Raw genomic sequence first — 72,089 nt, 5'->3', positions numbered from 1 at the left:
ATGCTGATTCATATTTGTCTTGGTTTTACTAATCAAGGGTAAAGGAACAAAAGAAATATGTAAGACATAGAAACCTTTAACTGGATTTCAAATCTTACTTAGTCTTTCTAGATCTTATTTACTTCCTTATTTCCAGGAACATGGCCCACCACATGCTTTCAAACAGATATCTACAACTATAGCTCTAGGGACTTTTTTAAAAAATGAAGATTTACTGAATGCTGAAAACAATATTAACATTCTTTGTTATGATTTACTATGATTCTGGAGAATCTATCTTGCAAATCTCCAGTTTTAAGAGATACCACAGTATTTGTCTGCTTGTTTCTGTCACATCTTCAAAAAAGGGAAAAAATGGATCCAGAAAACTACAGACCTATCAGCCTGACCTCAATACCTGGGAAGATAATCAAGCAAAGAATCAGCGAATACCTAGAGGTAAACAAAGTCATTACTAAAAGCCAACATGGGTTTGTCAAAAACAGGTCATGCCAGACAAATCTTATTGCATTTTTTCACAAAGTGACAAAATTAGTGGACCAGAGGAATGCTGTAGATATAATTTACTTGGACTTCAGTAAGGCATTTGATAAAGTAGAGCACAACCTACTATTTGATAAGATAGGAAAATGTAGGTTAGACAGCATCACCAACAGATGGATTTGTAGCTGGCTGACCGGCCGTACTCAGCATATGGTCCTCAATGGAAGCGCATCTACATGGAGGGAAGTGTGTAGTGGGGTGCCCCAGAGCTCTGTTCTGGGCCCAGTGCTCTTCAACATCTTCATCAATGATTTGGACGAGGGGATAGATGGGGAAATCATCAAATTTACAGATGACACCAAGCTGGCAGGAATAGCCAACACTCCAGAAGACAGGCTTAAGATACAGAAGGATCTGGACAGACTTGAACACTGGGCGCTATCTAACAAAATGAAATTCAATGGTGAAAAAAGTAAGGTTCTACATTTAGGCAAGAAAAACCAAATGTACAGGTATAGTATAGGGGGTATCTTGCTCAATAGTAGTAACTGTGAGAGGGATCTCAGAGTCCTAGTGGACAATCACTTCAATATGAGCCAGCAGTGTGCTGCAGCTGCCAAAAAGGCCAACACAATGCTGGGCTGCATTAACAGAGGGATAGAATCAAGATCACATGAAGTATTAATACCACTTTATAATGCCTTGGTACGGCCACACTTGGAATACTGCATCCAGTTTTGGTCACCACAATGTAAAAAAGATGTTGAGACTCTAAAAAGAGTACAGAGAAGAGCAACAAAGATGATTAGGGGACTGGAGGCTAAAACATAAAGAATGGTTGCTGGAATTGGGTATGTCTAGTTTAATGAAGAGAAGGACGATGGGTGACATGATAGCAGTGTTCCAATATCTCAGGGGCTGCCACAAAGAAGAGGGAGTCAAGCAATTCTCCAAAGCGCCTGAAGGCAGGACAAGAAGCAACAGATGGAAACCAACCAAAGAGAGAAGCAACCTAGAATTAAGGAGAAATTTCCTGACAGTTAAAACAATCATTGGAACAACCTGCCTCCAGAAGCTGTGAATGCTCCAACACTGGAAGTTTTTAAGAAGAAAGTGGACAGCCATTTGTCTGAAATGGTATAGGGTTTCCTGCCTGAACAGGGGGTTGGACTAGATGACCTCTAAGGTCCCTTCCAACATTATATTATTATTATTGTTGTTGTTTTATTAGATACCGGTACCAGAATTCATACCTGGAATCAATTTTCACTGACATGCTTGTCATAAGTGGGCAACCTGGGACTTTATGGAAGGTGTTGGGTTATTAACTTAGCATAAGGATGATGGGATTTATAATGCTCTATGTAAAAGACAGTGGGTTGCTCACTCTTTTTTAAAAGAAGACAAGTCCTTTAAGGAGCTGAAGGTGAAATAAATAAGGGTATCCAAACCATCAATGCAACTTGCAGCAAGGGATATGTATTATTGGGAATTTCTGTTCTGCATGTACCAAATTACACGGGATAGGATGACTATAAACAAGAATGTCATATCAACAAAGATTTCTATTTGCACAGGTTGAATCAGGGAGAGGTATAGATGGATGAGGCAGAATATGAATTTTCTAATGTTGTTTTCCCTAGTCTTTAATAAAAAAGTAAAATATTGAGTAAGATTTTAATGATCAAAGAGAAATGTTTCCATGTCCAAATATTGGGATTAATACCAAAAACATTTGGAAGCTGGGTCAGGCTGGCCTAAAATTTCTCTTTTGCCTAGTACAGATGGTAGAAGGCTTTCCAATCTGTTTCATCCAATATCCTCTGAGGTTATCTGGGACATGGTGCACAGCTTTCTGTTGTACATAATTAGCTATTCAGATTTGTTGTCTCTATTCTCACCCATTTTGCCTGAGGTCAGACAAATATTCTTATAACACAACACACACACACACACACCAGTGCTCAATTAGACTTGCTGTTGCCCTGGCTGTCCAGTAAGAAGCGAGCGTGTAGTCAGGAACTAAATGGTATTACAATAATGATTTCCCAACCTGATGTTGGACTTTCCGGCTGGGGTTTATGGAGGTTATCATTTAAAAAAAATTGGAGGGCACCAGGATGAAGGAAGGCGATACTGAAAATAAACAGGTATGTAGCCCTCCTTTGGATTCATGATCTTACCAAGAGTTAGTGGTGTGCAGGTTGGCCACAGAAATTGTAAGTAAATAAAGATTGCACCTGAGCTTTAATCTTTCAGATGAAGAGCTTCTTCGCCAGATGCATGATCTGATAGCACAAAGTTCAGAACCGTTCAAGGCATGCTAGTAGTGAAGTCAGAGGGGGTTAACTATTCCCATTGAAGCCCTTTGTTACAAAGCAGGCTGAAGTATTCAAGCTGGAGGCAAGTAACAGCTTTCCCAGGCCGCTGAAAAAAGATGTGACAGAACCATCCTTTGCCTATGATGTAGTGCAGAGTTATGCTTTTGTTATTATGTGAAGTATGGAGTTGGGATTTTTTTAAAAAACAGAACCATGGGACATACACTTGTGCAAAGTTAATAGTGTCCACTAAAAAGCCAAAGGGCACACACCAGCAGTAACTGTGGTTTTATTGTACAATTTTCTTCTAAACAATTTCCTGTCTCCTGGTATTTCAGTTGCTGCTGATTGATTTCTACTTTGCCCATTGAGTGAAGTTATTTATTTACTTTGCTTCTTTCATCTCTTGTCTTTTCTCTGGCAGCTCAAGATACTATACGCATGAGAATCTTTCCTACTGTGATTTCCCACAGCAACACTCCGCCAAGATGAGGTTGGGCTGAGGGACAGCCATCGACTCAAAGTCACTCCATGAACTCCATGATGAAATGGGGAATTTGAATCTGGGTTCCACACCAGTCCCCATTAAACTTTCTTGGAGTGAGATGATCTCCAGAAGCGAGTCCCTCATCTGAACTCAGACTTTCCTTTTGATTGTTGATAGTTGCCACCGACTTCACTGCTTTGCTTCCTTGGTTAAAAACCAACAGGTTGAGCTTTTCCCCTTTCCTTTTACTGCCCTGATTCATTTCTATGGGTGGGGTAGCTTATAAAGGCCAAGCTACACATTATATCAGACATGTCAAACACAAGGCCCGGGGGCCGGATGCGGCCCGCGAAGTGGTTTCATGTGGCCCGCGAAGCCATCCTGGAAACAGTGAGGGAACGGCCCCCTCTGCCTTGGCCCTGGCCCAGGCCAGCTGGGAGCCAATGTACAATTTTGTGGTGGCCATCTATGCTGAAATACATTCAGTCTTAGCTCCATAAGCCACCCCCCTGCATGGCCTGAGAGGAACAGTGAGGCTCCTCCAGTGGACCATGCCTTGGCGTTTGCTCTAGTCCCACCCCCTTCTGTCAGAGACCCTCAGATCTATCCCACTCCTGCCCAGGCCCCCACAGGCAAACGGTGTAGAGCTGGCCACACCCACCCAGTAGGCCACACCCACTCCATCCACGCCCACCCAGTAGGCCGCACCCAGCCTGGCCACACCCGCCCGGCCCCTTGAGGGCAACCGCAATGCTGATGTGGCCCTCAATGAAATTGAGTTTGACACCCCTGCATTATATGATTGGAACACTCAATATTCTTTCTTTTTAAATCAATAGCTACAAGGGTCTGTCAATTGTATTAAATCAGCAGTGGTGTGGTGTGAGGGAATGGTTCGGAGCCATTTTTCTGCTAAGTATTTGCTTCTCCCACCTGGGTCCTTGTTCCTAGCAGGGGAGAAAAGTACTTCCCTGTGGGTTAATGAGATTAAGAGAGTTTTCTCCCTGTTGAAGGATTTTGTTCTGAGAAACTATAAAGAAAAAAAAAACCCTCAACCTCCTTTCTTCCTTATTCAACTCTGATCCAATTGGCAAGCTGCCCCACTTCATTTTATTAAAAAAATGAAAAAAAAACCAGCCAGACAATCCATTATGCATCCTCATGTAATATAAAATAATTTGATCCCAAGTGTCAACCAGACCTATTATTAATATAATATCAGACTTCGGGGCCAATACTAAAGCACAGGATGGAACTATGTCTATCCTTTTGAAACAACCATAATCATTTGTCTCTTTCAGGAAGAAGATTTCATTATCACTGTTGCTCTTTGATGTCTAGGAGAGAGTCCGACTGTTCACTTAAAATCAGCCCAAATGGCTGCATCCTTTTTTTTTTTAAACTGATATAGAAGTTGGTGTTAAACCTTAAGAGCCTTTTAACCAATCCCCCCCCGCCCCAAATATAGTCTACCAGTTATGAATTCCAATCTTTTAGTAGCTTTAGAACTTTTTTTTTAATTAGATAAAAATCAAAGGAAGGAAAATTGGTTGAATTCTATATGGGCACCCATAGACTGGTGAGTTTTACCTGGCTAGACAATTGTCTTTATGTGTACTTTATCACCATGGAGTAACAAGTGTGGATGTTATAGCCCTGTGCTATAATAATAGCTTTGTGCCATCATCCTTTAGCACAGCCTTCCCTGTTGGGTATCTATAGATTTCCCATTCGGTGGTGATAGTTTGAGAACATCATTCTGGAGAAAACTGTTGTACTAGCATGAATTATCCTGTGAAGTTTGGGCTCTTATCTCAATTTCATAGGCATATATAAATGTCAGGTTGAACAGATCACTACAGGTAGTCTGTGACTTACAGCAATTCAGTTAGTCAACATTCAGAGTTATAAAAAAAAGTGACCTATGACACTTTTTCACAATTACAACCATTGTAGCATCCCCATGAGTCAGGCACTTGGCAACTGACTCATATTTATGATGGTTGCAGTGTCCCAGGGTCATGTGATCACCTTTTGCAATCTTCTGGCAAGAAAAGTCAATGGGGAAGCCAGATTCACTTAACAGCCGTGTTACTAATTTCACTTAATAACTGTGGGAAGAAAGGTCTTAAAATGGGGCCAGACCCACTTAACAAAGTTGTTAAAAGTTGTTGGAAAAGGCACTTGCTTCTGTTTCACAGAGTTGGATTGAGAAATGTCTCAGAATTTATGGAATCATCAGAACATTTAAATTTATGAATACTTCAATGAAATTTTAGCAAACAAAGCTGATGGCTAATGGGGAAAAGTTAGAAACCAAAATCAAACATGGAATTTTCCAAGGTGACTCATTATCACTTTTACTCTTCATATTGTCAATAGCCCACTGACAACAGTTTTGAAAAAGACAAAAAATAATCACACTTCTACTCTATAAGGATGATTTACACTTATCTGGAAAAACAAAGGCTGAACAACACAAAAGAATTCAGTGAAGATATTGGAATGTGATTTAGCATCGACAGCTGTGCAACCATAGCAATGAAGACAGGACTAATTGTTGAAAATGATGAAATACAAGTCAACAGTGAAGATTCGATAAAGACAGTAGCACTAGAAGAAGGCTTCAAATATTTGTAAATTTAAGAAACTTCCCATTATAAAATCAAGTGAAAAATACTTTTAATAGATATATCAAAAGGTTCAGAAAATTTTGAAATCAAGGCTAAATGATGGAAATCTCATTAAAGCAATTAAAACCCATATACTGAACTGTTATTCAGTATATAGTAGGCATAGTTGACTGCTTTCAGATGGAACTTGATAGCTTGGATCAGAAGACAGAAAAAAACTAATGACAATGCACCACGCTTTGCACCCAAAAAGTGCTATTGATCAACTATATTTGCCAAGAGTTGATGGGGATGGAGGATTTCTACAGGTGAAGTAAACTGTAGAGGAAAAAAGCATGGTCTGAATAACTATATTAAGCCAAGAATTCTTGCTGAAAGAATTCAATCAAATAAAGCTCTTGAAAACAACAAAGATGAAGGTTGAATACAGAAAAAAAAAATTGAAAACCAATTTGTTACTTGAACAAACAAGCCAATGCATGATCAATACTTGAACGATATAGAAAGAAAAGCTAATAAAAAAATAACCCACATAGAGTTGGTTAAGATCAGGAGTGTTAAAGAAAGAAACTGAAGGCTTATTTTAGCAGCTCAAGAACAAGCTTTGCCAACTAATTTCATGAAGGCAAAAAAATTCAACATATAAAAACAATGAATGTTGCTTTTGTAGTGAAGAGGATTGAACAAGTGACCATTTGGCTGCAGCAAAATTTCACGAACGAACTACAAGCAGTATGTAATATCTGCAAGAAATACCCTTTGCCAGCAAACAAGAATTGGTAGGACTACAAAATAGGCAGAATAATAGAAAATGAAGAAGCAAAAGTGCTCTGGGACTTTAGAATTCCAACAGACAAACACATGCCACATAGCACCCCAGATTAACAATTGCTGATAAGAAAGACAAAAAAGTCTGGATAGTGAATGTTGCAGTAACTGGAGACAACAGAAGAGAAAGAACTGGAGAAAAATCCCCAAATACAAAGACCTGCAAATAGTAATAGAAGGGCTGTGATAAAAGAAAACAAAGATAGTACCAATAGTGATGGACATTTGGGTGTAATCCCAAAACATCTGGAGCAGCACTGGAACACCATCAGCACTGACAAAATCACCAGTAAATTGCAAAAGGCAGCTTTAGTTGGAACCGTTTACATCCTGCGACAATACCTTTAACACCATCAAACGTCTGCCTATCCCAGGTCCTTGGGAAAGACTTAACAAGTGTTAAAAGTGCCAAATCCAGTCATAATGTGACCAAATAACACCCCTGATACCTAGCTGTCAATCATCATAAAATCAGGCAGATTAATTTTCCATGGGCAAGATTGGTTGTAAGAAGAAATTATGAGGAATAGTTCTACGGATCTTGCCAATATTTCTAGTCCCAAAATATGATCAGCAAATACATGTATTTGGTTCACTTTCCTTTTCCTCAGTTCTGTTTTCACTTGTAAAAGCTGTGTGCTCCCAGATCTTCAGCAAACACACATCAATAGTTCCCTGCATTTATATATCTAGCAAGCTTCCTATCATCTGTTTGGGCAGCTAGCTTAAAAGCACTTAGCCCCTCGTTCTAAGTGAAATGCTCCATTAACTAGAACACTTCTCCATTGATTGTTGATCTCCTGTTCTGCTGCCATAAAGAGCGAAGATTGAGTTCTTGAACTTTTCATGGAAGAATTAAGGCCATAAATTTGAAAAAAATATACTGATGTTGATAAAAAACAACCTAAATCTTATGGTTTGGAGAAAGGATGGAATGCTGGTGAGCTCAAATCAGAATAGATTTTTTTTCCCCAAAGCAAATTAGGATTCTGATTAAAGTTTACATTTAAACAAATCTGGAACCCTGCCATTAATTCTCCATACATTAGGAGCCTACTCATTTCAGGAGGAATTTCAGTTTCCAATACATAAAAAGAGCAAATGTAGGTATATATTCAAAAAGGAACTGCCAACAAGGTTGCAAAGATCAGGCAGCATTTGCAGCCTGGACAGAACATGGTTTTGAATCATTCTCAGGCAGATTTGACAGGCTTCTACAAATTTATCTAATTTCCTTTCAAAGCCATGTAATCCGGAATTTTATCGCCAGAGAGCGAGGTCTAGTAATACATCCCATCAAACATTTAAAGACAATCTCTTTTCCCTTTGGAAAAGCAAGAAAAAGTTAGGCCTGAAATTGCAAAGCTAGATGAAGAAACTAATGTGAAAGTTCTTTTAGCTGCTCCCCTTCCCTGCCAGTCCTTCTTTGACTGCCCTTCTCATCCCTCCAGCTAAGCTTCACCTCTGTAGGCATCAACAGTGCCTTCTGTTTCCAGAGCCAGATTAATCTTTCATTTTTGCAAAACTCTGCTTTCTGCCTGCAGGTGCTTCTGGTTTAGCAAGCACTTCATGAGCTTATCCCATAAATAAAGTTTAAGGAAGATTAAAATGCAAATTTGCTGTATTATCATAAAGGTAATCTTCATCTTATGACAGCAGTTGAAATCTCAGTTCCATAGCACAATTTGGCGAAAAGTTATATGAGTTTCAAGTTTCTTTTTGTAACGTTGGTTTTCTTCATATTCTCTTCCAAGGCATTCTTCTTTACCCCAGATTCCTCCAGACTTCCCACTTGGGGGACACAGGACACAAGAAGATAACATTATAAACGAGATATTTTTTATATAATGGATTAAAGACAATTTAGAATATTAAGAATGCTTTTTTTAGAATGCTAGGTTTTATGAAAATTATGATGTAATGGAATGATGAAAACTGAAGAGATGTTTCAGATTTGAAGTGAATTATTGGTTAATTGAAATTTAATAAGATGGTATGATTTTTTGATGACATGGACTTTATTAGTTATGATAACTAATTGGAGACTTGAATTCTGTTTAATGAAATGACATGATTCAAGGTATGATACTATCTTTTTAGCTTGAAGGGATTGATCAATTGATGGATTTGATAGGTACAGAATGGATTAATATTTTACTCCAAATGAAGGAGATTAACGGAAGAAGTAAAAAAGATCTTGACAAAATTAAGAAAGTAGAACATACGTGGAAGGGATATTTGAATTAAAAATGTTTTTAATTAAAGTTAATTTGATTATGGTATTGTAAATTAATGAAGCTTAAAACAGGTTCAGGTTGAATAAATTTAAGCTAGAATTGGATATTTTAAATATGCTATGCTATTTGAGGGAAAAATAGGGAATACTTGATGTGTTGATTGTATTATGTATATATGTTTTGTTTTAGGATGTTTGATTACCCCAGCACCACAGTGTGTCCTGAATATGTTGTTTTAAGAAACTAAAAAAACCAATAAAATTTGTTTTTTAAAAAAGAAGATAACATTATAGAAAAGAAGCATCAGTGTATATTTCCACAGTTGACAATTTCCCATTTTAGTTCTTTCCCATGATTAACAAATCAGCCTTCTCTCCTACAGAGACTTGTCATTGCGTTTTTGTTTTATGGATTAAGTTATTTTATTCTATTCACCCTCCAAGGTGTTTACTGGGTCTGTTCGTAATTCTAGTTTCTATCCCATTTTATCCTTGCATCAGCCTTATGTGACTTTAATTGGGCACAATGATCTTCTTGGCTGAATTAGGATTTTCCTATATCAATGCAATACAAAAAAGGAGGGGCTAGTAACTTCTGGCTTTAGTATATTCTGAGTTTGGATAAATGTATATCATTAGTGCACAGGACTGGTTTACGTCTCTACCATAGTATTAAGCACAGTAAACAAAAATGAGCAACATTGTTTTGGCATATTTAATTGAAATTCCCAGTTCACTCACTGATGCCACTTGTGGGATCTCTTGCAAGCCATTTAATTTTGTACCTTTGTCCCCACCCTGTAGCATTCAAGCTAAATTTAAAAGAATTATGTCTAACGTTCTATCTCCCCACAGATTTGGGGATGTTAATTAGCATATATTAAAAACCTTGCAGGACTAATTAATTAGAATTGCTTAATCAATTAGAAGCTAATTAAAGGTTACCTGCACAAGGGTTTTCCCTGCCACTCCTTCAAAGGGTTAAAAATGTAAGGCTCTCAGCTCGGAAAATTCCTTCAGTGGCAGTTCTGGCCATACTTTTGCCTTGTCCATTACCTTGATTGCTTTGGAATGTGCTAATAGGAGTATCAAACACCTGGTAGATCTAATCAAAGTTGTTGTTTTGAAAGACAGGCAATTAAGGTGCAGCTGTCTCCTTCCAGTCTGTACTTTTACCTGCATCTCTGACTTCACACCATTAGTTAAAGCTCCCAGGTTTACTGGGTTGATGCTTTTCCACCTGAACAGCCATGCCAAGAGACAAGTGTGGAATTGGACTAGACAGGTTACTTCAGAAAGGGTTTTGTGATTCCAAATGGATTCCCAGGTGAGAGAGCTAGTTTTTGGGGAAATTACATCCATCCACTTTTTCATCTGAACTATATTCGTTGTGCATCAAAGGCTCCCTAGACTTCCTTTATTACTCACAATCCAATTTGATCAAAAATCAAGCACTGATTAAAGTCATAATGCCTAAAACTCTTGGCGTGCTTTCTCCTGTTCATCCCACCATTGGTTTCTCAGGGCAAGCTAAGAACTCCATTTTAGCAATGCTTCCAACTGCTCTTCCTCAGAAGCAGCAAAATCAGTTTCAAATTGAACACAGCTAGTCCTTGACTTACAACAGTTCATTTAGTGACCGTTCAAAGTTACAACATCACTGAAAAAAGTGACTTATGACCATTGCAGCATCTCCATGCTCATGTGAGTTACATTCTGATGCTTGACAATTGAGTCATATTTGTGATGGTTGCAGTATTCTGGGGTCATGTAATCACCTTTTGTGACCTTCTGACAAACAATGTCAATGGGAGAGCCAGATTCACTTAACAGCCGTGTTACTAAGTTAAAAACTGCAGTGATTGACTTAAAAAAATGTGGCAAGAAAAGTCATAAAATGGGGCAAAACTCACTTAACAAATTTCTTAGCAACATAAATTTTGTGCTCAGTTGTGGTCGTAAGTCGAGGACTACCTGTAAAGACATTATATAAGGATAAGAATATAATTGCAAATAATAAAGGAAGCAAAGAAGCAGCAAAAGCACCAATATAGTTAAGAATCAAAGCAACAACGAATAGGAAAGGGGATATCAACTGCAACAACAGAAAAAGGAAGAGACGCTTTCATAAAGCTCTGAAAAGACAGAGGCACTGAAGGTGAAGCAAGTAAGCAGTATTGGAGGCAGATGGCCTTCCTAGGAAAAGACATATCATAGAGTTGGCTCCATGTTCCAAAAGGTCCAGGTCCTTGTAGAAATGTCATTTTTGGGTTCAAAAAGTGAATTATCACCTGCATCTGGGTTGCTGTGGTTTAAGATGAATTATACTACAGCCATGTTTCATGGATAAAGAAAAAGAGGAAAACGATCCAATAAGAATTCTTACAGCACTTACAACCCCAAAGCATTTTCAACTAAAGCATTTAAATCAGACATGTCAAACTCGCGACGTCACGTGACATCGTGAGACCTACTGGAACTATTTTGCCATTGCCGGCAGTGGGGTGGGCGCGGCTCCGGTATGATGAAACCAGCCCGTGGGCCGGCAGTTTGACACCCCTGATTTAAATAAAAGAGTTAAAACTGAATGTTAATCGTAATCAAAACTATGTTATTTCAGCCTCTAGTCTCCATCATCCATATCCATTTAAAATGTAGTAAGAATGTGTACGATCACTCAACAATTTAAGGCACAACTCATCTTTACACATCAAGAGGGACCAAGTTCCAAATATTGGCCTTGTGTTTTAAGACCCTAACTTTCTTGAGAGCTGATTACTTAGACTTCTTTCAGTCTTACTGCTCACTGAGGAAAAGCCAGATTGCAACTTTATTCATCCTAGGTGAATATGCAGCATATCAAGTAAACAGGTAGGAAAAGTGCTAACAATTAATTTTCCCTTATTTAAGCTCCAGATTACTACTGCCAACCTAACCTATAGGGAAAAAAGGGAAAGAAATGTAAGGTAAAGGTAAAGGGGGAGGGGGAGTATTGATTTCACAGTAGAATAAAATTTATTTATTTATATGTTTGCCATCCATCTTGCTGCAAGGCAACTGTGGGAGGAAATAATAACATTACAGTCTCAACTTTTTACTTTTGCGTACTTAATATGTAGTATTTCTATAACAACAAACATATCATCAAAACCCAAAGTCAAAATTTTATTATCTACCATCTCAAGCAAAAAATCCAGAAGTGGTTTCCAAGTACAAACTCTTTTCTTTGATTTGAGCAGTTAATTTAGCCATCTCTGATCTAGTTCACAATTATAGACATATTTTTCAAGCCTATCTTAGGGGATTTAATAGTTTTTTTGTCCAGTCAAGGAATTATTACAATTCATAGGTACATTTTAAATGCTAATTCAAAGCAAAGAAAGATTTATATCTTTTTTTAAATTACCCCAGCAATGTGTTGGTAAGTAAGCATGAAAGGAGTCTTCTGAATAGGAGTTTCCTTCTGGCTTGTGTTTACTGTACCATAATATGTTACCATCATTATTAAGTGAGATACCAGTATCACAAATAGGGCTTGTGTTCTCTGTCTTTGCTCATTCTAGTAAAGAACTGGTGGGTCAATTCTGTACCGTATTTATAACAAAAAACAGTTGCCCTTAAGTGCTAAAGGTTTGACTTTTGTCCCCATCTCTTTATCCTTATCCTTTTCTTCCTTGTCCCAATGCAATTTGACAATTTGTCTCTCAACCATGCAATGTGACTGGGACTTGCAATGAAGAAAATGGCAGTTTAGATGCCTCCAATGTTCTCAGAGATGACAACTCAAGCTTGTTTTGCCCCCTGCATAAGGGATGGGTGGGTCTCTTTCTTTCTCCTGATTTAAGGAGGAAACCACTTCCTCTTTAAATTGACCCACTGGACCACAGAACTGTCGCTTCTCACAAATAAATTACAGAAGTGGAGGTTTACTTCATCGGCTTGTGAGTTCAAGGAAAGGGAGTGAGGATTTCCATCCTGTTCTGTCAGGCTCAAGGAACCAAGACAACACAGGGAGTTGATTAGAGTGATATGTTTGTTGCTACTCGCTTATTGACAGGAATCTGTGCTCACAACAGAACACCTAGATAAGCACTCCAAAGTTTAGGGAGGATCTGCTTTCTGCCCCTTCCTATCCCTCAGCAACTCCAGGCTAGCTAGTCTTTTAACTCCACTCCTTACTTCAGTCCAGATTCCACCATGGGTTCACAGCTGCGCCGTAGCCAACGTTATGGACACTAGAACCGATCACCATTTCTAAATCACTTTTTGGATTTATTCATCTTTGTAGTTAAAGACGGACTTTCTTTGGAATAGATAAGTACTTCTCTCTAGAGATTTTATTTCTAGACTTATATTTATATTGAGGTAAGTATATTTATAAGTAAATAAGTTATATTCATATAATTTTTTTCCCCTGAAATTTGTCTAACTCGCAAAACTTTGGAAAGAAAAGCATTTATACAGAAGGACTTAATTTTTATTTTTAAGGGATTGTAAAGTGAAAACTTTTTTCTTTTTTGACAAATCTGCATTCTGGAATTACAGCTTGAAGCTTTGAACTGGCTGTTTTTTTTCTATCTACACTCCCATCAATTAGTCAGATGTATAAACAAAGACTTCTTCCTTTGAATTAAAGTCCTTTAACATATCTTTTACCAGGTAAGTGTGCCGCAGAACATGGCTGCAAATAGAGGTACCAGATGAGAGTTTGGAAAGGAGCAACAGATTCTGCTGTCTCTTACAAAGGCGATGTTTGACTTTGATAATACATTAACACAATCTTTAGAAATTAAGTTTGAGACTTTTTGGGGGGGGGAAATGGATAAAAGACTGGACAAGATTTTAAGGGAAATTAAGCAAGTTGATGACAGGATGGAACTTTTAGAGAAAAAGAAATTTGAGAATTGGCACTTCAAGAGAGCGCTGGACATTTTGGCTATGCTGGAACCCAGAGAGAAGAGATTCTGTCTGAGGTTTAGGAGAATTCCAGAGGACCTTTCTGAATATATATGAAAAAAAGCTTGTTCAGGAATTAGCTGATTTGTTGAGTTGGGAAGAGGAATAGATGGAGGGAGAGTTGGACAAGGTCTATCACTTAAATACATGTTTTGCTGCAATGAGACAAGCACCAAAAGATGTTTGGGTACCTTTTCTGAGGAAAAGAACAAGGGATCAAATTATGCAATGTCATTTTGAGACAAGATTGATAAAGTTGATGTAATTGTTTTAAAGGAGATTCTTATTAGGGTCCTGAGTAAGAGGAAAGATTACTTCTAACAGATATTTTGAAGCAGAAAAGGATTCCATTTCACTGGGATAAGAGGGAAAGAGTAATTCTTACTTTTTGACACCAAAAATTTAGACTGATTACTGTCCAAAAAGCTAAAAGATTTTCTGGAAAAATGTAAGGCAGAACCAGACCATTTTTTATGGAGATTTTTGGTAAAAGATTCGCAAAGATTGCAAGTGACTAAAGATACTGAGAAAGAGAACTACTTTGGGAGTTACCGTTTTAAAGACTTTGACAAAATCTTCTCTTGAATATGGTTTATAAAATTTTAATATAGAATATAAGTGGAACAAATGCTCCTTAAAAAAGAAAAAAGACTTTTCACTACAGGTAGTCCTCAACTTACAACCAATTGTTTAGTGACCCTTTGAAGTTACAACAGCACTGGAAAAAGTGACTTTTGATTGGTCCTCATACTTATAACGTTTGCAACATTCCCAACGGTCACATGATCAAAAATTCAAGTGTTTGGCAACCAGCATGTATTTACAATGGCAGCAGCAGCAGCCCAGAGTCAAGTGGTGGGTGGATTCCAACAAGCAAAATCAATAGGGGAAGCCAGATATACTTAATCGCTGCGTGGTTCATTGAACAACTGCAGTGATTCATTTAACAACCATGGCAAAAAAAAAATCATAAAATTGCCCGCGACTTATTTAACAACCGCCTTGCTTAATAATCCTGGTCTCAACTGTGATCATAAATTGAGGGCTATCAATATTTGAGAAAATTGAAGTAAGATATGATTTGTTTATAAGAAGCACATATATGAAAGAAGATGTGAAAGATTTGATCTCTTAAGACTCTGGGTGAAGAATGTATATTAGTGGGCTTAAAAAAGCACTAGTGGACCAGTTGACACTGACGTCCAAGGAATTAAATCTATAATTGTTGGTCTTTACATTCCAAAGGAGGATTAAAGCAAAGTTTTTTTAAATTATCTTATGGACCAACTGACTGTTTTTTCATATGAGAACTCATGTACGATGGGGTATTGGAATGGAGCTGTTGCTCCACACAATTTGATAGAACTTCATGTAAAGAAATAAACTTAACCAAGGTAAAGTCTTTAAATATACCCTGACAGTTTGATACTTAAGGAAAAAATCTACAACTTCTATGTGGAGATTAATTGAAGTGTTTTCACAAAAGATTTGGTGATGGATGACTGCAGGAAGAAAGTAACTGAATTCTTTGACAACTACCTAGATAAAAGGACAGACTTAAAAACCATTTTGGATGCCAATAAAGGTATTATGAGAGTTTTATTTTATCCAATATGATCAAGAGTTAAAAAGAAAGTCTCAAGGGAAAAATGCAAGTTACTTTGGAGGAAATTGAAAAGAAAGAAGACGAATTACAAAAGTCACCAACAGATGCAGGTATTATATATCAGACTGAACTTTTGCAATAACAATTATCTGTGCTGACTGTAAATAGAAACAAAGTTGAAATATGTGAAACAGAAGAATGTCTATGGAGATTCACAGTCATGGTTGTCCCAAAGTTGCTTTTTCAAAAAGCAACTAGACTTTTTTTGTTTTGCTTGAAGACGTTTCACTTCTCATCCAAGAAGTTTCTTCAGTGCCTTTTGAAAAAGCAGCTTTGGGTGAAACAGAAGAGTTTTGAGTTTACAAATAAACCTGGGAAACTGAGAAAGGAAAGAAAATAATAGTGAAAATTCAAAAAGGAGATGTTAGTGGACAGTGCAATTATAAAGAAAACTTTTTATTATTACTATTCCAATTTCTATAAACCACAAGATATTTTCTCAGGAAAAATGGAGGAATGGCAAAAAAACAAAATTTATCAACACTTTCACAATCCCAGAAACAAATTATGAACATCCTACATCTGTTTCAGAAGCCATAAAAAAAGGCACCAGGACTGGACAGACTATCTGGTTTTTATTATAAACATCTTGAAGACCATCTTGTACAACTGCCTCAGAAAATGATGTGTCCTATTTTACAAGGAGGTGCAATGCCAGAATCTCAGAAAGGGGCCAATATTGCACGGTTACCAAAGGAAGGGTAATATTTAACGTCTACTAAAAATTATAGACCAATTTCTTCATCGAACAATTATTATAAAGTGTTGTCATCAATTCTGGCAGACAAGCTAATAAGTTTTTACTAGAGTTTATTCATGAAGATTACTTAGATTTTTACCTAAAAGACAATGATAAGATGTGAGAACTGTGCTGGATATAACAGAATATTTACAGCAACATAATGAAAAACAAGCTGCATTAACTTTTGCTGAGATACTGAGAAAGCTTTTGACAATTTGAACTCATCCTTTTTATTTAAAGCTCTGGAAGATACAGACTTTGGTGAGAATATTTTTCATGGAATCAAGTTGATATATACAGCCCAAAAGGCTCGAATTATAGTTAATGGTGAATTGACTAAACCGTATGATATTCAGAAGGGGACAAGAGAAGTTAGTTCTCTGTCCTCTTCGTTGTTTTATTTCGGTTCTTGAAATTTTACTTAGAAACTTTGTTTTGCAACAAAGATGTTGGTTTAGAGCATGATTATACAAGATCAAGGTGTTTTGATGAAGAAATCTGGTTTTAAAACTGAGAAAAAAAGGTTAAATATTTGGGGGTTATTTAGTAATATTGAATTGTATATTGTTTTGAATAACTATGTGAAGGTATGGAATGAAGTTAATAAAAGATATGCTGAGATGGGAAAACCTACAATTATATCATTGTCGGGAAGAATGTCTGTGATTAAAATGAATGAATTAAAATGCACATTCTTTACTTAGAATGTTATTCCCCCCCCCCCCGACAATAGAGGTTAGAAGTAGCAAATTTGAAATTGTATTTCACAGCTTGTTCTTTACTTTGGATAAAAGAGTGAGTGACCTTAAGAAACAGGAGGTTATTGGAATTGGAGGGACATGTTTTAAAATTAAGATATCATGGGTATCTATGTATGACAAAGAGGTAAGAAGACACAGGGGAACCCATGAACATCTAGAATTACATGCTAAATAAAGATTGTGCATGCACAGCATATTCTTTGCTGTGGAAGGAAAAATTATATACATGCAAAAAAATATGGACATCCTTGGTCTATAGGACTATGGAAAGCCCTACCAGCATGGAACAGATATCACTCTAAACAAAATCAGACCTTAATAACAGGGAAGTTTTGTTGGCTGTCAAAACCAAATTTAAATAAATGTTATTACTTTATTTTGCTTTTATCCCACTTCAATGATTGCCAACTGTAAGTCGTTTATTTACACGATATTTGTTAACCCCTCGGAGATTAGAATGGCCCCAACCTTGTTGGCCTTTCATGAGGCTTTAAAAACTTGGCTGTGTTCCCAAGTCTGTGAGGCTGGATGTGTTAAGGGCCCCTTTTCTTGGCTTTACTGGTTAACGGTATTGGCTGCTGTGTATATTTATTTTGGATGTTTTTTATTGTTTTCTATATTTTGGGTTGTTTTAATTATTTTTATAATTTTTGGAATTGTAAGCCTCCCCAAGTCATTGATTGAGATGGGTGGCTGTAGAAATTGAATAAATAAATAAATCTGAAATTAAAAAGAATAAACCAGAACCAACAAATAACTATCCACAATGCACTAGAGAACAATTAAAGCTCTATCTCCCTAAACATTCCAGTACAAGAAGAAACAGCCGCATCAGATAACCATGGTCCAAAGCTTCCTGATATAGCCAAGTTCTGATGGCTTTCCTGAATCCCAGCAGGGTAGGAACTAGTTGGACAAGGAAGTTGAGATTCCAAAGAGTGAAGGGGAGGGAAGCAGCTGAGAAGACCTACTTCCTTAGTTCTTGCTGGCAGCATTCTCTGCTCATTTTTTTATTTCATTCATCAAGCAAAAACAATTGGGAGAAGGTGATTCTGAAGTTATCCAAATCCTGATCCAGGTAGGGTTTTAAAGATAACCACCAGTACTTTATAGCCAGAGTCAACTACTAACCAATGAAGATCCTGAAACAGATTATGCTGTTTAGCTGAAATAAATGCGCTCATAAGTATCCAAGCTGCCACATGCTGGACTAGTAGTAGTTTCCAAGTAGTCTTCAAGGGTGACTTCACATAGAGTGTCCTTCAGTAGTCCAAACAAGAGATGACTGAGGCATGAGGACAGTGTAATCAACGTAGAGGAGTATAAGCATACTATTAAAAAAGTATGCAAGGGCAGTTACCTGAACATCAGCTTAGTCCTCTGAGAGGAGGGGGTTAGAAGAAACTCAAGGTTTACCTGCCTTGATTCTCCTTAGTTCAGAAGAAGGGAAAGGAGAAACTCTGTTGACTTTGAAGATTATCATTATATCTTTAGCAATAGAGTTCAAATAGGATTATTCACTTTAGGAGAAATTAATCTTGGGAGACTTTCCCCCATGCCCAATACATGAGCATGTGAGACATAAATACATAAATGCACGCAACTTGCATGCATTTATGTTTGTACACATACATATACACAGCACATTCATACAGTATATATACATACACTCTATAGAAGGGCAAAGCATGATCAAACAAATCTTAACATTGAATGAATAATTACCAATTCAAATTAATTGACTAAAATGAGGTACCCTATTCTCATACTCCAATCATTCTCTCTCATATGCACAAACCATTGTGACACAGAAATACACAGGTGTACATGCAGACGTATACATACAGTCATCTCCCTAAGATTTACACGCTTATAGTATATCAGAAATTAGGATGCAAGTAGTGACAGCTACCAGAATGTGAAAGGGTTTAGAATAGATTAAGTAAATCAGTGTTGTGGGATTGTGATGTAAGCCCTGTCCCTTTTCTATGAATTGTAATGTTGCTTGTTCACCCAGAAGAGTTGGCGCTTGTGATGTGACTGCAATTGTGGTGTGACGGTGTGACACCACAATTCTGATGAAAGTAACAAGATCCTGTGGAAGACCCCTGGCCACAATACAATACATAATGGTGATAACAATATTTGCGTGATTTTATCATTGCACAAATTTGTCTGCTTGGCAAGAATTTGGCTCGCCTCAAATACTGCTGCCTCGAATTCATAATAAATTATTTGAGAATAAATTTCTTCATGGGAAATAAAGAATCTCAGACCTTTTTAGAGAATCCATTTTTCTAGCAGTAGAACATCATCTAGTTCAGGGGTAGGCAACCTCGGCTCTTTTATGACTCACGGACTTCAACTCCCAGAATTCCTGAGTCAGCATAGGTATGCTGACTCAGGAATTCTGGGAGTTGAAGTCCGTGAGTCATAAAAGAGCCGAGGTTGCCTACCCCTGATTAGTTAATACTGAAAATCGCATTTAAGTGACCTTCAGCACTCAGTGGTGTATCTCTGCTGATAGGAGCAGCCATTCAATCTTTACTGACAAAAGGAAACAAAGCAAATCTGATGTTTGACAAAGATTCAGGTCTGATGGCATCCAATGTGGTAACCTTCTTGCATCTAAGCAGATCTTGGTTGCATCATTACCTGGGAAGGAGTTGCTTTAAAATATCATATATGCTATCTTGAACTCAATAAAACAAGGGAGGGGAAAATAATGCTTTAAAATTGCTTCCATACTTTGGCACAGCTTTGCATAACTAAGGAGTACTTGTATTTGTGGGGTACCTTGTAGCAATAAACAGTCCAGAAGTGATATTCAGCACAACTTTTTTACATGGGTTTTCCTTTCACCTTTTCTGTCATTTCTTCGTTGTAATTATATAAAAATTCCAAATGCAACTCCAGGCTCAAGAAACCAATTGTGTTTTCTCTGCCAAAATTAGTTTATTGGATTTTAATGCAAATCCTACCCTGTGTGATCTTCTGCCTATAGGACAGAATGTAAATTTCCGAGGCCAAGCAAGGAGACCAAACAAAAGCCATCAAGAGTTTTCAGTGAGAAACAAACAAACAAACAAAAAAGACTTAGGTATATTCCAAAGTCTGTTCCTGGGTTTGCCAAAATATAGCTTTCGAGTAAAAAATGGCCCTCCCCTTCAATAGGATGCACCAGGCCTTTCAATATTAATAAAGGACTGTAGACTGCAGCATGGAATATATCAAAAGCAATCCAAGGACTAGTTCACATGAGTGCAGGCCACCAAACCCCAGCTTGGTGGACTGCAAGAAGAGGCACAGAATTTAAAGGCTGCTCCTCCCTTGCCAAATCTTGAGAGACTTGGGAACCTGCTCTTAGGAGACATCTCACTCCAGCTCAACTTGGGTGGGGAAGAGAGTACTTATTATTTACTCATGTGCTGAGATTTAGACATGAACATAATATCTAAACATGGCTATTACTAAGTCAATACAATTGTAAAGAAGGAATTCCAGAAGATCCTAGTTAAATTCCTTATTATCCAAAGGGTGTGATATTAATATAACAGCTGAGTTTAGTTGCTGTTTGGAAGAGGAAAGAGATTCCATCCTCATTCATGCACCGAAGTTTGCCGAGTGACTTTGGGGCCACTTTTCTCCGTCAATTATTTCACATGAGTGTTGTTTTACGAATGCAATGAGAGAAAATTGTGTGCACCTTATGAACTGCTTACAGTTTACCGGTGATTTCCCATTGCCTTTACATTTGGAGAAAATTATCCTTATTTTTACATTCTTCGTAGTGGTTCCACGCTTCTGCTATCTTTTAATGACCTCATCTTATGTCACTGCTCTTCCAACTCTATAAACATTGTCTACAGCCAAACTATCTGGCTTCCTTTCCATCTTTCCCCACTTGTCACTCTGTTTAGGCCTCCTTCCCAAAACATGGTTCTACCCTGTCCTTTTCTTTCCAATCCCTCTTCAAAACTCAGTTTTACCAAAAAGATGTTTAGGTATAGGGCAGGGGTAGGCAACCTTGGCTCTTTTATGACTCGTGGACTTCAACTCCCAGAATTCCTGAGCCAGCCATGCTGAGGAGAAAGGGAGAAGTTTCCAAGCTGAGACACGCTGGCTCAGGAATTCTGGGAGTTGAAGTCCACGAGTCATAAAAGAGCCAAGGTTGCCTACCCCGGTATAGGGTCTCCTACTTGAGAAGGGGGTTGGACTAGAAGACCTCCAAGGCCTCTTCCAGCTCTATTCTGATTGATTGATTTGTTTTATTTCTTATAATCCTCATTTTCAGACCTAAGCATATTCAACAGTATGTGCTCATGTTCATTTTTTTTGCCTGCAGCCTTTCTTTTATCAAAATGTTGGTTGTAAGATTCTTCAGGGAAGGGAAGTTATTTTTACTCCATTCTTCTCTTGCTTTCTGCTTACCTATTAACATTAATAGCACTTTGGCACTAGGAATAAAGCAATACTTCGCTTTGTCTTTTGTTCACCCTTCTTGTTACTTAATTGTAGTGTGAAATAAGTTCATCTGCAATCAACCCCCCCCCTTTCCTCATCCACCCCCACCTCTGTGCCTTCTGCCAGGTTGGTGACTGTGTTAAAAACAGCCTCCCCCAAGTTTCATTACCAGCCTACTTTATCCACCTGCTCTTTAAACCTCTTTTTACCCCAAACTCAAAGATAACCTGCCTCCTTTCAGATGTTGTGCACCGCAACGTCTAAACAGTTCTGGTAAGGGATTATAGGAAATAAAGTCCAAAAATTGGGAGAGTACCAAATATAATCTATTCCTTCCCTAATCTTTTCTTGGTTCTTTATTTGCTGAACCTCTTTCCCTGTCCCTGTTTTATTCATTACACATATCTTGCTGGTGCTTGGACAGGGATAATTTTTATTCTGAATAATGGAAAGTTGGCTGGCCTTAAATCCTATTTAACCATTTAGAGAAGATTGTTATCTATCTATCCATCCATGTATCAAAGTAACATTTCTACTTCAAGGCTTAAAAGGCAAATTAACCTAGGGAAAAAAAACATTACTTATCTGCTCATGTTCCTTTGTTCCTCAACATCCTACCTGACCCAGAGTCTCACGTGAACAATAGCACTTGAGAAAGTGAGGTCACCAGACTTCTGGGTCAGGACAGAGGTGTTCTTCCTAAGGGAGAGAAGAGTTTTAGCCTGCTGAGTTAGGGAATGATTTTCGGAGAAGAGGCGAAGCTTTCATTGTCATATAGCGAAGACAACTGTCGAATTCTGGCATTTCCCAAATTTTGGAATGAATGTGCCTGGGTTAGGACTGCGAGGCGATTGAACAAATCGGCTTTTTTTTTTCCAGAGAAGCTTTCCCTACTGCTTCCATCTAGGCATCTCTGGAAGAGGGGAAACGGAGTATGTTTCTTAGGGCACTTTTCACATTTCCCGGGGACTCTCTTCCCCCCCCCCCTTCCACGTGGTCGAGGTCGACCGACAGTCGAGTGGCGCAGCGGTTACGCATCAGCCCCTCGGTTCTCGTCCGACGCCGGCGCGCCTCCGAGGCCCCACGCAGCCCTGCATCCACTCGCTTCGCGCTCTCGCTCTCCTCCCGAAATGTTTTATTTAACATGCTGTACCGGAAGGAGAAGCCATCTTCCCTCTCCTCAGCCCTGAGCCGCCGCCGCCGCCGCCGCCACCGCTGCCATTCGGGCTGTCGTGCGCCCCAGCCCCCGGATCTCGGGGGCGGTGGGAGGAGGAGAGGCGTGGGGAGTCGGCTGGCAACCCCGGACGGCTGGGGGCGCCCTGGGACGGAAGCCTAGCGCCCGCCGGGGCCGGCTGCATAAAGAGCCGAGGGGAAGAGGGCTCCGCATCTCAGACGCTGCCCGGAGCTCCCCTCCCTGCGCGCGCACACACACACACACGCACAACCCGATCCCGGCAGGAGAGGGTGGAAGCGGCGGCCGCCTGGCGGGGCAGGGGAAGACCAGCTCGAGAGCGCAGGGATGCGACTCCTCCAGCCCGGCGGCGCGGCTGCAGTTGGGGCTGCAGCAGGGAGCGGAGCTACCGGTAGCGCTGCAGACAAAAGAACCGCCTGCGCCTGCTGCTGCCCAGCCAGCTCCCGAGGGGAGGAGGAGGAGGAGAGCGGGCCCTGTCGCTGGGGCTGCAGGTCCTGAAGCGGAGGAGCCGCCTCCCCGCCGCTCCGGCGGCCGGCAGAAAGGGAAGCTCGCGAAGGAGAGGCGCAGCCCGCCGTTGCAGCGCGTCTGCTGAATCCTCCTCCTCCTCCTCGTCGTCCTCCTCCCTCTCCTCTCCTCTCGCCTTCCTCCCTCCCTCCCTCCCTCCCCGGATCCTCCGCGTAGCCGATTGCAGGCCCTGATCGCCGGAAAGCTCTCCCTTGGCTCGCCTCGCTTTACAATGGCCCGAGGAAATCCGGACGCCGGAGCCCCGCTTAGGGGCCAAGAGGGACTTTTCCAGCGCGCCGAATCCTAGCGGAGAGCAAACCGCCCGCCTCGGAAAGAGGGGGAGCGCGGCTTCTGTCCCAGCCTAGCAGTCCTCCCGCAACACCTGGACCTCGCGCCGGGACGACTGCCCAACCCTCTCCTTCCTCCCCCCCCCCATCCGCCCTCATCGCCCACCCCGGCGGGACCCGGAGTTGTAGAATCCCGACCTCTCGATTAACCCTTCGCTGTCCGCGCCCAAAGCCCTTTCTCTCCGTCGTAGCGGGCTGCAACCTCCCCCTCCCCGTTTCCTCCTGCCCTTCATCCATCTCTGCCCCCCCCCACGACACCTGTAAACGCGCGGCTTGCCTTTCCCCTTCGCGACGAGATGTGGGCTGCGAGTCTCGCTCCTGACGTCCCCCCGTCTTCCACCTGCCGGGCGCTTTCCCGATCTTCTCCGTTCCCCGATGCTAGGCAGGGGCGCAGCTAGACGGCGGCGTCCCGCACCCCACCTCTCCGCGGCTCTCCCCCCTCCCCACCCCGAAAGGTACACGCTGCCGCCGCCGCCGCCGCCGTCGAGAAAGGTAAATGATGTTCAAGTACCGGATCCGCATGTTTTTCAACGAGCTGAAGCTGCTGGTGTTGATGCGGCGGGGCCGCCCGGAGCCCGAGCCTGGAGCTGGGGGAAGCCGGGGAGCGCTGGGCGGCAGTGGCTGCGGATGGCCGCCCTTCGCCGATTGCTCGGTCCAGCAGGACGATGAAGCGGAGTATTACGGCGGAGGAGGCGCCGAGACGCGGCCCCGGAGCCTGGCCTTGGAGGAGAAGGACCCTCGCCTTCAGCCGCCGGGGCACCAGCCGGGGCATCAGCCCACCGCGGGTGGGGCCGGAGGAGCTTTGGACTCAGTATCGCTCACCAGCAGCTTGGATAGTGGGATGAGGACCCCGCAGTGCCGGATTTGCTTCCAGGGACCAGAGCAGGTCAGTGGGCTGAAAGAAATGTTTTTTTGGGGGGGTGGGGGAGGTTGTCCTGGGTTTTGAGGTGTGGCTGAGTCCCAGAGAAAAAGCCCCTTGTGTCTGGGTCAAGTTGGAGTCTGATGGCAGGATGCCAGACCAGCTGGGTATTAGGGGAGGATGGGCTGGACCATTGGACAACTTCCTCCCCAATTTTCCCTAGTGTCTGCATCTTATTGGGGGGGGGACTCCTGTCAGTTCATGGTTTCAAATGTCCTGGGGGGGGAGCGCCAGAGGGTAGAAACACCAAGGCCAAGGTAGTGGCAGGAGTGCCAAACATCAGTGCAGCAAAAGCCATAAAGTTATCAAGATGTCAGTGAAGTTAGCCACTAAAAAAATAATAATGTTGAGATAGAGGGGTTTGGATGCCTCTGTCACCTGGTGTCAAGGTGGAGACCACATCATGTCCTGTAACCTGATTTCCGGGATGCTAAGGATTTGAGATCTGTTTGGGGGACATAAGCGGAACGAGAGCCCCAAAGACATGTTACCAGATTTGTTTTATGTTTGTTTCTGGAGAAGCTCGCATGGTGCCATGGGATGAAACTAGTGACAGTGCATGCAAAAGTGAGAATAGTTCTTAATCCCTGGGAAACTACAGTGGCTTGCTTCCCTCTTTTCCTGCCAGCTCTCCAATCCCACATGTGGGTTTGCTTGCCATTTATTTCCAAAAAGAAAAAAACTCAAAAGCCTTTTGGGGGGGAAGCTGCATTAGATTAGATGCCCTCATTGTGGATATGGGGACAGTCTGGGTATCTACCCAGGTCACTTAATCCAAGTAGGGAACCACAGGAGAAGCATGCTATCTCTTGATATGGCTTTCATTGGTGTTTGAGGAAGTGGAAGCTGCTCTGAGACCATAAAGAGGACCCTGGGCTTACCAAAGATGTATTGTGCTACTTAAGGTGCTTGGAAATGCAACATTCCTGAGCTGCCAGGAAGCTGCCATCCCCTGGGACCTGAGAGCAATTGTGGTGCTCCCTGTGAATTCCATTTCCTTGCCTGGCACAGGGCCTTTTATGTTTACAGGTGCTGACAGGGTGTCTTTAGGATTTCTCCTCCCCTAGCCAACTGCCTTTAAGAGTGCAGAGTGATGGGCTTTATGCTCTTAAGACAAAGAAGGAGACTTCTTCTTTGAACAGAGTGCCTGTGCAGCAACAGCAGTTGTAGTGGCTCCCTGCAGGGATGGGAAAGGCTATTCTAAAAAGGACTGGGCAGTAACGAGCTGCTGAAAGGAGTCTGGATGGAGAATTTGGGGAGTTCCAGTGGATAAAAAGCAGCAGGAGGCTTAAACGTGAACCTGGCAAAAGGCCTGGGAGTTGTGTGTCAATGGGAAGAAGACCACACCTCCAGGAGTTGTCTGGTTGGCTCAGAGAAATGCCACCTATTGATCCCTGTCGCCACCTCTTGCAGCAAAGCTGTGTTTTCCTGCAAGAAGCAGGCTGTTCCAGGCATGCCAGTGATGGTCACCTATGGCTTAGAGCTTTGAAATGCACAGAAAAGACAACAGTTTGCCAAAAAAGGTAGACTCCGGGTGCCTCTGGCTTCCTTGTCTCAGAGATGCTCACAGGAGAGACAATGGGAGGATCATTCGAAAGCGTCTCAAGTGTCCCACTTTAGAGAAGTAAGGATCTATGAAATTGATACTGATTGTACCGCGTAGGGAGAGTAAACCAACTACGGGCATTGCTTACCTTTATGATTCATATGTTGGGTTGCTTCAGCCTTCCCTTATGCGGACTCATTTAAACATAGATTGTGTAGATATTAAGAGTGTACGTTGGAATTCATAATGAATCATTTTACTAGGGTCCAGCCAGCCACAATAATTAATACTAGGTAATTCTCCATCCGTCTGGTTCAGAACGAAAGTCAGAATATGTTGTTACTGTCCCATTTGGCACAGGGAGAGCATTGGTCTGTGAAGTTTGCATTGTTTTGGAAAAGAGGAAAAAGCAAGGAGAGTGGCTGATGATCTTTATTTAATATGTCCCACCCCGATCCCCATCAGATGCATGAAGCAGTTCCCCTAATTCTCAGACAGCGTGGGTTTAAAGCCGTGGTTGGAAACTATGAGAGTTGAAATCCAGTACATCACAGGTTATCAGGCTGGCAAAAGTTGTCATATGACAAGATCACCCCGGAGTGGGAAGACACAATTTATGTGAAACAGCCCTGAGAAATGCAAAAGCAGTAGTAACCGTGCAGATTATATACCCAGTTACAGAATTGGACAGTACTGTACTGTTTTTTTTTCTTGATTAGTTAATCTGAAGTGATTGGATGGGTTAGTCCTGCTGAGCATTACCTATTCTAACTAGTATTTGCTCTTCAAGTTCTTCAGCAAAAAAGAGTTGCTCCTCTAGTCACTTCAACTAGGGATACCAGGAATGGATTCCTTCCTCCTGCGGAACATGCGCTTTACTACTGGGAACGGCCAGGATTTTCAGAAAGGTCAGCCAAAGTGTTAGAGAGTTGGGTGTACCAGGGAGAAAGTGCTGAAGTCAAGCAGGTGACCATTTGACGATCTACCTGTTCTGCAGGGTGGCAATTCAGCCGTTCTGATGGAGATGGATCTTTCCCCCCTTTCTAGCTGAGATGAAGAGGTAGAGAGAAGCTGGGTGTCCGTAAGGCATGCAAGGAAAAGCTCTTTTCAGATCATGCCCTGTGCACGCTTGCCTTACGCCAGGATTCAGTCTGAGGAAGGGAGGCTATTGTGTAGAAGACAGCATTGATTGTACGGCTGCTTGCATTCTTTCACATATTGAATGAATGAAAAGCTATGGAGAGCTCTGTGAAAAGCCAGGCGACTGAGCTGGCATTATTTTAGGGTGTGGCTGATTTTTTTGTTTGAGTGGCTACACATGTTGGCATGAAAAAACCATACTGATTTCCTTTTCACAAATTGGAGGGAGATAAATAAACTAATGTGTCCTTGCACTTTTGTGTGCTTGTTGCTCAGATAAAGAGGCTTTTGACAAACCCATGCAAACCACGACTGCATTTTGATGTGCTTCAAAGAATGTTGGTAAAACTGTGTTCACACAATGAGACATGCATGTTCCTTTGCATCTCCCTTTCTGTGTCTTTAGATTTAAGGAATATTTGAGCATTTGCACATCTGTCTTTGGGCTCACGTGGATGTACACCATGCTTATATAGGGTTGTAGAAGTATACAAGTACAGGATATACAAATATTCTACTGATATTTCCTCCACCTCAAGCTTCTTGGTGTGTTGTGTACTGCCTCAAGCTAGCAAATATATGTGTATATGTAACCAGATTCTTGTTTCTAAGTTGTGTGTTTTCCTGAGACCTAATTTGGACTCAGGAGGAGAGGTATAGGTAAACATTTTGCTTTCTGATGAGTATATGTATATATTTTACCTCAGGTTTGTTGCGTGTATCCACATGTGATCTTATTTCCATGTGGCTATTCATATGCATGTAAACGTAATCTTTTGCAAGCTAGAGTTCTCCAGATGTAGTGACTATAACTCCCATCACATACCCAACAGGACAAAGCCTATGATGCTTAGGAGAGAGTGAAAGCTGCACTTCAACACAGTTGGATGCCCCCCACCTTGGAGGATCCTGGGATGGATGACACGAGCGAGTTCTCCAACTCTTAATTAATTAACTCCTAATTTGAGTCAGAATGAGCCCCAGACTTTTTATTCTGCCAAGGTTCAACTGTGCAGCATGCAAAATAATGGTACAGGGTAAGCATATTAGACACTGAAACATATAGGCACCCGCCCACCAAATAAAGAGTAGAGTCCAGCTGAAGTGGCATCATATGTTGAAACAAGAGCATCCTCGTGTAGCTTCACTTCATTCCAAGAAGGCTTGGGCAAAGCACCTCCCTGAGGGATTATGTTGCAAAGATCAAATTGATTCAGCTCCTTCCCCCCCCCCCCCCCCATTTACATGGCCTAAGTGCCTTGACTCTTGAAAACACTCCTGGGTTTAATTGTGCTTCTGTTCTGCATGTTTTTGGAGCACATAAAGTGACTTCTGATGCGTCATGATAGGTTTATCTGTCTTGATTCCCTTCTGATATTGTTGAGACTTATCCCCAAATATAAGACAGTGCAGGCCGACAGACATGACATCCTGCTATTTATAACATGCATACACTCGTCCATCTGGATGTGCACCTGATCAGGGAACCACAACTGGCCACAATCTCACTACTGAGTGCACATTTGATGGCAGACCTGGGTTTACTTCTGCATAATGTATGAAGTAACCCTCTGCTTAGCAAAAAGGATAAATTAAAGCTTGAAAGTCCTACTAGGAGCAATAGCGGTGCCTGCAATTGATTTAGGAGATTTTTTTTTGGCTTCATGGGAGGTGGTCTGAAAGTGGAAGATATTCTTGGAATTATTAATTTAATTTAATTTAATTTAATAATTTATTAAATTATTAAAAAGCCATGTAGAAGTTGAGCACCGCTCAAAAATGAAACACAGCTTAAAGTTCTTGGGGCATTTATAGGCCTATGTAAGGTTGCTTTTGGTGGCCAGAAATGAGTGGGGGGGAATTCAAGTCAAGACCACAGTCCTGGGATTGTCTTATGGCCTCCTGCCCAAGTAGTAATCAATCCTGCTTCTCTGTTTTGTTTTGTTTTTCAAGATCAAACTAAGACCCATTTTGATCTAAAGGAGACTGAATTCTAGTCCCGCCTTAGGCATGGAAGCTGGCTTGGTCAGTCATTCCCTTTCAGCCCGATGCACCTCATCTGATTGTGGTGTAGCATTTGGAACAGTTTAGGGAAGAAACTATTGTAGTTCAGCTCATGCCAATTTCAGCTCCTGGCATGCCTAATTAAAAGGATCAAGCAGCAGATGATGGGAAAAGCTGCCTTCCAGCTGAGATCCTGGAAAAGTTCATTCCCGCAAAGGGAGCAATGCTGGATTAAGCGAACAGATTGTTTCACCATGTTGACAGCAGCGGCTTCTGTCCTGATCAACAGTAAATCCCTGCCACACCCACTCCCTCCCCCAAAGCTATTGTCCCTCTAAGCCAGTGGTTCTCAACCTTTTTAATGCCGCGACCCCCAACCGGTCGTAAGTCGAGGACTAAACCGGTCGTAAGTCGAGGACTAAACCGGTCTTAAGTCGAGGACTTTCCCTGCCCGGTAGCGCTGCGCATGCATGGTTCCGCCCCCTGCGCCGGCCGAGGCGTAGCTGGCAAGCGGCAGAGACGGAGCAGGCCGACCACCAGCTGGCCCAGCCCAAGGGAGGTAAGGCACCCGCCGGAAAAGGGGAAAAAAATGGCGAACAAAAAAAATGGCGGACAGCCTTGCTTGGCGACCCCCGTGAAATAGTCGATCGACCCCAAATGGGGTCCCGACCCACAGGTTGAGAACCACTGCTCTAAGCTCTGCTATCCTGATATAAATGGCTTGATCTTTTCGTTTCATAATTTCGCATCTAAATATAAGTTAATGATAACAGAAATGCTTCTGTTCTCTGCAAGGGGCCGAAATTACAGCAATCCCTGTGTTTGTGGTAGACCTGATTCAATCCAGGGATTCACTCACATACCTGAGTGAATATTAATCTTCTGAAAGGTGCTAGGCTACCCACAGTCAGGGATAGGGACATGTTCCAAAATAACCAATGATCTGACAGGTCTATTTTTCAAGTGCTTGATTTTTTTCCCCCCTGAAGAAAATACTCCATTTCATAAGTTTAACAACAACAATTGTTATTAATATTACAATGTTGGGCAGGGTTATTAATTTCTAAATCTAATTTTGTTTTTGTCAAGTGATTAGCTTTCTTAAATATGTGAGATCAGCATATATGTCATCCATCAGAAGCTTTTCCAGTGCAAATTGGACGTTTTCCGGTGTAAACTGCCTGGTGCGAACTAGCCTAGTCCCCATAGGAAAAATTTACAATTTGAAACTTTTCAGAAAACCCACATCACAATTACAAATTTGTGGGATTTCTTTCCATTTTGCTTTTCATTTTTAGTCTGCTTTGGGTATTGTCACTCAATGTTCCCAAGCATATAAGCATGCGAGTGTTCTGAATGATGGCTATAGATTAAACATACCAGTTTGGGATCCTGGTAATAAATTACAGGAGTACAGAATCTTACCACATTATTTGTGCTGTTCCGCACTTCTCTAGGAAGTGGTTCATACATGATTCCAAATCTGCTTACCTTTTTATGTGCTTATTAGATGGCTCTTGGAAACAGGACATAAATGTATATACATTTATGGGACTGAAATCTAATTATTTCTATTCTAGTGCTTTAACTGGGCCTTGCTGAGGCCACAAGGAGAAGATTCTCTACCCAAACGTATAATCACCAACCAATACCCCCAAGGAAACATTGTTCCCAAGTCTGAAACTCATGTGCACATCTTGTTTTGGCCATCAAGCTGATTAGATGACCTTAAGCCAGTGGCTATTAGTCAGCTGAGTGCACCTCCAGTTGGCTCAAGAACTGCATCAACTTTACATAGCACGCTGTGGGACACACTCTGAAAAATATCCATTTTCATTGTTTTAAAGGGTAACGGGTGTTCTAATCCTTTGTAAAGCTTATAAAGAACATATAGTTTTTTTTAATATACACCCCAGTGCCCCCCCCCAATGAAAGAAAGAACAAACATTCTTGGCATCACTCACTGCTGAAGAGATGCTGGTAGGTTACAAATGGCCAAATATATAATAACCATTGAATACCTCCAGGGAGACATTGTTCCCAGGTCAGAAAACTCATGTGCATATCTTGATTTGGCCATCAAGCTCATTAAAAGACCACAAGCCAGTGGCTATTTTTTAGTCAGCTGAGTGCACCTTCAGTCAGCTCAAGAGCTCTGTCAACTTTACATAGGACACTGTGGGATACAATCTGAAAATATCAGTTTTCAGATGCTCTAAACCAGAGGTCCCCAACCTTTGGGGCACCAGGGACCGGTTCCATGGAGAGAGGTTTTTCTGCGGACCAGAGGGGGCATGGTTGTGTGTGCTGCCTGCACCCCGCAGATGGGGCTTCGTTTGTTTGTGCGGACCAGTTGTTGGCATGCTGCGGCCTGGTATTGGTCCACTGACCGTAGGTTGGGGACCCCTGCTCTAAACCTCTGTAAAGCTTATGAAGTGTATACAGGTAGTCCTTGACTAACAACAGTTCATTTAGTGACCGTGTGAATTTACAACGGCACTTTAAAAAGTGACTTATGACCATTTTTCACACTTAGGACAGTTGTAGCATCCCCATGGTCAGGAGATTTACATTCGGATGCTTGACAATGGACTCACATTTATGACGGTTGAAGTGCCCTGGAGCCATGTGACCCCCTTTTCTGACCTTCTGTCAGGCAGAGTCAAGGGGGAACCCAGATTCCCTTAACAACTGTGTTACTCATTTAACAACTGCAACGATTCATTTAACAAATGTGGCAAGAAAAGTCGTAAAACGGGGCAAAACTCACTTAACAACATAAATTTTGGGCTCAGCTGTGGTCGTAAGTTGAGGACTGCCTGCATTTGCCTTTTAATGTGTACACCCCGGTGCCCACCAAATTAAAGGCTTTACTCCCTTTGAAGAGCTGTGGGTCTGCTGAAGGGATGTTGATAGGTTACACATGCAGGCCACAATGTTTGCCCCTTAGCTTAATATATTTTACAGTTTGTTACTGAGATGGAATGGATAGGAGCAGATCTGTATACACCAGGCTGAGCTCCTTATTTATTTATTGCTTATTTAAAATGTTTTTATCTCTTTTTTGGCCACGAGCCCTTTCATCCCAACATTAGTACATGATTAACAGAGATGACAATAAAACAGCAACTTGAAGGAGCGTATAATCGCCAACAGAATGAGATAAAAACCAGCCAAATTTCAAATAATAAAAACAATAACACAGAATGTTAATCCATAAGTCATGATTTTCAAACCACAATAGTTAGAACTGTACAATAATACCAAGCCAAAATCAAACAAACCACATTATGGCTTAGGGCAATGTGTGAAGCCCATCTGTTTGAATCAAACATTCAGGCGCATTCAGAACTATAAAGGCAGCAAAGGATGATCAACAGAGCTTTGTACTCTAGGGTGGCACTACTGAACTGGATTTCTGAAAGTCCATTCAGAAGAAGGTGAATGGACTTCAGGGATTGCAGCTGTAAATCATATGAAATCAGGTAACAGGAATCAACCACCTTTGCCCAACCTGGTGCCTTCCTAATGTGTGGTAACCAAGGAAGAGGACTAGCCCCTTTTGCTTCCTGACTCATCAGACCTACGTACACACCAGCAACTCCAGCTGAGCAAGACAGCAAGATTTCCCATTAAAAGGCACCTTCAGTAGTTTCCTCTACAGGGCTTTTCAACCTTTTCACCCATTGTACCACTTTTAGGATATGGCAACATCCAAGTATCACCAGTCGCCTAGCAAGGTGTCAAAAACATGATGACCAAAAAAAGGGGGGAAAAAAAGGAAAAAAGTGATGAAGTACAGGTAGTCCTCGACTTAACAACAGTTTGCTTAGTGACTCTTAGAAGTTACAATGGCACTGAAAAAAGTGCCCCCCGAGCCATAGCCGAGCAAGACACCTGTCTGCCCACCCGGCGGCGCTCTTCCTCCTGTCCGAGGTTTTCATTGTTGTGAGGCATTTCTGTTGAGGATTGGCAGCAGGGGTGGGATGGGGGTGTGTTTGGTTTTTATTCCCCCATCTGTTGGGTGGTTGCAGCAGGTTTTGGTCACTTCACATGACCCTGGGACACTGTGACCGTCATAAATATGAATCAGTTGGCAAGCATCTGAATGTAAATCAGAAGACCCTGGAGATGCTGCAACATTCCAGCTGATCGGTGCTTCTTCTGGGCTCAGCAGAAGCGCCAGGATCAGCGCCAAGCTCCAGCTGGAGCCTGGCGCTGATCCTGGCACTTCCACTGAGCCCTGACAGTCCCGAAGAAGCGCTGATCCTGGCGCTTCCGCTGAGCCCTGACAGCCCTACAGCTCCAGCCATCTCTCGCTCAGGCTTGTGCGGTGCTGCCACCGGTTCAGATCATTCCCCTCCCCCGCTACCACTTTTCTAGGATGGTTGCATACCACCTGCCAGGTGCCAATGTACCACAGGTGGTACCCGTACCACTGGTTGAAAAGCCCTGTTCTATAACAGGGGTCTTCAAACTTGGCCCTTTTATGACTTGTGGACTTCCAGAATTCCTCAGCCAGCCACGCTGGCTGAGGAATTCTGGGAGCTGAAGTCCACAAGTCATAAAAGGGCCACATTTGAAGACCCCCTGCTCTATAATGTAAACAGGCCAAATATCTCTTTGTAGAATGAAAACTAAGTTGAAGAAAGGGCTTCTATAACAATACTTCGTGTTCTTGGTTTTCAGAAATATATTTTCAGGACTTAGCAGGGTTGTTCCCTTTGGGGAGGGAAGGTTGTGATGGTGCAGAGAAAATTAACATTTCTAAGTGGCATCAAATCACTGAGGTTTACAATCAACAGGTACGCCTAGTAGCATTGTCTGGAAGGTGAATTGTAGGAGTTACAGCCCCTGACTCTTTGAATTGGGAGAAGACTGATCTCCTTGATTGCTTGATTTATAAAACGTCTACCCTACTTTTGCATCGCTAAAATCAAACTCTAAGCCCACCTAGTGGTAATTAGAAAATGCAATCAACTTCCATAAGATGCAGCAATGAGGTCAATTAACTGAGGTGATCTTTTTGTTTGCCTGGTAGGGATGAGGCACATTCCATACACGTATGTTGCATCGTGATTAATGACCCCATAATTAAGTATAGCTTGCTTGTGTAGGAAGTTTGCAGATATTCAAGTTTGCAAAGTGCAGTCCTCTCTTGCAGAGTTTGACTCAAACCCGATTTAAGAATAAGGACTGTTACAACTTTATGGCACTTCATTTAGTGGCATTCAGAGTTACAATGGCACTGAAAAAAAATTGATTCATGACTGATTTTCACAGTTATGACCATCGCTGCATGCTCATTGTTATAGGATCATGATCTAAGTGTTTGGCAGCCAGCTCGTGTTTACAAAGGTTTCAGCATCCCAGGGACACATGGCCACCATTTGCTACCTTCCCAGCTGGCTTCTAACTAGCCAAGTCCATGGGAAAGTCAGCAAGGTATGTTGCAAATTGCAATCATATGATGTCTCCTTTAACAAGTGTGGTGATTCACTTAATGATTGTGGCAAAAAAGGTTGTAAAATTGGGTGAGTGGGGGCGGTCGCATAATGCCTTTCTTAATTACCACACCACTTAATGATGAATGTCGTGGTCTCATTTGTGGTTGTAGAGATGGGAAGGCCTGGAAAAAAAAACTTTAAAAAATGGGGAAAAAACAGGTTTTTTTCTGTTTTTTTTTCCCAAATGGCTTTGGGGAAAAGGGGAAAAAAATCCACACACACACACACACACACACTCAGGCCTTCCCATCTCTAGAACTTGTAAGTCAAGGACTACCTATAGAAGGGACTATGGAGCAGCCTAACGTTGCCTTTCAACCATCAGCACCTGGACAGCTCCTACACAGAGTCCAACTTCTATTTATTTTTTTTTGTCTTCATTAAATGTATATCCTGCTTTTCAATCAGGAGCTCAGGTTGCTCCAAAGTCATCTCGAATCTGGATCTCTGCACTTATAGTCCAACATCTTAGTCACCCCACTACATTGGCTTCCTTCCAGATTTGTGGGCTTTGACTCCCAGAATTCCCCAATCAGCAAAGGTCATTGCTGAGACTTCTGAGAGTTGAAGCCCAAGCATCTAGAAAAAATTGCCAAAGTTGGGAAACACAGATTTAAATTATACCTTCTAAATTGGCATCTGCAGATGTAAATTAGTATTGGGGGGGGGAGGAGGCTACATGTAAACTTGTATTCTGTTTCATCTTCTTTGACGTTGCACCTTTTAGTTTTGAGTCAGAGGCATCATGTCTTTGTATATCAGAAACAGTGGAATAAAGCCTTTCACCCATCTACACTTTTTGAAAAAAACCAAGCTGGCTGCCATTAAGTGCAGAATAGTGCACGACTGGCCTGGCTCTGATTTAGGAAAGCAGTTCTTTAATTTTTAACTGAAGGGTTGTAAATTTGTCCAGTCTGCTCTGGCCATACTCCTAGTCCCCATGGCTGACCAAATGCAGATCCCAAAAGGGATCTTTTTAAAAAAAGCTGTTTGTTAGCAATAAGCCCCTGGGTTTTGTGCGTGAAGCAGATGGATCGCAGCTGATTTCCTTCTCCATAAAGGTTCTTGGAAGGAATGAGTGGGAGTGTCTCCACTGGGACAAAACATATGGTTCAAATTTTTAATGAATTTCAGAAGGAAATGATCTTGGGCTTTGTTGTGTGATTACCTAGTTAGCCTTTGGTCAGAATCATTTCAAGATTTACACCAGGAGCATGTAAAATGGGAATGGCCAGTAAAGGGGATGGTGCTTCACAGCTCAGGTTTATTGGATACATAAATATGAGGTTACGTTATCATTTAAGAACACATAAAGATAATTTTTGTGTGGTCCAACATGCTTTCCCTCCGCCTAATGGGTGAATCTTCATTCCTGCTTCTGAAGGATGGTTGTCGCTATTACAGGTAATCCTTGACTTATGACCACAATTGAGCCCAACATTTCTGTTGTTAAGTGAGTTTTGCCCCATTTGACAGCCTTGCTTGCCACAGTTGATAAGCGAATCACTGTGGTTGTTCAGCTAGCCCAGGGGTAGGCAACCTTGGCTCTTTTATGACTCGTGGACTTCAATTCCCAGAATTCCTGAGCCAGCCATGCTGAGGGGAAAGGGAGAGCCATGCTGAGCCATGCTGGCTCGGGAATTCTGGGAGTTGAAGTCCATGAGTCATAAAAGAGCCAAGGTTGCCTACCCCTGAGCTAGCCACATGGGTTGTTAAGTGAATCTGGCTTTCCCCATTGACTTTGCTTGTCAGGAAGTTGCAAAAAGTGATCACACGACCCTGGGGACACTGATACCGTCATAAATATGAGACAGTTGCCAAGCATCTGGTATTTTGATCAGGTGAACGTGGGGATGCCACAAGTGCATCCTAAGTGTGAAAAATAGTCATAAGTCACTTTTTTCAGTGTCATTGTAACTTTGAACGGTCCCTAAACGAACTGTTGTAAGTTAAAGACTAGCTGTATTTTAGCATGTGGTACCTTAGTTCCAAGAAGACACTTAAACTCTCCTTTGCCACCTTTGGAGCCTGTGATTTGGGCCTCTCCTGTTTCAGGTGGCACAGCCATGTGCCCAGCGAGAGGTCTTTCCTTGAGCGAATCGGACTGTCTTGCTGTTAGCGCCAGAGGCTTCCAATGAGAATGGAGTCTGGCGAAGGAATGAGTCATTGGAGAGGCAGGGCGTGCACGGAAATGTCACTTTAATTGTAGGGCTGACTTATCCTACTGGCTTCTGGCAATGGTTGAGACATTTCCCAGCTGATGCAGAGATGTCCCTGTTGAAACTTTGGCTAACAAATTGATAAGAAGGACTTAAAAATCAGTTGAGATTTATATACTTTGTGCCAGGATTCAACCTATATAAGGAGTCCTCTGAACTCATGCATGATGCCTCATAACCACCTTTCTAGCATGGTGAGTAAAGTTGCTTGATGACAGATTGATGGAGCTAAACTGCCTGATAAGTGGTTTATTAGATGATACATGTTCCTTGACTAACTCATACAGGAAGAGTGGTTTCCACTGTAATCCTTTCGGACAGATCTTTCTGAAAAAAAGTGGATCCAGATGTCTCTGCTGAAACTTCCTGAATCAACTCCCCTTCCACATTTAAGATAAGATAACCTTTATTGTGACTTTTTTCTGTAAACACACTGGCACACATTAAAAAATGAAATTCTGATGCCCGCTTTCAAAAGAATACACATACACACACACACACACACACACACACCACACACACACACACACACATATATATATATGTATATATATACACACACACATAAATATATTACATATACACACACACATAAATATATTACATATATACACACACACATAAATATATTACATATATGCACACACATAAATATATTACATATATACACACACGTAAATATATTACATATATAAACACACACGTAAATATATTACATATATACACACACACATACATTAATATATTACATATACACACAAACATATTTATGAGCAGATCCAAGGTAGCCAAAATACCTCAGATTCCTCCTGTCTAGAAAATGGTTCCAAAGCTTCACCTTCCTTGGTCCAGCTATGCCACCCATTTTCATGTCATGGGCATTAAAGTGGACATCTGAGCGTGTAAGTTCTTTGACTAACATCACAGGAGTTCAATAAGAACCTGAGCATGTGAGCTGCTTGGCTAACTCCCAGGAGGAGGTTGGTTTGCCGTTGGTTTAGCCATGTCAGGGCAGGTTCAGGTCAGCCAAACTAAGCCGGAAAGGAGAAGTAGGACAAAAGCGTGGATCTAGTAAAGAGGGTAGCGTTGCCTTGTAAGCCACGGGGACACTGTTGCTAAATGCTGAAAAGGCGGAACAAAAAGAGAACAAAAGTGAGGAAATGTTAGGAAGCATAATCTGAGTCAGAATACAGTGGAGGAGAATGGTTAAAGCAAAACTGCAGGAGCAAGGAAAAAAAAATAAAAGAGAGATGGGAAATCTTTTGTAGGTCAAGAACTAAATTTCCAGGGAGACGGAAATCTCTGGGGACATAAATCGGGAAATCAGTGGAAGGCTGAATCTGAAGCCTAAAGTGGATGAAGCCAGAACTGGGGATAGCTCATAGATTCTCTTTCTTTTTCCTATCTCCTTCCCCCATCGTCATCATCAGAATCTTTCTCTTTCTCTTTGTCTCCACTCCTTTATTGTCTTTCCCCCTTTTTTTCCATGCTTTCTCTGGGACGAATGCTTTAGTCCTTTGCAAATTATGTTGTGGATTTTAAGATCTTTGTTTCTCCTATCATCCACGTGCCGTTTTCATTGTGACTTGTAATGAGTTTATTTATTTGTCAACCACTATGAAAGAATTCCTTCTTTTCCAGCTCTTGTGATCCTGCTTAACTTGTTCTGGAATTTTGTGGTGTTGGGTAACTAAGTTAAGGCTGCTTAGAAATTTATGGTCATCGAGGCCACATTTGCCATGGTTATGTCAATGTCGATATTAATTTCTCATCTTTCTTAAAGTATTTCTCCTAACGTGGAATTTTCTAATTACACTAATTGTTATATCCTCCTTTCCTCACAAGGCCAAAATCAGTAAAAGATCGAACATGGAAATTTTCTGAAACCCCCGTGCCAATTAGTAGCTCCAAAACATATTGAATTGCTACTGCTGCCACTCCGTGGAATTAATGAGTGAACACTATAACCTTTCTGCATTTCAAGGTAACTGGGCTTTGAAAGATATGCAGGGTGAACTTTGCAGCATTTTTTTTCCAGCTATAAATTAATTACAACATCTGTTCAGATAGCTGAGTTGAGCTTTGGCACTTCAATATTACTTTCCATTAGCCACCTATGGGGACTTTTGGATCAAATGTATCATGTAAGGAAATCATAACGTGTGTTATTATTTCTTTCTTTCCTGTCTTCTCGTTTAAAAGGGGGCAGGAAAGAAAAGGTTTTCGGGAAGCGTAATCCAGTTTGGTTTCTCCGCAGGCTACAGGTAGTCCTCAGTTTATAACTATACATTTAGTGACCGTTCAGATGGCACTGAAAGAGAATGCTCACAAGTGATACTCGCGCTTATGATCATTGCTATGCCCTCATGGTCACATGATCAAAGTTTGGGCCCTTGGTAACCGACATGCTTTTATAGCAATAGCAATAGCAATAGCAGTTAGACTTATATACCGCTTCACAGTGCTTTACAGCCCTCTCTGAGCAGTTTACAAATGTCAGCCTATGGCCCCCAACAATCTGGATCCTCATTTTAGCGACCTCGGAAGGATGGAAGGCTGAGTCAACCTTGAGCCAGTCAGGATCGAACTACCGGCAGTCGGCAGAGTCAGCCTGCAATACTGCATTCTAAACACTGCGCCACCAGGGCTCTTATGATGGTTGCAGCATCCCAGGGTCATGTGATCCTCATTTGGGACCTTCCCAGCAGGCTTCTGACAAGCCAAGTCAATGGAGAAGCCAGCTTCACTTAATGCCCATGTGATTCACGTTATAATTATGATGATTCACTTAATGGCCTCAGCAAAAGAAAAAAGATTGTAAAATCGGGCATGATTCATTTAATGACTGCATTGCTTAGTGGTAGAAGTTCTGGTCATAAGTTGAGGACTATGTGTAGTAAAGCTAGGACATTTGGGTTTTCATTCACTTAGGCAAATGGCATATCTTGTCCATGTATTTTAGTTCCACTGAATGGCTTATGATTCCAACTGCCTTTGGATTTGGTCACACACAACAAGACTGTAGGGGCAAAGAAACAATATGACTACAGGCGCTGAGTGACAGCTTGCTTTACTACCACTTAACATGCATTCAATGCCAAACAGCTTGCTAGGAACTGTACTGAGCTTTGAAGTGACAGCTCTTTGCTTAAGGGGCTAACTATCATGAAGTTGTATGTGCACCACTTCTCCAATCCTGGGTAGGAGGTATATCAGGACCTGCTGTTGCAGTGATCCGATTCTGAAATTGTCACTGTATTTCATTGATCTCGCTGATTCTAAAGCAGTCATTATTAGAATGTAAAGAAGACAACAGCTGCAGAAGAAGAAGAAGAAGAAGAAGAAGAAGAAGAAGAAGAAGAAGAAGAAGAAGAAGAAGAAGAAGAAGAAGAAGAAGAAGAAGAAGAAGAAGAAAGAAGATCAGATTGCTGATTTCTATGTTGACTGTGGATGTTGACTCACCTCACCTGCATGAAATTTCATTCTTACATTCTGCACGCAATACCTTGCCACCTGTGGCTACCTGTACTGAAATGTACTGAAATGCAGGATTGCAATATTGCTTTACTGCAGTGGTCACTATATTCTAGTCAATACAGGTAGTCCTTCGATTACAATCACAACTGTACAATTACAATTGTTCAGACTTTACAATGGTGCTGAATAGAAGGCTTTATCACCAGTCCTTAAGAGTTCCAGCCATCACCACATCCCCTCAGCCACATGATTGTAATCCACACACTCAGCACCCAGCTCACTATCACAACCTCACAACAAGCACGGTCACATGATTATGATTTCTGATGTGCCCTGCCGGCTTCCCACAAGCAAAGTCATTGGGGAAGCCAGCAGGAAGTCAGAAGGAGCAATCACATGAGATCCTCAGTTAATAGCCTCGTTTAACAAGGGTAACCAGAATTGCTGGAATTGCCATTAGTAAACAAAGTCATTTGACATCCCACTTTATGACTGCATCAGTTAGTGACAGAGATTCTAGTCCCAACTGCCATCACGATCCAAGGACTATTTATATGGTGGAAGGTTAGATTGCATTCATAAGATTCGTGGCTTGGCAACATACTAAGGAGGACCAAATTTAGTGAGAACATGCCTATGTGCAGCTGTCAGACTTGCATATATACTGCTGGTAGCTGTAACATTGAACATAATTTTTCTTCATGTGGTTATTTATCGACAGAATATATAACTGTGGTTTGAGGCCAACCACATTGCTATTTTTTTTTTTTACTAGCAGCTGTGTCTCACATTGACATGAGAACAAAATCGGTGTAATATAGAACAGCAACAAGGAAGAGACCGATTGGAATTTGTTGGTAGATTCTAGCTGATTTGCACTGGATTGGTTTAAGGCTTTGGGTAATTTATTCTCTATAGCAGTAACAACTTAAGAACCATTTTTCCTCCTAGAAGTGAACATTGGGGAGGAAAAAAATTGCTTGTGGAAAAGCTAGGAGTGGCATTTTTTTTTGTTTAAAAAGATACATTACCTTGATTTATAATTTTGGGTTAAGTTTGCATATAGAGTCATGATCTTTGTTTCTTAGCTGTCTGCCAATAAATTTCATGAAACTGTAGATGGGAAATCTCAAGGTTCTGTTAAAACATAAAATAGTTCTTGTAAGCCTCAGAGTTGCCCACCTTCAGTTTAGCGGATAGAAATTTGGACCAGTGTTGGAGAAGACATGGTTTGAAAGTTCCACTTAGCCATCTGTTTTGCTAGAGAAATTATTCATCATCATCATCATCATCATCATCATCATCATCATCATCATCATCATCATCAATTTATTGGGGTTGTACCATACTGGAGAGTTGAGAGAATGGTACATCCTGAAAAGTCCCCTTTTAAAAATCCTTACATCTCTAGGCAGAATGAATTTTGTTGTTTGCTTACCTGCAAAATTAGTGAATTGTCTCAACAGATATGCATGCCATAAAATTTCAGAGTCCAAAGCAGGAACAGAGCAGGGTTTTTCAGTCATTAAGTCTTAGGATGTGCAGACCCTTGCTAATACTTTGGTTCTTCATTACTTCACGAGAGAAGCAGTAGAAACAGGCGTACACCTTATTGTGCCTCTAAATCCCTAAATAAAGATGTTGATCTCCCCCATCTCTTTCTGACACCCATAAGCAAAACAGCAAACTATCTTGCCCCGAATTGGATTCCTGGCCATGTCAACTGGTATTAATGGAAGTCAAACTGACTGATAGAGTCCTCTGGAGTAGCCTCAGTTGGAACCTGACATCTTCTGCCTACAAAACAGCTGCTTGATCAGCAAGCAGTGTCTGATTCTCAATTGCAATCCACCGAGTTGTGTGAGTGGTGCCACTAATTACAGGAGGGCATTGTAGCAAAAATCTTGCTGAAGTAAGTTGTCGGGGATCCTAATGGGTTATTCAGTTTGGCAGGCTGAATTCTCTTTTGGTGCAAAAGGAGAAGTCAGTTTGAGTGGCCTGGAAATGGGCAGGCCATACCCAAGGACACTGCTTCCCAATTGTGGGGCCGCCAATGGGTTCTCCTGTGGCTGCTCCTCACTCGCAGATAGGCATGCAAATGACAACAAATCCACTCGCTTGCTTTTCCTTCTTGAATTAATCCCAACCCCTGGCACTGACAAGCAGCATCCTTGTGCGGCATCCTTGTAAAATAATCTTGCTCTTCACTTGCCTGCTTTCTCCCTCCAGTGAAGGCGAGGACAGTGCTGGTGCCACTAGAAGCATATTACTTGGGGCATGTTGCCAAGAACTAAAAATAATAGTAATATGGGATTCTCCATATCAACTGATATGAACCCTCACAATCTCCCTGCTTCCTTTGCCAGTGAATAAGTCAGTGCTTTTGGCTCACAGGCTGAGACTCTGATTCAAGGGTTTGCCTCCGGCTTGAAAGTTTCCACCGTCTCAACTTGCTGTGGACAGCAGGATTCCAGTTTCTTTCTACTCCCTGGACGGAAAACCACCCAAAGGGAGAGTCAGAGTCATGTTCATTGGTTTGGGAGTTTTCTAAAAGAGCTGCTGGTTTTATTACTAGCTCAAAGCATTGAACTCACTTTGGGGTCATGGAAGAGCCTCTGCAATCTCACCTCACCTTCAGAGACGAATACCAGGTTACTTGGAAGGTTTGCTGAAACTGATGAAGATCTTGCTTCACTTGAAGCCAAACCAGGGCCTGCTGTGAGCCTTGGCATGGATTATAGAGCATGATCTTCTTGACCAGGGGTAGGCAACCTTGGCTCTTTTATGACTCGTGGACTTCAACTCCCAGAATTCCTGAGCCAGCATGACTCAGCTTGGAAACCTCTCCCTTTCCCCTCAGCATGGCTGGCTCAGGAATTCTGGGAGTTGAAGTCCACGAGTCATAAAAGAGCCAAGGTTGCCTACCCCTGGTCTAGACAAAGGCCATCCTCTAGTGTTTTCTGGGGAGTCCTCAGTGCTCTCTGAGGTTGGTTGTTTTTTTTATTTTTATTTTTATTTGCAGACATTTCATTACCCAACTGGGTAACACCTTCAGTGCTAGAAGGGAATAGGTTTGCTCTCTGTATGGCTTGCCCTCTCAGTGTTGGTGGGAGTGTTGTTTTCTGAGAACAGACCACACTGCCTTTTAATACTGAAGATGTTACCTAGTTGGGTGATGAAACATCCGCAAGAAAACAACCAAGCTCAGAGAGCATCAAAGACTCTACAGTTAAACCCTGATCTACAGATGTGTTTTCTCCTGCCTTTGATACCTGCGATTCTGGCCCAATAAGTGATATTTCATCTGAGAAGAGGATTTGACTACTTGTTTCAGCATCCTTCAAGTCAACCTGGCATCTGTGATGGTGTCTTGGTATTAAACTGACCTCAGCACATTTCCCCTGCTTTATTTTTACCCAATGTGATGTTCCCACATTTGAGGAGCTAAAGGTCCTCTGTTGAACATAGAAGTCCCTGGATATACCCTTAGCATCTAGGCACGATAACAGACAGAGGCTCAGGTAGACAGCTGAACTAAGCGGGGCAACAAGGATACTTGCCTCTTGTGAGCTTCTGACATATTTCCACTGCAGGCTTCCAGAATCTCTTCTATTTTCAGCAGCCTTCAGGGTTTTTTTTTCTCCAGTAAATGTATGTGTCTGCATTTGTGACAGAAAGGCAGAGCACACACATTGGAACGAGGGCGAACAAGGCAGCAGCAAAAGGAATTAGCTAGCTGTGAAATTGCCGATTACAATATCCCTCCATGCCGATAGAGCGCTCCTGGCACGAATTGGCAAGGGTATCCTGGGCACAACTTGCTAGTGAGACGTATCATCCACTGGCATATGTACCTCCTATGAGGGTATCAGCGGTTTTGAGCTTCCATATCTCCTGTAAGCCTGTGTTGGGGGCAGGGTAAATTCCAGTTGGCATTTAGCAGACGGAGGAGGCTGATGGCCCATCCCTGCCCGTGAGCACTCAGAAGCTAAAACTTAAGGGGGAGTGTGGAAGGCTGGTAGAAATTGGTAGTAACAGCAATTGGAGTAATTTTCCCTGTTGTGTAAAATGGATCCCATTATACCACCAGAGCCTACAAGTATGTCATAAATAGCTAAGCAAAGTGGTTATGGCCACACAGTGATTCCGCAGCTTAAAATTGACTCAATTGATGTGAATCGTCACACAGATATAAATGCATGAAAAGCATCCTTTGCCATCCCACTCATCGGCAACTACCGATGAGGATGTTTGAGAGAACCGAGACATGTTTCCGTGGAGGGGTTACAAAGAAATCATTTTAGGGAAAGTCCCAGAGGTGCTTTTTTAGTCTAGTCAGAGCTGAAGAAGCTTCTTGGATGAGAAGCGAAACGTCTTCAAAGAAAAACAAGGAAATCCAGTTGCCTCATGAAAAGGCACCTTTGGGACAACCATGACCTGGATGACTGAGAATCTCCGTAGACATTTTAGGGAAAGCCACCTTCTTTCCTGGTGAAGATCTGCCTGGAGTCAAAACACTCTGCATCTGTCCATCAAGAATGGACAGCAGTGGCCTTGAGTGGCTCGTGGCCTTTTCTGTGGAACTGAAAAATAAGCCCACTGCAGGCGGCTGAACTTGGCTTGCCTCTTTTAAACCTACAGTCTGTTGGAGAGCGAGATTGAAAGAAGCAGAAGTGCCAGTTTGGCTTGTGGAGCTGGAGAAAACTTTGGCAGACAAGTCTGATGTTTCATGGGGCTAGCAGTGCCTGCCTGCGTGCTCCCTTCTGGCAGAAGACCTGCTGCTCAGCCTGTGTAATGCATGCGTGTGTGTGTGTGTATGTGTGTGTGTGTTTGAATGATTGAGTTTCTAATTCTCCCTTTCCCTAGGACAGTGATGGTGAACCTTTTAGAATCTGAGTGCCCAAACTGCAACCCAAAACCCACTTATGCATCGTCGAGTGCCGGGTGGGTGTGGCCCATTGGCTGGGTGTGGCCAATTGGGTGGGCATGGCCAATTGGGTGGGCGTGGCTGCGGTGGTAATGGCAGACTGGGTAGGACTAAAAAGTTCAATCAATCAATTTCAACTTTGCAAGATCTTTTTTTTTTCCTGCGAGAAGTTGAAATTGACTGATTGAAAGTTTTGTGGGCAATGGCGCGCGTGCCCACAGAGAGGGCTCTGAGTGCCTCCTCTGGCACCTGTGCCATAGGTTCGCCACCACTGCCCTAGGAAAAAAAAAATTATGCTACAAACTGTCTTAAATTCTCGTCATTGCTTAGGAGATCTGATGAGAACGCAAAAACATTACGGGCAGTCCTCGACTTACGACCACAATTGAGCCCCAAATTTATGTTGCTAAGTGAGACATTTGTTAAGTGAGTTTTGCCCCATTTTACGACTTTTCTGGCCACATTTGTTAAGTGAATCACCGCAGCTGTTAAGTTAGTCACAATGGCTTTCCCATTGGCTTTGTCAGAAGGTCACAATGACCCCAGGACACTGCAGCCGTCACGAATATGAACCAGTTGCCAAGCATCCGAAAGTAAATCACATGACCGTGGGGATGCTGCAGTGGTCATAAGGGTGAAAAATGGTCATAAGTCACTTTTTTGTTGTAACTTCGAACGGTCACTCAACGATCTGTTGTAAGTCGAGGGCTGCCTGTGTTACTTGCCCCTTTTTCCCCCCCAGCCTGCTTACATTTCTTTTGTAACTACAGGCAAATAAACATAATTATGTCCAGGTAAAGATAAATCCATGTTCACGTATTTTTGAGTGCTATTGCACAAAAATGTTCAGCTCTGGTAGGAGAGAGCTTTAATTTTATCCCAATTAAAGAAAATGATCAGCAAAACCGAACGTATGAAAGGCAGGGTTAGAGTTCAAATGTAGTCTCTGTGCAATGCCTTAGCAGCAGCGCGTACCAATCTTCAGTCCCTGACAACAGCTCCCATATTGCCTATCAGATTTGGGTTGCCTTATGCCGGTCTAGGACTCTCATAAGCATTAGATTTGGGTTGCCAAATTCTAGATAACCAAATTTTCTCTGTCTCCTTGCTGCCATTTAGTGACCATCTGGAGTTTTGCTTTCAGAAATACAAAATAACAGAGTTGGAAGGGACCTTGGAGGTCTTCTAGTCCAACTCCCTGCTCAGGCAGGAAACCCTATACCATTTCAGACAAATGGTTGTCCAATCTCTTAAAAACATCCAGTGTTGGAGCATTTACAACGTCTGGAGGGAAGTCGTTCCACTGATTAATTGTTCTAATTGTCAGGAAGTTTCTCCTTAGTTCTGGGTTGCTTCTCTCCTGGATTAGTTTCCATCCGTTGCTTCTTGTCTTGCCTTCAGGCGCTTTGGAGAATAGCTTGATTCCCTCTTCTTTGTGGCAACCCCTGAGATATTGGAACACTGCTATCATGTCACCCCTAATCCTTCTCTTCATTAGACTAGACCAGACATGTCAAACACAAGGCCCGGGGGCTGGATGCGGCCCGCTAAGTGGTTTCATGTGGCCCGCGAAGCCATCCTGGAAACAATGAGGGAACGGCCGCCTCTGCCTTGGCCCTGGCCCAGGCCAGCCGGGAGCCAATGTACAATTTTGTGGTGGCCACCTATGCTGAAATGCATTCAGTCTTAGCTCCATAAACCCCACCCCCCTGCATGGCCTGAGAGGAACAGTGAGGCTCCTCCAGTGGGCCATGCCTTGGCACTTGCCCTGGTCCCACCCCCTTCTGCCAGAGACCCTCAGATCTATCCCACTCCTGCCCAGGCCCCCACAGGCACCCTTGACACGAATGATGTAGAGCTGGCCACACCCACCCAGTAGGCCAAACCCACCCAGTAGGCCACACCCACCCTGGCCACACCCACCTGGCCCCCTGAGGGCAACCGCAATGCTGATGCGGCCCTCAATGAAATTGAGTTTGACACCCCTGAACTAGACATACCCAATTCCTGCAACTCTTCTTCATATGTTTATATGCTTGTGAAGGATGCCATATTATGAAGAAGTCTGGTCTCCTTGCTTCCTTGTTTTCTACGGGGAGGGATTTTGTGTGGACAGAAGTTCAACAACTGAGATGGAACCAAGGGATTCAGAACAGGTTTTCCTCCTTTGAACAGGAAAACAAAAGCTTCCACACACTTCTAATAGTAACACTTCTGTACACGAACACTGTCGTCACCATCAGCACAACTGAAATGTATGAAGCTGAGACACAAGTTAATCATCTTAGTAACAGTCTATGCCTTGGGCTGGCTGGCTATGAATTCGGGAGTTTGCAATTCTGACACATCTACAAGGTGCCAGGTGGGGAAGGCTCTCTTTGATGTTTCCTTGGGGAAACAAAGTGTGAAAAACAAATAGGGGCAAACTTGTTTGCAAACATACATTCATTAGGAAGCCACAGAGCTATCTGCAGCTGCTTGTCAGGTATATTTTTAGGAACAAACTGGAGTTTACTACTTAGGAATGTGTGAAAAGGCTCTGTGTCTCTAGGATTTGTATCAGAGGCTTTAATGATTTGAGTGTTAAGAGGCAGGAGAGGATGCCAAGAGGTTGTGGGAGGGGGTTTGTCAGTCGGATTCTGCAACCAACCCTGACATGAGCTGAATAATTATGAAAATTGCACTGTAACATTTGACTTTCCCATTTAATTAAATTTGATTTTATTAGATGCAGATTGCCCTCATCCTCAAGAGAAGTAGTTAGACTTATTTGGATGACAATAGCTGTAGTCATATGTTCAGCTGTACAGTAATGGCTGTAGGTGCTGTGGGAAGAAAGCAACATGCCCACCTCATGGCTGGCCCTATTGTTGGGTAGAGTGAAGCAACAGTTGCTGGGCAAGAAGTGGGAACAACCTATTGGAAGGGAGGATTGTGCATAGGCCAGGGGTAGGCAACCTTGACTCTTTTATGACTCCTGGACTTCAACTCCCAGAATTGAATTCCCATGCTGGCTCAGGAATTCTGGGAGTTGAAGTCCACAAGTCATAAAAGAGCCAAGGTTGCCTCCCCTGGCATAGGCCATGTTATTCTGAATTTCAGGCTATTTCTAGTTATGCTGAGCTTTAGCTATTCTGGAAGGTCAATACGATCCAGATTCAGTCACAGTTTTATTCCATACAGTATTAACCTTGTGAACTCTCAAGCTTCCTCTTTCTGCTATGTATTCCAGATGGACAGGGATTAACATTTATACGTATTTATATGTAAGAGTGTAGGTATATACATATGTTGTATATAGCATGTTTATATGTGTGTTGTGTATGTGTACACTTTTGAGAGCAAGCAAGAGAATTTCATTTTTAATGTGTGCCAGTGTGCCCACAGTAAAAAATGACAATAAAGCTTATCATATCTTACAGTGCTACCTTGCTTTCCGACATTCCAATCAACCTTGAACTGTGCATTCAAAAGTGTGCACGATTAAGCTTCTACACGATCTGGTGCCTTCCTTATTCCACGTTCCAGATCAGACACATAACATATACAAGGGTTTAGGCAGCATCCCTGAAAGCCTGACCCTCCTTATTTCATGGACAGAAGGAACAGGGCTAATGGTTGCTATGCTACCAGAGTGACTTACGGGTGACTTTCTTTGAGTTTATTCTGGACAATTGTAAAATAGGAGGGCATGATCCTTTAGTATATTCTGATGGTGACCAAACAATTGGTCAAGCATAAAGAACAAAAAATTATTTTATATACCCGCCAAACTCACTTAAATGTGATTCTGGGCAGCATACATCTATCAAAACCAAAAGAATTCAGTTATGACTAAGACCACACCTGGAATACTGCAGCCAATTTTGGTCACCATATCACAAAAAAGATGTTGAGAATTTGGAAAAAATTCAGAGAAGAGCAAGTAAGATGATCAAAGGCCTGGAGACTAAAACATACGAAGAACGGCTGCGGGACTTGGGTTTGGCTAGTCTAAAGAAAAGAAGAAATAGGGGAGACATGATACCTGTGTTCCAGTATTTGAGGGGCTGCCACAAAGAAGAGGGAGGTCATGTTATTCTCCAAAGCACCAGAGGGCAGGACAAGAAACAATGGTTGGAAACTGATCAAAGAGAGAAGCAACCTGGAACTAAGGAGAAACTTCCTGACAGTGAGGACAATCAACCAGTGGAACAGCTTACTCCCAGAAATCGTGGGCACTCCATCACTGGAGATTTTTAAGAGAGATTGGAGATTCACCTGTCTGAGACGGTGTAGGTTCTCCTGCTTGAGCAGGGGACTGGACTAGAAGACCTCCAAGATCCCTTCTATTCTATTCTATTCTATTCTATTCTATTCTATTCTATTCTATTCTATTCTATTCTATTCTATTCTATTCTATTCTATTCTATTCATACTATTAAAAGTAAACAATAATTAGGAGACTATGAGCATATCTCAATATACGCTACAATTCACAAGGCAGGATCTCCTATCATCCTGGCCCCAAACTATGGGGGATTGGGAGAAGAACCTTTCTAAAATGAGAAAGGTCAGGACCTCCTGTATGTTGGAGGGTAGGGATAGGTACTTCTAGGGGGAAGGAGTTGCAATGGGAAAGGAGTTTGGAATGGGCAGATACTCGGAGAAAGGCAGTCCCACAAAGAACCAGTCCTGTACCTTGTAGAGCTTTGTAAGGGTCAGCAATCCAAGGCAAATCTGCTCAGGAAACAGATATCATAAGTAATGCTAGACCTTTATTGATTTAGGCTACAATAACAGAAACTTGAAGGCTTAATGGTTTTTCTCCTTCTTTCCCTCTTATACCAGAGTGTTGATATGAGGGCAGTCTTGAGGGTTTTTTCCCCCCATGTTTTCCTGTATTTCTAGGCTAAATTCATGTTTCAGCCATAGTTTCATTCCATACAGCATTAACCTTGTGAACTCTCAAGCTTCCTCCTTCCGTTATATATTCAAGATGGACAGTATTTAATATTTATTTGCTACGTATATGTAGGGGTGTGGGTCTATACATATGTTGTTCATAGTATGTTTAGGTATGTGTCATGTATGTGTTTCACTTTGAGAGCGGGCAACTAAATTTCATTTTTGATGTGTGCCGTTGTGCCCACAGTAAAAAAATGTCAATAAAGGTTATCTTATTTTATCTTATCTTACCTAACATTGGCTGCCTGCGTATTTTTTTCAAAGCCGTCTCTGTACACCTCTACAATACTGTAGGCAATATTCAAAGTCATCTGGAAGCCAACCGTCTGGAGCCAGTGCAACTCACGAAGTAGTGGTATTGTATGGCTATGCTGAGGTTGAGTATGATTGCTTTTTCAAGCTGGCTCCTTCCAGATCTGTTCACTCCCACAATTCTCTGTTATCCAGCTGGGAAGGCATCAAAAACACCGGTTGGGTATTGAATTTATTCAGACAAAGGCAGCCATGTTCACAGGGGGCTAAGTAGCCCAATTTATATTTATAAATGTTTTTTTTTAAATTTATAAATGTATGTCTGCTGCTGTGTACATCCCGCTCAAGACAGATCAAGCTGGAACTTTCCCAAGAGTGCTTAGAGCGATTCTCTGCAACATTTTCTTCCTTCTCAGAAAGTATGACATCTCTGTGCTTTGTCACCACTTGATTATAGCATTTTATTTGTGTGTATGCATGTGTATCGTGCCTTGCTGTATTTTTGTAGACTTTCGAAACTACCTACAATTTAAAAGTCAGACAGAGTAAGAATCCTGATAAAGTACGATGATCCTGATAACATTCAGTCAAACTACTGTATATCCACTGAAAAAAGCCCATGAAATCCACTAAAAAAGCTCGTGTTAGTTATTCCAGATGTGCTACTTTGGGTCTTCCTGAAAGCCTAAAGACTGTAACTAACGGGCTAAAATTCAGAGGCAAACTGGTGCATTCAAGCGGGAAAGCACAATTATAGAGGAAGTTTTGAGTGCCAGTATAGTGTGAAGGTTGGGGAGACACCAAGGAAATTCAAGTCCAAGTCCATCCTGTCAGCTGTAGAAACCGATGAAGCAGCTTGGAGCCAGATTCTCTCTCTCCAATCAACACATTTCTCAGAGTGATTGCTGTGGGAATAAAATTGGAGGACCAAGGCCTATGGATGCCATTTTGAGCTGCCAGATAAAAAATGGGATAGTAATCAACATTTAGAGGCACACAGAAAATAGGTCCACACCTGATCTTTTTCTAATATATTAGGAGAAATAAGAGGGGAAAAAACAGTGTTGTGTTGAACCAAACTGGAGACTCAACTAATCTAGTGTCTTGTTCCTAACCAAATCCCAACCAGACATGGGTGGACATGGGTGCAACAGCAGGATTCTGCTGCTCCTATTCTGCAGCAACTGACACAGAGAGGTTTTGAACCCTGAAAATTCAGATGATATGTAAACACCTTGTTTAATAGCCATCAATACAGTTGTCCTTCATGAATGAACAGAAGGAGGTATTCTTGAGGCTTCCAGAACCCAGTCTAGAAACATACATGATTATAGGTGTACTAGACTGTATACAGTCACACCGCTTTGCACAGTTGCCATCTCCAGACCTTGGTTAACCAAGCAGATGCTTTGATGTACTGCAGTGGCTGTTACTACACCTAAAAGTGGGGTGTCACTTTGCTTGTCAGAATGGCTTCAAAGGTGTGCTTCACTAAAGGTCCATTCAAAGCCAAGACCTCTGAGGCTTCTCATGGGTCTAACATCATGGCATTGTACACATCACGAGAAGCCAGAGTTAGTTCTTAGTGTAGACAAGCTGCAGCACTATAATTTTGTACTGTTACGGTGTATAGATTGCATATGGAATTCATATTCTACCTAGGACTTCACCTCTGCTATGACTATACTGTACTGTGTGCCTGAAACAGCAATTGCTCTTCTGACCTGAAGCTTTTAACTCAGCGGTTCTCAACCTATGGGTCGCGACCCCATTTGGGGTCGATCGACCATTTCATGGGGGTCGCCAAGCAAGGCTGTCCGCCATTTTTTTTTCCCTTTTCCAGCGGGTGCCTTACCTCCCTTGAGCTGGGCCAGCTGGTGATCGGCCTGCTCCGTCTCTGCCGCTTGCCAGCTATGCCTCGGCCGGTGCAGGGGGCGGAACCACGCATGCGCGGCGCTCCCGGGCAGGGAAAGTCCTCGACTTACGACCGGTTGGGTAGTCCTCGACTTATGACCGGTTTAGTCCTCGACTTACGACCGGTTGGGGGTTCGCGGCATTAAAAAGGTTGAGAACCACTGTTTTAACTCCTCGCCTTGTTGACAAATTGAAATATATACCCTCCCAACTTCTCTTTCCATATCTTATTCCCCTTTCCCCTTTATCCTGTCCCTCATCTTCCTATTTATCTAAAGCAGACCAGAAGCCTAGACTTTCACAAATCCCACGGAGGGATTTAGTAATTCAGCTAGTCATTGATGTTTTTCTTTCCAATAGTTTGTGGCTCTGAAAGGGGAGTGTTTTTCCTCTCTTCAGTGCATGTACTGTAAATCATGATTCTAATTTCAATTATAATTCTTCCGTTTCCTTTCTGTTATCTGTTATTATGCTGGGCAACATTCATGTGCATATGTGTGTGTGGTCATTGCTGTGATACCTGTGTAGCCAAAGGCATATCTGTGAAGCCATCCCCAACAAAATCTCTGATTCCTGCACCTCTCTCCTTAAATTGTGAAGTCCTTTAACTACTTCTTGTATCTCTCTGTGTGTTCATATGTTGGGAGATATTTTTCAGCAGGATGCCGGGATGGAATGCAGTGTGGACAGAGGTCCATTACTTCAGTTTTTCTTTCACAGTGAAAATGCCCAGCACCTTAAGTAAAAAAGTGTTCGTGCATGGGTATGCGTGTGTGCCTGAGTTTTGCTTTACAAACGGGTGACCCCGGTCAGCGTCTTCTAGTCTTTTGTACTCGGTCTCCTCTTTGTTGCAATGCTCAGAGTAATGGGATTCAGAACATGATCAGTCGCATCTGAAACATGATGAGAGAACTGTTGGTGACCCCCGTGTTGCCTGTCCTCCATTTGACAAGAACCCACAGCAATTTCCTTTCTGAGGCTTATATCCATAACACATCATTAATACTTCCTGAAAGCAGGTCTGAAATATTGATGCTAATTGCTCTTCTGGTTTGCCTAGCAGCACATTAAGCAGGTAGACGTAACAAGCCACTTTTAAAAATAATGAAACGGGGCTAATGGATAGCCAGCCTAGAGAGGGGCCTTATTACCCAGAATTCTCTGAGCAGGCTTTGAGGGGATTGTTTGCTCAGATTGGGTGTGCTTGGCATGATGGGAGATCAATCAGTCAGAATAGAGCTGGAAGGGACCTTGGAGGTCTTCTAGTCCAACCCCTTGCTCAAGCAGGAGGCCCTGTACCATTTCAGATAGGCGGTTGTCCAGTCTTTTCTTAAAAACCTCCAGTGATGAAGCACCTACAACTTCTGAAGGCAAAGCTGTTCCACTGGTTAATTGTCCTCACTGTTAGGAAGTTTCTTCTTAATTCCAAGTTGCTTTTCTCCTTGATTAGTTTCCATCCATTGTTTCTTGTCTTCCCTTCTGGTGCTTTGGAAAATAAATTGAGTCCCTCCTCTTTGTGGCATTATTATTATTATTTGTTATTATTATTAGATATTATCCAAGATATGGAAGGATAGGATATACGTTACGAATAGGGAACTATAGTTTTGCAGATGTCGCCAGATGCCAATGCCCATCATCCCCAGCTATCCTGGATCATTATTGGGGATGCTGGGACTAGGAGTCCAGCCAAAGACTATAGAGTCTGTTCCTCTGCTCTGTAAGTAATAAAGGGTTCCCAGCTTTAATGTAATTCTTCCAACTCTCTTTTCTTGCAGGGGGAGCTGCTCAGCCCCTGTCGTTGTGACGGTTCCGTCCGTTGTACCCACCAGCCTTGCTTGATTCGCTGGATCAGTGAGAGGGGCTCCTGGAGCTGTGAGCTGTGCTACTTCAAGTACCAGGTCTTAGCCATTAGCACAAAGAATCCGTTGCAGGTAAGCCTTACCTGGCAAATGAGCTTCAGGAATATTGGCTGGAAGGAGAAATAGACGATTCAAGAGCAGATGATGGTAGACATGGTACCTCTGCCCAGTGGTGGGATCCAAATACGTGAACAACCAGTTCTCTGTGTGGATGCCGCTTGTGGAAGTCCATTCTGGGCCTGGGCAACAAAAAATTAGCTACCGGTTCTGCCGAAGTGGTGCGAACTGGCTGGATCCCACCACTGCCTCTGGCCCATGTACCTTACATAAACCTTCTCCTCCTCCTCTTCCTTGTCTTCCTCTTCCTCTTACACATGTACACACACACATGTACACACACACACACACACACACACACATATACACACAGTTACCATCACATTCAATTATTGCTCCATCTGTTCCCCTCTGAGTTATGGGGCAAATGAGAAGGTTCCCCAGAAATGTCTGTGTTCTCCCTTCCCTCTTGTCTTTTTTGTTCCTCCACCCATACACTATCCTTAGCAGCCCCAAATACTGCTGAAGAAACTGCCCAGAGGGAGCAGGTTCCGCTTTGGAGCTGTCATTCATTCCAAATATATCAGCAGAGACAGTCAAGTGACCTCCACCAGGAGTGTCTCCCTGGAAGCGATCTTGGCAGATCAAGAGATATGTGCCTGTATTCCCTTTTCACTTCTGCAAGTGCAACATGATCTGGCAGACAACATTTAGGCTGGAAAAGTCTCGTACATAGGCTTGCTTTCTTTCTTTCTTTCTTTCTTTCTTTCTTTCTTTCTTTCTTTCTTTCTTTCTTTCTTTCTTTCTTTCTTTCTGTCTCTCTCTTATTTTCTTTCTTTCTTTCTTCTTTCCTTCCTTCCTCCCTCCCTCCCTCCCTCCCTCCCTCCTTTCTTTCTTTCTTTCTTTCTTTCTTTCTTTCTTTCTTTCTTTCTTTCCTTCCTTCCTTCCTCCCTCCCTCCCTCCCTCCCTCCCTCCCTCCTTCCTTCCTTCCTTCCTTCCTTCCTTTCTTTCTTTCTTTCTCTCTTTCTCTCTCTCTCTCTCTCTCTCTCTCTCTTTCTTTTGTCACAATGTAGCATAACGGTCTCCTTCCTTTTTGGCTGCTCGGTTCTCTCTCTCTGCATAGCCTCTCATCTGGTGAATGGAGAAGGAAAATTGTACCAAGTGACAGGCAAAAAAAAGTCGCGTTGTAGTGACTCTGCCAGTGACAAAAGAAACGAATTGGTCCTGAATCATGCACAGGCGGACAGTGTGCTTGGCAACGTCAATCCTTGTCCTTAACTCCAGGCCCAAGCTGTTCAGAAAGAAGCTGCTTCCTCTCTTCCTAACCGGCTCCTTTCTCATGGAAGGAACTGTAAAAGTTTTTTTTTAAAAAAAAAATATGCTAAGAATACAGGAGTTTCAGCGGTGGGTTCTAGCGCTGGAAGTGGACTAAAGGAAACCAAGGAACAACTTAATCTAGCAAATATGATGTGTTCATTTATTTAGGTATTTCATGTGGCTGCCCAACTCACTACAGTGACTCTGAACAACTAACAGAGCGTGAAAAACTAAACAACAATATGTGCAAACCCAGATCCATAACGCTTAAATCTAATTGTGTCATACCCACAGTGACAAAAGCCACAACATGTCATGGACACAGACTAACCTCCCAAATAACCAGATGATCCAGACACACTCTTTGGGATGGATAAGAGTGAAACTTGTGTGACTTCCTTGTCACATGCCTTCTCTCCCTTTTTATGAAAAGAAGCCACCCTCCAAAATTAGACTTGATGCTTTTTAACTTGACAGGGGGTTGAGTATGACAGGGAAGGGTAAAAAATTGGTGGCTCTCAAGATGTGGAGGAATGTCTTTGTAATCCCAGTGATGGATGCTGGGATGCTCCAGCAATCTCTGGTGGGCCACTGCCTCTCCCACCTTACTACAAAGAGAAGAAACCGGAAGAAAACTTGCAACTAGGATGGGAGGGAAAGTAACATTAGACTTACTCTGATAATCCCAAAGATGATTTGTATCGCTTCTGGGATGATCTTCAGATTTGGGTCTCTCAGCCCTATTGGATAGGGATGCCCATCAGATCCACAAGAGTAATTAGTCAGGATCAACTCTTTTGACTTGTTTTCTCCTTACAGTGGCAGGCAATTTCCCTGACGGTGATTGAAAAAGTGCAAATTGCAGCCATCATCCTGGGTTCCCTCTTCCTCATTGCCAGCATCTCCTGGCTGATTTGGTCGTCACTCAGCCCCTCGGCCAAGTGGCAACGGCAAGACCTGCTCTTCCAGATCTGCTATGGGATGTACGGTTTTATGGATATCGTCTGCATAGGTGAGAACTTCCTTTTCCCAAGTCCGCTCCTGTTGCTTGAAAAATGAGGATGCCACAGGCAGATAGAGACAATTGTGGTCATTAGAGAAATCCAGGTTTCCTGGAGTGTCTTCTAGGAAGAGTCTTAAGGGTATAGAGACATGCTGGATGAAACTAGGACAGGCAGTGACAGACATGTTTTTATTGCGGCCTACTTGAGTTTGAATTTGCAACTATTTGCTGCCATACCTTATTATGTTTTTGTTTTTGTTTTCATTTTCTTTTGTTTTTTAACACTTAGAGTCCTTTGCATGTTTATATAGTTAATGCAAACGTACTACACTCTGAACTCAACGTCTTGAAAATCACTTTAAAGTTTTCTGTTCTCCCTGCGCATAATGCCAATATAGCTGGTCCTGTTTCTCATTTAGACGGCTAAAATCTCTAATTCATCTCCAGAACATACACATATAGCTATATCTCAAACGCAAGCTCTTGATATATAGATAATTATATCTGAATAATTCTAGAAGAGACAGAGATTGAACCAATGAACTGATTTTCATTGGTTAGTTCCATGGTCCTTTCCCCTTCTTGAAATATGCCGAACACACTAATAGGCATTATTTTCATAATTTAGATACTGTAAAATGCAGAATTTAGCTGTTTTTCATACAGAATTTACACAGCACCTAAAGTCAATTCTAAAATTCAAATTCACTAGACAGCACCAGTCTCCAACATGTGAAGACAGGATATAGTTGGTGATTGTTTTGTGTGTGAACATTTGCACACTGAAATAAGGGATTTAAATTGCTGAGCTTTCACACTGTGTCCAAAGCCGCTGCATTTTATTTTAGGACTTACACATGTATTCTGAGGTTGCTTTTGCTCTTTCTAGGATCAAGATCAGCTTTGCTTAGAATAAGGAGTGCCCTTTAGTTTGACAGATACATTCCTGACTTCCAGAGAAAGCTGAAGGAACTTGGGTGCTTAGGAGAAATTCAATTTTTAAAAATGTAGAAAAATTACCCCAGCTGGGTGTCAGCACCTAGACAATCTTAGCAGATACCAAAAGAAGAGAATATTGGTAGCTCAGGCTTTAAATGTGGGGTCCTTGGTTCTTTCTGAGTTCGGTTGTTTTCTACTTTGTTTCATTACCGAAGTAGGTAATATCATCATTCTTTGGTAATGAAACATCTGCAAGAAAACAGTCAAGCGTAGAGAGCGCCAAGCACTCCCATAATCTTAGCAGAGCTCAAAAAAGCAAGTGGGCTTGAACTTGGCTAGTGCCTGGCTGGAAGACTACCAGGAAACCTCTGAATTATAGGCTAAGCTGTAAAATTAAAAAGAAAAGTCCTTTAAAAAGACAACAGTCAAATATTGTTGTCAAAGAAACTACATGGATATATCTGTGAATTCAGCAGAGTTCAGCTTGAGTTGGAGACTTTATCTTTTATAGGAATATTTAAGGAAGACATCTAACAGTAATTAAAGAAGCCCAGCATTGTTCAGGGTGAAGTGTGGGGGCTGAAAAAAGAAAGAAAGAAGAAAAGATGTTGCTACTTTAAAGGACCCAGAGGACTCTTAAAGTGGTGGCATATATTATTTTTAGGGTAAGCGATAGCCTGCAAAAGATCTTTTAAAGGGTATCAGAGGGAAACTGTGCTTGTAAGCGGTCATAAGCATTTCTTCTTGTGACGCATGCACTTTCCTAATATTAACTGCATGACGCTACATCGTGCAGCTTAGTCATAGCCCTAGAATTTGCAAAATATTTCTGTTGAGGCCTTCGGAGCTGAACACACCGCCCATTGCTGGAGCAAGGAGAAACCGTCTGTCATCTAGGCTGGCATGTCATCATTGTTTAGTTTACAAATCAACCCCGCCCTTCTCTGCTACCCACTCTCATCCATGGGACAACCTTCTGGTTCCTTCTTCCCCCTCACTTCTGCTTTACCCTTACGTGCCAAATACTCCATAATGACAGGCATAAGTTAGCCAATCCCCTCCTTTGTAATCCCTAGCACAGTGATGGCGAACCTTTTAGAGAACAAGTGCCCCAAAACTGCCCCACCCCCTGCCCCGCCCCCGCTCTGCCCCCCCGTTCCATCCCCCGCTCCACCCACCCGCAGGGCCACTCACCACAGATTGCCCAGGCAGCCTTGCAGTGCCATGGTGGCCACGCCCTCCATCCACACCCCGCAGCATCATCTGCATGTCATGGGGCGCGAGGGTGGAGTCTTGCCCCTGCTGCCCGGCTGCTATGTGCTTGGCTGCACTGCTCCGCGTGTGTCACGCTTGGGGGAGCCTCTCCGGGCAGGCTGCTGGTGAGGGGGTTGCGGGAGGAGGTGGGGCTGGGGCAACAGCGCGTGTGTCCACAGAGAGGGCTCTGAGTGCCACCTCTGGCACGCCTGCCATAGATTCGCCACCACTGCCCTAGCAGATTGAAAGGGCATAATTCCCATTCCGGTACTTTCAAGCAGGCAAAATGAATAGCATTATGGTGGAGGGAAGCAGCTTGAATATTTCAAGACCATATGGGCAACAACAACAACAACAATAATAATCTGGTTCATTGATATTGCAATATTAGGTGATGCACAAATTGAAGAGAATAGAAACAACTAGAAAAAATAACAAAATACCATGATCTGCAAATTGAAGTTGAGCGATTGTGGAGGAAGAAGTCAATGGTTATACCAATAGTAATACAGTAGGAGCCCTTGGAGCAATACCCAAAGGGCTACCTAGATACATGGAAATTTCGAACTTATCAGACCTGAATATTCTGGCTTTGCAACAAACTACCCTACTTGGAACTGCCTACTGTATATACTCAGACGTTACCTTAACAGGTCTTAGGTCCTTGGATAGGACTTGAATTGTTAAGTTTTTACCAGTCCCAGACTATGAATTGAATTGAAGACTAAATCTTAAATAATAATAATAATTTCAATCCTTCTGTAATGGGTTTTTTTTGTTTGTGCAAAACTACCAGATTTACTTTCAAAGAAATGTGTGATAAATACTTCTTACCCTTACTAAGCACAATGGCATCAAATGATCCGAGTATAAAGGATAGAGAAAATATTGCCAGTTTTGGAGGACAGGGAAATGCTGGACCCTTGTTTAATTTCTTCATCCTTCCCTAGCACGCAGTTGAGTAGCAGAAAATAAAATAGTAGGAGGTTGGAGACACAAATGATTGGAATATTGGTTCTGGGTGGAAAAGCGTTTCATGTTTTGATGCCTGAAGTACCTGTACCTTTTTTGCTGTCTCTGTAGAGAGCAACAGTATTTTTATTCCATAGATGAAGTGGAATAACTGCTCATCAGGATTTTTTTCAAAAATGTCTTGATGAGTCTTGCCATGTTGTTTTTATTACTATAGCATTACAGTAAACCTCAATTCAATAACCTAACAGGGTGAAAGGAGTATCCATTAAACCAAAATGCCCATTACATCCAAATGAGAATTTAGACAAAGAGTATTTTTTTGTAATTCGTGTATGTGATTTTAAGCATGCATAAATGGAAGGAAGTATGGATATAAAATTTGGTGTTTTCCATCCCAAAATCTTCTAAACCAAGATCTGTTAAACCAAGGACCTTCTTTATCGTTGCCAACTGACATTGTCAGCAATTCAGCCCAAATCCTTTAATTATTTAAATTATTATTAAATTAAATAATAGTTGAAATACATACTTTTAAGAGACATTGATTTTTATGGAAAGAATACCTTCCTGAGATATTTCCATAAAAAAAACAACAGTGGCTTCTAAAAGTATGTACTGTTGATTACAAATATGAATTTAATTGTATTAATTGGCTGCTTTAAGAATTGTATTAATTTTAAGGAGTAGGTTCCTTAAAAGAGTCGTATCTTTTTATTTAGGCCCGCCTACCAATTGAAAAAAAAGCTGACCCTAGTGCTTTAATGAATGACAAAAAGGGTGCTTCCTTTCCTCCCCACCCCCTAAGCTCTGAATCATTTTTGAAGCATATTCAGTCTTAGTAATTTGTCCTCGGCGCACCCTGTGCTGTAAGGTGCTGGTAGGTTTCTCATCAGATGACTGGATACTTTTCCTTTAGCACTTATACAACCTCGATTGGAAAGAAACCTGTTTTAAATTGGAAGCTGTTGACATTCAGTAAAGAGACCGAGCCAGGTCTATGGCACTGATGGATATGCTGTGTTGAGATGGGCAGGATAACAGGCAGATCCTTGTGGGCAGGAGCCATGCGCCGTCACTGAGAAATGAATGAATGGCTTTTTCTGTTCCCCCTTGATTTGACTGAACCTGTATTACATGGTAATGACCCACCTTGGGAGATGGCAGCTGGGCGCTCAAAGGATTGCCTCTTTGGTACATATTTATATTTGATTGGTGTACTAGACGTTTGAACATGTGAACAGACCACGAGGGAAGAATTGTATTTCTTTCACAAAATTCATTTTAAAAAAAAATTAGAAAAATACAGGTGTCTGTAATCACACAATCATAAATCAATTTCACTTGTTGAAATATATATAAACACTATTGCAGTGGTGGCCAACCTATGGCACGGGTGTCAGAGGCGGCACTCGGAGCCCTCTCTGTGGGCACACGTGCCGTTGCCCCAGCCTCGCCTCCCCCCGCGACCCCCTCCTCTCCAGCAGCCCCCCTGAAGGAGAGTTGCCCCTGAGCATGGCCCACACGGAGCAGTGCAGCCAAGGACATGGCAGCCAGACAGCGTAGACAAGACTCTGCCCTCACACCCCATCGTGCATAGTTGATGCTGCAAGGCGTGGGCAGAGGGCGTGACCGCCATAGTGCTGCTGGGCTGCCTGGGTGATCTGCGGCGGGCCCTGGAGGCGGTGAGTGGCCCTGCAGGCAGGTGGGGCGGGGGCTGGGGGGGCAGAGCGGGGGCTGGGCCAGTTTTTGGGCACTCGGTCTCTAAAAGGTTCGCCATCACTGCCCTATTGTAACATCTCATCTAGTGAATGGTTCTTGGAAAAGTTCTGATTAAACATTCTGATCATTCCATTTATTTATATAAAGAGAGTTGATTGAGAATTTTGTTTTATTCCTAAACACGCTGTCCCAAAGGTACTTTTTTAAAAAAGGCAACTGGACTTTCTTGTTTTTCTTTTCTTTTTTTTTATCAAAGAAAAACAAGAAAGTCCAGTTGCCTCTTGAAAAAGCACTTTTGGGACAAAAGTCATGACCTGGATGACTGAGAATCTCCATAGACGTTCCTAAACACTGTATTCAGAAACAAAGTCTTTATATTGTCTTTTATGACAAAAAGTTCAACAAATGTGCATTTTCCATCAATATTTCAACTCGGAGAATCAATTCCCTATGCATGTAAAATCAGTATTTCTAACTGAAAACTGTAAATGTTCATTATGTTTTCCATAATTTGTGCTAATAACCATAGATAGGGTGAGCTCATCTAAGGCAGGGATGGGGAACAGTAGCCTTTTTATGACTTGTGGACTTCAGTTCCCAAAATTCCTGAGCCAGCCTCAGGAATTCTGGGAGTTGAAATCCACAAATCACAAAAGGGCCATCTTTCCCCATCCCAATCTAAGGTTTGGTGGCAGTTTTCCAAAGCAAAGATTTTGTAACAGAATAGTTAACTCTTCACCATCGTTAGGACTAGTAAGAAATAGAAGGATGTGTTATGCCAGTCTTTATGGCAGATACTTGGGTAACTTTTTACGTTCAATTTTTTCTTATTCTAATTAAGAGCTACATATGGCTTACGAGAATTTTTTAAAACACAATTTATTTATTTACATATTTTGTAGCCACTATATGCTGCTCCAGTCATAAACCTTTGTTATACATTTTTAAGCAATAGACTAAAAAGTGCACCCCTAAACACAAAATAATAAAAACAATGGGCAAAACTAAAAGGAATACTTTGTGTAAAACTAGTGATAAATAAACAAAGAGAAAAGGAAAAATTATAAACCATCTAAGTAAATCACCTATTCCTCAATATTAAACAATATACAGGTTGCCCTCAACTTACAACCACAATTGAGCCTAAAGTTTCTGTTGCTAAGTGAGGCATTGGTTAAGTGAGTTTTACCCCCATTTTATGACCTTTCTTGCCACAGTTGTTAAGTGACTCACTGCAGTTGTTAAGATAGTAACACAGTTGTGTGAATCTGGCTTCCCCATTATCTTGGCTTGTCAGAAGGTTGCAAAAGACGATCACATGGCCCTGGGACACTGCAACAGTTATAAATGCAAGTCAGTTGCCAAGCATCCAATTTTTGATCACCTGACCATGGGGACGCTGCAACAGTCATAAGTGTGAAAAATGGTCATAAGTCACTTTTTCAGTTCTGTTCTAACTTCGAACAATCACTACAGTAAATGAACCATGATAAGTGAGGACCTACCTGTATTAGTTTTCAAACTTAAAAGAGAATAAGACTCTATTATTATAAATACCAGGACATCTGTGTCAAAGAGAAAGATATTGTGACATTTTTAATTATCTGGATAATTGCACTTAATGTCTGGAATAATAATAATAAAATAATATTTTTCCAATTTCTCAAAATAATTGTCTTAACAATTCCGCATGCCCAATGTAGCCAAAGCTGCTCAAACACAGTCAAATTCCACATTTTTGAAACATAATCCAATGTAACATTAGCATCTTTAACATGAAATGATTTCCCCATAAATTGACTTAACGTCCATTAAAATATTGTTCCAAAAAGATGCCAACTCAAATGAAAATATGATACAAGTCAATGACCTCTTCCATAAAATTAAACATTCATGAGCGTCAATGTCAGCAATCCAGTCTACAACCCAAGAGGGCCCAAACATCTCTGGCTTTTTTCAGTCCCAGAATTGAAAGGTCCTTTTTACTATATATTGACCCACGTAATTGCCAAGCCCTTAATGGAAATAAATCAGAAGTTTCCAGTGAGATCCACAATCGATGACAGTCTACTAAATTTCCATTCCACATAAACATATGCTGATACGATAAAAGCTCAGTGATATTTTTGAAATCACCAGCATTAAAATATAATCTCAATTTAGCCAAGGAAATCTTTGGTGGTCTCTTTTGCATATAAACGTGCTCAGTAATTTGTCTGTATGAAGAAAATATTCACATGAGTTTTTTATGTACAGTTTCTTCCTTAAGGGGTATATGCAGTTTTAAAAATTCTATTCTGATATCCAGTCCTGAAAACTCAACCCCTTAAGTCTGAGTAATACAGGTAGTCCTTGACTTATGACCACAATTAAGCACAAAATTTCTGTTGTTAAGTGAATTGTACCCCATTTTACAACCTTTCTTGCCACAGTTGTTAACTGAATCACTGCAGTTGATAAGTTAATAACCTGATTGTTAAAGGAATCTGGCTTCTCCATTGACTTTGCTTGTCAGAAGGTTGCAAAAAGTGATCACATGAACCTGGAACACTGCAGCCATCATAAATAGGAACCAGTTGGCCAAGCATCCGAATTTTGATCCACACGATCATGAGGATGCTGCCAAGGTTGTAACTTTATGAAAAACGGTCATAAGTCACATTTTTCAGGTCCGTTGTAACTTTGAATGGTCACTAAATGAATTATTGTAAGTCAAGGACTACCTGTAGTAAATTGCTGAAGGTCAAGTCAATTTTTGTGTTTGAGCAAAAGATTCAAATCTTGTTTTACAGACATGGAGATTTCACCCCCCCACACACACACAAAAAACAATAACAAAAAACTAAATCAAATGAGGAGAAGGTTAGTTTGAGTTTGTTTCTTGGGAGAAAAAAAATGGGAGGAAAGTTCTCATACCAGTCATGAATATTTTCCTTTAGAATGATGAATAAAATATATAGTCCACTCTTTTTTCTGTCCCCAAGTTATATTTAGGAGAGGGGTAGGCAACCTTGGCTCTTTTATGACTCGTGGACTTCAACTCCCAGAATTCCTGAGCCAGCCATGCTGAGGGGAAAGGGAGAGTTTCCATGCTGAGCCATGGTGGCTCAGGAATTCTGGGAGTTGAAGTCCACGAGTCATAAAAGAGCCAAGGTTGCCTACCCCTGATCTAGGAGAAGACTTTGTTTACCCAAGTTATGACTATACAACCAGAAGACTTTGTTCACCCAGAATCATTAAAATTTCATGCTAAGGACGTGCAATCCTTGCAGGAGACTCCAGCTGGTGCTGCTGCTTTCACCAGAGAAAACCAAGAATTCACTACCATTTTTCTCTTGAGCGCATGCGCGTTCGCGGTGGTGGAGGTCAGCAGGGCAGAGCGGAGCCAGCAGCAATCCTGCCTCCTCAGAAGAGCAGATCTTAATGTTGGAAGGAACTCTGCTTCCTGACCCTGTAAAACTAAAGAGAAGATCAAGGTGGCTGAAAGAAATGAAAACATATACTTCTGTACTGAATGTTTGGAACGCTGAATTCATCAAGTCGTATCGTAGCCTTAATAATATAGTTTTAGATGAGAAGCCAAGTTAGTTTTCTGCAAAAACAATAATGAAGCACTTGGCAGCACTTCGGTGCTGGTGCATTGTCCATATACAGGTAGCTCTTGTTTAGCGCCTACGGTTGGGACCAGCAACTTGATCATTAATCAAAATGGTCATTAAGCGAATAATCACGATTTTAATGCTCTTACTTCAACTCTCCTTTGCTTGACGGACCTGTGGCTGCTCCCTCTAGTTCATTAGGTGGATTGTAATCCAAAAAAGCATATATGTGATCATAAATATATTAGTTTTTTAAAAATAAAATAAAATTGAGTACATCAGGTGACTTACACAGACACAGTTCATGCAAACTACAGAAGTAGTTTGCAATTGCCTTCTGCAATATTCTTCAACTTTCCAATTCCAGCCTATGATCTTTAAAGTCCCTCAAACCTCTTTGCTATTATTGTTTCTAGCCTGTCAGGGTTATTTATTAGAAGTTTTGTGGTTAAAGCTAAACACTATACACACTTTTAAACTAGAGGAGCCAACAATTAGGATTTTTGGAGCATACCAAATCATGCATAATGTAATGTATATTCAAAAAGTAACAAGGAGATTTTAAATCCACAGAGAGCACTGAAGAAAAATACTTCATTTCCCTCCCCCCCCCCCAAATTTCTGTATCATTTTTCTTGGCTTCCAAATGTATGAAAATCTTTAGATCTCTCATATCCTGAAACAGAGCTCTTTGTTCCTCTGTGAAAATTGAATGTACACAAGTGAGGAGCAGAAGATAAATGATCAGAGAGATAAGGGTGTTTTGTGGCAGAGTAATGAATTTCAGTAAAGTTGGAGGTGGAAATAAAAAGAAGGGCTGCCCAAGTGAATTCAACGCATCAGCCTGCTATCCCAGAGCTTTTTTTCATTTATTCATTCATCTAATTAGGTAGTGTCGGAATGTGCCCAGTATACAGAAGGGGGGGGGAGGAATAGGGCAATTTCCTGCTCTGAAGAGCTTAGTCTGAAGTTCAGAAAATGGAGATATGGCAACGGTAAAAAAAAATAAAATGCTCACGCTTTGCTACAGGTTCAGTTGGAAGTAAAGCCAAGGAATAAGGAGAAAGGACAGCTTAGCAAATACTGTGAACCCAGCCAGTTTTGGCTTATTCGTCACCCCACAGTTAAGCCAATCATAGCTTCATACAGTGTGTGAATCCAGACGGTGTGAGGGGTGGCCTGCGGGAACTAAGAAGATGGGCCCAAATATTTGAGGGAAATGATTTGTTCTGCATGGCAACTGACCAAATATGCAAAATGGGTGATTGATTGATGGTTGCATTTCTACCCCACCTTCCCTCAAGGACTAAAGGCAGCGACACATCCTTGATTTAATCCTTACACTAATTCTGTGGGATGGACTGGCCTGAGAAGTAACAGTGTAGCCCAAGCCACTCACTTCCTGGTCTTGGCCCAACTTTTTGAGCTGTTAGATGAAATGGGGCCTCGGTGAATCTATTTTCTAAGCCTGTGACTATTTTTCTACTGGCTGCTGAGACTTTTGCAAATCGGGCAATGTCCTGTAATCTAAGCGTATTGGTTCAAGCCACCCCTTTTGTCTGTGCAAGGATCACAATTGTTGTCCCTTGTCTCTTTCCACAGGCCTGATCACTCACGAAGGCTCCTCGGTGTATCGAATATTCAAGCGCTGGCAGGCAGTGAACCAGCAATGGAAGGTGCTGAATTATGACAAAGCCAAGGACCTGGGGGACCCCCTTGGCGGGAGCACAAAGCCAGGGGGTCGGAATTCACGGACGAATCCCTCCTCAGGGAGTGAGAGGACCTCCCAGCGAGGCCAGCGAGTTAGGACTATTTTGAACCATCACTGTGGTTATACAATTCTGCACATTCTCAGCCACCTGCGGCCTAATGAACATCGTGGGGGCTCCGGTTCCAGCCGTGAAGTGGTCATGAGGGTGACGACCGTATAATAACCGCTTGGGGAGCTTTTGTCAAGAAGGAGAGGCTCTGCAGAGCTGATGGAAGGAAGACACCGATGCCCTCCGCTTCCGCACACAGGCTCCCTTCTGAGCCCCCATGGGGTTGGCCACACATTGAATACTGTCTGATGGAAGAAAGCTCCCAGCTCTGTGGCATTGCTGCAGACCCCACCCAAGCCTTCCTTGTAAGGGGGGAGCGCCTCAGTGTGGTTTCCTCTTCCTGATCTCCCATCAATGTGAATTCTTTTCCTTTCCATCCAGGCCTGTGATGAAAAGGGAGACAGCCCACCCCACCCCACCCTGGTCCAGCCCTCCTGACGCCACCTCCCTGGCTTCTCTTGTTATGATTAAACTCTTTGGAAGTTGGGTGGGCTTTTATTTATTTTATTTTATTTATTTAAAAATGGCCCCTTGCTGGGTCCCTTTCTGGACAAGTCTTGGCGCCAACCCATCCAGAAATTTGGAAGCATTTTTACCTCATCTTTCAAAGGAAATCCTGCCAGAAGAACCACGCCTTGCCACCCTCATCCCGTTGCTCTCTTTCTCTCTGACCAGGAGATGCCAACCAGAGAGGCTCTGAACTTTGACCATCCCCTCCCCAAAAAATAAATTTGAAAAAAATGGTGCAATAAACATGTTTCTTAAAGCAAAATGGCATCTTGCAATAAGGCTGCTGCACATTTCATCTTTAATTTACTGCATGAAAGTCTGTTTTTCCTGTTCTCCCTTTCCTTTCTCTCCAATTATGGAAGGATAAAGGATTGTTTATATACAAATAGGTGTCTTCCATTTGCATTGTGCACTTTCCTTTTTAAAGTTCTATTCCAGAGAGGTGGACATGTGTGTGATAGATCCTGGGGGAGAAGGGGAAATATACACTTGGGAGAGTCAGGCAGAAGGTGGGTGGAAACCTCACTGTGTTCGGCCTTTGGGCCTGTATTAAGAAGAAAGAGCTTAAGCCTTGCTTAGGACTAAGCTACTTTGAACTAAATGGGGTTTGTTTCTGATTGGACATTTATAGGATTGCTCTATATATCCCATTTATGCCACAATTATGGCAATTGTTTCTTGCATTTAAGAACTTGACCTCAACTGTAGCGCAATCCTATGCTTGTTGATTTGGAAATAAGTGTTACTGTACTTTAAATTCAGTAGCAATTTACTCTGGTGAATAGGCAAAGGATTGGGACATTGTCACAGGTATTTAATCCTTCTTGTCTTAACTGAACATATTACAGTTGTGTTTTTTCTAAATTTAAAAGGAAACATTATGACATTTTGAGACTTTCAAGCATATTTCCATAGTTGAGGTTTCTTTTCCCCAAATTCTTCCCCAAAAGGATGTTTCTGTTTTATGGTTTATTGTGTGAATGTAGGATTCACTCCTGAATTTGCCCATCTAGACATCTTTAGTTTGACTATTAAACACGACTTTCCTGGTCTTCTGGTTATAGAAATAATATTTCTTACCTTAATATGAATATTCAAAGCAAGGATCTGTAATTGCCCTGGTGGGCTAGAAGGCAGGATCTGGATTGCCAAGACACACTCCCCAAACACATTGTCCTTGAAAACAATATTATCAAATTCATAATAGAGTACTTACACTTTTCATCTTCTAAAACTAGATATGTGATGTACAAAATGTTGGAAGGGAAATGAGACCAAATTATATATTAACTCAATTTCAACGATCATTTAAACAGCTATGGCAGGCAAATGTATGCCAGGCAAAATTAACAACTACTTTGAATGTTTAATTTTCAGTTTTACTTAATTACATACCGTTCAAGTAATTAATACAATCCTTTATAAATAGCTGCATAGCAGTGTCAATTAGAAGAAAAGGAAGTTTTACAGTGATGAAATCCACAGCAGGGGAAAGGCGCAAAATTGTGAGCCAGAAATTAAGGAATGACAGTCACAACATTGCCACCAGTACAAATTTCTGCAAAGTGGAAATGAGTGGTTAATATTGTCATAGCATTTTTTTTCCTCCTAAGATTGTAATGTATTATCTAAATTGGATGATGCTCCTACTGGGCCAACATAGAGGTTTGTTTGTTTGTTTGTTTATTAAATTTATATGCTGCCCATCTTGTCCAAAGATCACTCTGGGCTACAGCATAGGTAGCCATTCATCTTAATGCATGGCCATTCTATCCTTATTAATCAACTTTTGCACAAAATTGATCTTTGCAAGATGATCCCGGAACTGTATTCAGCAATAGATGCAAATGTCTGTTCGTAGGAGAGCTGAGTCTATATAGCCTCAGGCAGGAGTTTCCAGAGAATGGATGCTTTATAAAAATGTAGAGCAAGCCTCACATTCAACACTATGATACATAGCAATACTAATTTTAAATAGCACAATGATTTAAAAAGTGTTCCCTTGGGCTCTGGCTCCAGTGGAATTACTATTAATGTCTGTCCTGGAAACCCTTCTAACCAATCTGTGCCAATCCAAATGCCGAGATGAAAATTGCTCTGCTATTGCCAGGTCACAATGTTCTGTTACAGCATCATGCAGGAATGAAGGCACCATCATCCACTTGACCACCAGATACGATCATGGCAACATGGAAGGTAAATGGTGGAAGACTCCCAAGAGTCTTCTCAAATCCACCTTCGTTTTTCTACTCCATCCAAAGTCCCTATTCTTCACTATTCTTGATTAATTGTAACAAAGTATACACTGCTGGCTATGATTATCCCATCATAATTTGATCTTCATCCATTTTCTGCTAGTAAAACACTCACTGTATTAAGTTGCTAGTCCAGAGCCAAGAAGTAGTAGCAGTACCTCCACTTTTCCTCCAGGCAGCTTAAATAGCACCTTCTTTTCCCAGTTTTCTCCCTCCCACAGACTGGATATTGACTGAAACATGGTTTCCTCAGTTCTAGTTCAAAACCATAATTATTATCCCCCCCTCCACACACACACACACACTGCATTTCACACTCAGTTTTCTGCCCTAACAAACTCAACTATCTGGATGCTGCATCTCAGGATAGGGAATTGGAAAGAGGGAGAAAAAATTACAGCTGTGACTTCATTGCAGGGCCTTCTTGCTGCTGGAGTTATATCTCTGTTAAAGGGTTCTTGGGATAGCTGAGGCGCCTTTCCTCCTCATTTACAATAATTGGAAAACTTTCTTTGAAGCTGATCAGTTTGGATGCTGCTGTTCTTACACAATGAATGTCATGACAGAGGATGTAGCAAGGGCCGGAGAAGTGAAAACAAGAACTCTGTGAAGAAGTATCATCCTTGGGGTTCTTGGTGCTCTCTGAGCTTGGTTGTTTTCTTGCAGACATTTCATTACCCAAACTAGCATTGATGACGTTACCTAGTTTGGGTAGTCAAACGTCTGCATGGAAACAACCAAGTTCAGAGAGCACCAAGTACCCTTCATTTCAACTCTGAGCTACAAATATTTTCCTTTAGAAGGATCGTTCTTGGACAAAAGGGCTTCTACACAGTGCACGTGGCTGAAAAGATGATGGCGCCAAGGAGGAATGGGTGAAGAGAAGACGGGTAGGCAATGAAAGTGGATCAGAGCTTTCACTCCGCTCAAATGATCAATATTCCCACTAGAAATCAATCTGACAGCCTGGAAATGCTGAAATAGTAATTTGAAGGAGAGGAAAGTCAGAGTAGAAGGGGAGGAAAGACCCAACCTGGCATTTCTCTTCTCTACATACCAGCTACCTGGTTTGAGCTTCACTGGTTTTCAATATTTTGAAAGGAGAGGCCATAGAACACTGTTTCTGAGAGATGAGTGGGAAATGGTACCCCCTTTTACGTACAGGTAAGAACATCCTTTTGGTGATGCTTTCAGAAGTTGGGCATAACTCCCTGAACTTGTCTATTATTTTGCCTAGTTCATAACATTCAGATGAATTATGTCTTCAGGCAAGATCTTGCATCCATGTTCTCCCCCAGTGCAGAACGTTATGTGGATTTTAGAATGAATAACTTCTTCAAAGCCCTACATACTGTGGCTTGCACAAAGCAACTTTAACATTGCACATTCTCTGGGTCTCCTTTCTAGATATGTGGGGTCAATGTGGAGGAATCAGGTTTCCAGGTGACTTTTAGCCTTGATTAGGATGATGAAAAATACAGCCTGTGTGTCCACCAAATCCTTTTCTCAGCTTTTGTTCACAGTTGCTGAAAATCGGGGACATTGGCTTGCTTGGGTAGGATAAGAGACACAGCAAAATCACGGTGTAAGCCTTAAGTCTAGTTATTTTTCCTCCAATAAATGGATAAACTCACTTCCCAAACACAAGGGGGCAAAGTCAGTCTTGGGTCTATCGAGACCCAGAAGCTGTGGGTGCTCCAACATCAGAGATTTTTAAGAAGAGATCGGACAACCATTTGTCTGAAATGGTATAGGGTTTCCTGCTTGAGCAAGGGGTTGGACTAGAAGACCTCTAAGGTCCCTTCCAACTCTTATTTTGTGGCATGTGGCAAAACTTCATCTACTTGGAAACACTACTCTTCTTGGTTTTCATGCCTCCCCTCCCCCTCAAATGAATCCCAGTGTTATGCCATGAGGAGGTGGTAGAGCAGATTGGACAAAACTACACTTGGAAGCAATCAGAGAAGACCCACACTTAACACCTTCATCAATAACACATCAATAACACATTTCCTAATCATACGTTCAAAGATAACACTTTGAAAGTTCCCTCTCCCACAAACACAGTAAAGCATAGCTATAACAAGGGGATTAAGAAACAAGCTGCCAAGGGCAGCGTGCCAATTTCTAATGTATAGGCCATAGGATTTGAAAACCCAATTGGAATTAAATGGGGACAAGCAGGTAGTTATGATGCAAACATGTGTGCATCTCTATGCACAATGTCCTCTAGAGGAAGCCATGAAAGCTAAGGATCATGGGAACTTTTGTTCCACATATCTAGAGAGCCAAAATATGGTGAAAAAA

General features: G+C 41.9%; 1 protein-coding gene across 1 annotated transcript; it reads left to right on the top strand.

The window, feature by feature from the left end:
• Nucleotides 1–24,116: 24,116 nt before the first annotated feature.
• MARCH9 (membrane associated ring-CH-type finger 9) lies at nucleotides 24,117–67,128 on the top strand. Its single transcript, XM_015820490.2, has 4 exons — nucleotides 24,117–24,506; nucleotides 54,251–54,406; nucleotides 56,528–56,720; nucleotides 66,800–67,128. Exons 1-4 carry the CDS (start codon nucleotides 24,117–24,119, stop codon nucleotides 67,126–67,128), a joined length of 1,068 nt encoding a protein of 355 aa, XP_015675976.2.
• The last annotated feature ends 4,961 nt before the right edge of the window (nucleotides 67,129–72,089 follow it).

This window comes from Protobothrops mucrosquamatus, unplaced genomic scaffold, assembly GCF_001527695.2.
Source record: "Protobothrops mucrosquamatus isolate PMUCROS unplaced genomic scaffold, P.Mucros_1.0 scaffold_155, whole genome shotgun sequence".
Taxonomy (NCBI): Eukaryota; Metazoa; Chordata; class Lepidosauria; order Squamata; family Viperidae; genus Protobothrops; species Protobothrops mucrosquamatus.
Note: the sequence above shows the minus strand (reverse complement) of the source record. Positions and strands in the feature narration are given on the sequence as shown.

Excerpts from the sequence above, each read along its gene's own strand:
- MARCH9 (XM_015820490.2), top strand. The coding sequence starts at position 24,117 with ATGATGTTCAAGTACCGGATCCGCATGTTTTTCAACGAGCTGAAGCTG. Across the intron at positions 24,507-54,250 it reads GCTTCCAGGGACCAGAGCAG|GGGGAGCTGCTCAGCCCCTG; the intron begins GTCAGTGGGCTG and ends CTTTTCTTGCAG. Across the intron at positions 56,721-66,799 it reads TATGGATATCGTCTGCATAG|GCCTGATCACTCACGAAGGC; the intron begins GTGAGAACTTCC and ends CTCTTTCCACAG.